Here is a 72,089-nt window from a genome sequence, read left to right on the forward strand (position 1 = left end):
TATTGATGAAGAGGTGTGGCAGATGTTGCCAAGTCAACAAGATCACTGTGCCACTTGGGGAGTTAACATGAAAGGCTTCAGAGACACAGGCTCTCTGTTCTCTATTCTTGCTTTCTTGCACTCTGTAAGACGTCCCTTTCCTGTTCTTGACAAGTGATACTTGTCGTTCCAATCCACACGTCGATGCAAGATGTTGTAGACATGCACCTAGTGAATGAAAAACATGGGTTTTTGCTAGTTGTTGGGGATGCTCCCTTCCACCTCTATGAATTGCTGGAGAAGGATGTGGGCAAGGGTCTTGTGCTGCAAGTCTGACAACTTGGGCTGTGCATATTTATTCCTAGCATTTTTGGATCAAAGAAACAAGGTGTTTCTTATGAACTTTGATGGACATAACCTCTATACTTGCCGAAGAGAGAGTGGGTCACCTAGCATGGCGTCGTCATCCACTAAACCAGCGACAAAAATACCTAGCCCCTCTCTTCCCAAAATCTCTCTTTGCATCTGCAAGATAGCTTAAGCCTTGGAGTGATTTAGCTGTTCTACTCAATCAACCTCTTGAGATACAAAAATGTCTTGTGGACCCTCTTGAAGTGGAGGTTCCTCTAGTTGTGGAGGATCCTATGGGGGAATGTTCACTAAGTTCTCTCCCTCCATGCTCATACTTAACCTAAAAAATGACAACAAGATAGAATTATTTTATAACCATAAACAATATTAAACAATTAAATTCAAATGGATATTTATTGCATCATTCACTTATACAAACATTATTTAAACATTTATTGTCGCATCATTTATCATATGAAGAAATTGTACCATCATTTATTATTGCATCATTTACTTATACAAATAATATTTAAACATTAATTATTGCATCATTTATCTATCATTTTAAATATACAAACTTGAATGATGGAGTGGATCCAAACTTGGATGATATACAAAAATGTCAATGTTACAAGTATTCATGTCCGGTCACTCATATATCAAATTGTCCAAGGAAGAATCGGTCATTTGTTGGTCTAAGTCCTTGGTTTGAACTGAGTTCTATGCCACATCTAGGAGCAATATCAAAAACCCCACAAAAATTTTTTTCGATTGTGCTGACTTTCCCTAAACCGCAAATTGTTGTAGATGCCTGATTAGAGCTTCTAGTGGGTCCAGTACTAGTCAATGGTGCACAAGTGTCTATGATCTTCAAGATGTGATGAGACATAGAGTACACATCTTGTGCAACGTCAAAAGTGGGGGATTGGTGCACAAGCACTCTAGAGCAACATGGCAAAATCTTGCAATGGAACTCCACACAGTGTTGGGGTTGTCACTGGGTAATGCTGGGGATAGTGCTTCCTAGTGCTGCATGGAGTCATCATTACCTAATCACAAATGCCCGAATATACTTCCTCGAATGACTTCGAGAACTGTAGCATAATGTTTTGTGCATGCAAATCATTATGCAAGACATTCTGTTGGTGCATGTAATGAATAGTGTGAACTAGTGCACTTAAAATATCAAATACATGATGATGAGCCCGTGGAGCTCTAGCAGGCATTTCTGCATCATCTCTGTGAAACACCAGAGATGGTCACTTTCTGTCATGTCTGAGGTAGGTTAGCCATATTTCCAAATGATTTCCATGTTGGGATATCTCAAGGTGTATGCCTCAGGCACACCTTATGTTTCTATGTGTGAGTGCTAGAGGCACAGTTAGGTGCCCACAAGCACAGTTAGGTGGTGGAGAGCCACATAGGATGATTGAGTGAATCTAGGAGCAGATTGAGGAGATGATTGTGGAGCTTTGAGGTCATCAGTGATGTCAGTGACCTTGTATGAGGTGCCTACTTAAGGACCTCTTTCTTCTTCATTCTATAAGAAAGTATTCTGATTTTGTGTCCACTCTACTCTTTCCTTTCAGTATTCCAACATGGTATCAGAGCCATTTGATCCCCCTTGAGCCCATTTCTGCCACATCATCATCTTCTTCCTCTTCTTCTTCTTCACCATCTCTCCCTCTTCTTCCAAAAATTTGCTTGAGCTTGTTCTCCTCCAATTCTCACCCATTTCCCACGCCCTTCCAGCTGGAGATCCCTCTTGTTGGGGCGAATTTTGGGCTGCAAGCAATTGAAGAACTACACGCTCTGCTGGTCGCCATTGCACGAAGTTCGTCGAATCTTCTTCCTGCGTTTTCTCTGCGCCTGCTCCGTCTTTGTCTAATTCCTTTCAGAGCAAGCTTCTCCATACCTAGAGCTACCTTGTGCTGAAATCTGAGCAGCAATGGCTGCATATTGAAGGAGAAAACAGAGAAAAACCAGTCGACTTTGTTCAAGAAGGTGAAGGTGACCTGACGCGTTTTTTCGCCTCTTCTTCCCAGAGGATCTACTGTGGTATACCAGCTTTCTTTTGCCTCAGAAAGCCCCCTTTCTTTTGCTTTGAAGAGTGAGCTATGAGCCCTCCAAGTTCAACTCTCTAGTTTTGACAGTTTTGACATGCTTTTGAAAATGATGCTACATAAAATGCTACTCTAGCATTTCTGGTCTTTTGAAGTTTTCAATAACTTCACTACAAGTGTTGCTTCAGTTTTGTTTTGACTTGATAGACCTGGTTTTGATTGGAAAGTGTTTATTTCATCCACTTCTATGAAGCATGTAAAAGAAGCATCATTGTTTGAAATCTAGTCACTACTATTTGCTACATCAAGTGCTCATACTTTGGAAGTCTTTCAGTTATTTTTGCCTTGTAAGAGAGATAGACACTGCCCAATATCTGGGTTAGACCCTCTCATGGCTACCATATATAATCTTGAGAAGTTCAATGGAAAGGGCTTCCATACATGGCAAATGAAGGTGAAATTTGCATTGATGCGGGAGAACTTATGGGGACTTGTCAAACCTACTCCTACCGCTTCTTCTACGGCCTCCAATGCTGGACAATCTTCAACTCCGACACGACCGGCAAGGGATCCAGCAAGAGAAGAAAAAGCATATGGTATAATTGCTTTAGCTTTGGGTGATGATTACATACATCATATCTCTGACTTGGAGTCTCCTTCGGAAGCTTGGCAGAAGCTAGACATGATTTTTGGTGCAAGCTCTCACATCTCTTAACTATCACTTAAAATCTCTTTCTTTGAATTAAAGATGGCAAGTGATATTACTTTAGCTGCTCATGTCAACTATATGCGGAGTCTTATGACCTCAATTAGCTTCTATCAACTCTCCTATCACCCCTGATGATGCTATGGCAGTGTTACTTAAGAGTATGCCTGAAAGTTTTGATCACATTGTTAGCACTTTGAAGAATCTTCCCAATCCTAACCTTGAAGGCATTATCTCAGCTCTCCAAGAAGAAGAAAGGCATATGGAGCTAAGGAAAGGCAATGACACTGCTTATGTTATGAAATTCCAGAAGGGCAAGTATACTCCTTGCAATCACTGTGGAAAGACAAATCACCTTTCAAAGGACTGCTTCAAAGTTAATCCATGCAAACACTGTGGCAAAAACAACCATAGTGAGAAGTTTTGCAGAGCCAAAGCAAAGACAGAAAATGCAAATCTACTTACAGTTAATGAGCCTCCACAAGATGAGGCATCCTTTGAAGATTATGCATTTTAAATCATCTCTATGTATGCTCCAGATCTCTCTTTTTATGTCAAGGTACTCAGCCTGGATAGTCCTCCAAAATGAATGAAAATAAACTATTGTGTTTTGTGTGTTTTACACCTCTGGTCACCTTATGATGTAGGCCATGTGTATGTTTTGTTCCATGGTACCTCCTGCAGACATTGTGTGCATGTAAATGCAGAGGAGATAACCATTGGAAAGTCTTTTTGTATCCCTTTCTGTTTACCTTACACCCAAGGGAACCCTTGCTAGCATGAGAACCTAGCCATAGATTTATCCTTGACCACCATGAGATGGCATGAGAAACTATGAGACTAGATGTATCCTTGACATAGTCTGAGGCATTTCCTTGAGGGGGGGTTTGTTGGGATATCTCAAGGTGTATGCCTCAAGCACACCTTATGTTTCTATGTGTGAGTGCTAGAGGCACAGTTAGGTGCCCACAAGCACAGTTAGGTGGTGGAGAGCCACATAGGATGATTGAGTGAATCTAGGAGCAGATTGAGGAGATGATTGTGGAGCTTTGAGGTCATCAGTGATGTCAGTGACCTTGTATGAGGTGCCTACTTAAGGACCTCTTTCTTCTTCATTCTATAAGCAAGTATTCTGATTTTGTGTCCACTCTACTCTTTCCTTTCAGTATTCCAACATTCCATTCTAAAATAGAAATAGTATCATTGGATTATCATCATGGACTAGACCTATAGCTTGGATGATGCCTGGATGTACGGCATCACCCAAGAACATGGCTTCTTACAAGGCTTTGGCCTTCAATGCATGGGTGGGCATGGGTCGGCACAGAAAGCTTCAGCACCTTACATGCATAAATCTTGTGTGGATCAAATGGAGCGACAAGAAGATTGCACATATTGACTATTCCACATGTGCTTGTGCCCATAGCCACACTAGGCGTGAATCGAATGTCTTGTCACTGAAGCAATATCGGCTGTATTGGTCTTGCCACTAGTGCATGATCATGCAAGCCATGTGATGCGGGTGGTGCTTGTGCAGGCGAGAAGGAAGGAGATGTAAGTATATCTACTTGTGCAAATAGATTGTGCATTCTTGGTGCAGGCGAGTATAAAGGAGATGGAAATTGGTATGCGTGTGCAGCAAGAGGCACAAACGGAGAAGCAAAAGATGTGGTGAAATATGGGCATGCATATGGTGGGAGACGTGGTGGAGGAACTTCTTGTAGGTATGGAAGAACTTGGGGAAAAGGGATACATCTAGAAATCGATCACACAAGGTTCTCCCTCCATGCTCTGCCATGATTGTCCTCACCAAATTGTGTGCCTCACTTTCACCATTTTTGAAAGCTGTCTCAATGATGTCCTGATCGACATTCATTAAGAAGTGTAGATTCTCCTTTTTTGGCACCTTCCTTTGAATCTTAGTGAGATCAGGTTGCTGAAACTTCCTCTTCTCACCCGTGTGAGCCATCTGATATGTAGTAAGCTGCAACACAAAATTCAAAAAATAATCTAGTGCCACGTGCAATATGAAACTCATTAAGCCATAACAATTAACAATGCAAGTAGTCTAAGAAATGACCTAGGTATAACCTCTCAGCACAAGCTCATATCATGTAAAAGACTATGGAAAATAAAAACACAAAAAATAAACTTGTAACCTGCACAAAAAATGACCTAGGTATAACCCTAACCGTGGACTTCACAATCTAACACTAGGCTTCAACTGCAACACACAACTATCAAGGGAAAGTTGAGTGCAAGACTGTGTCTAAGAGCACATCGCATGATATCTAACTTAGACTGCAACACACAACCATCAAGGGATAGTTGAGTGCAAGTCTAAGTGTCTAAGAGCAAATCGTATGATATCTAACTTAGACTACCACATACAACTATCAAAGGACATTTGAGTGCCAAACTAAGTGTCTAACAGCACATTGCATGATATCTAACTTAGACTACAACACACAACTATTAAGGGATAGTTGAGTGCCAGACTAAGTGTGCTTGAAAACTAAACATAGACTACAACACACAACTCTCAAGGGAGAGATAAGTGCCAGAATAATCATCCATGAAAATATCACTAAGCTTGGACTACAACACACAACTCGCTCAAGAGAGATGAGTGCCAGCCCAAGAGTTCCTACAAACAAAAATTTCTATACAAACTGAGACTACAACACACAATTCTCTTAAGAGAGATGAGTGCCAGCCTTAGGTAAAAAATAATTATTTATATTAAAACTACAACACACAACAAAAACAGACTACAACACACAACTCTCACAAGAGAGATGAGTACCAATCTATCTACACACTAAAACACAATACAAAACAAATATTAAATAATTTAAAAAGACTACAACACACAAATCTCCTAAGAGAGATGAGTGCCAGTCCTAAACAAAACAAAACAAAATCAACATTAATTACTGACGAAAGACTGCAACACACATCTCTCACAAGAGAGATGAGTGTCAGTCCACAAACAAGGGTTTTGAAGGTACCTATGAAGAGAGCTGGTAGGTACTGTAAGCAAATAGGAGGTAGCAAGTAAGCAAGTAGGAGGTAGCAGGGCTTGCAAGCAAGTGGCTAAGGTGGCAAGGAAGACAAGTAACTATATTCGTACGAATACCAAAAATGGAAGTGGTGGTTGCATGTCTATACTGTGTTATTTGTACGAATAAACTGTGTTATTCATACGAATAAATTATTCGTACGAATAGCCATTTATTCGTACAAAAAGCCATTTATTTGTACAAATAAGTTACTCATACGAATAGGTTATTCGTACGAATAAAATAGCAAAAAACGTTCGAAACATCTTAAATCATAAAAAATGCATATTTGAGCGTTTTTTTTTAATTTAAAAAAAAATTCCCAAATGAATGCAACTTAGGCAACTATGCCAATTGTTGCTTGTAGTGTTCCAATTCTTGTTGTTGCTATTGCTGCATGTCTAGCTTTTGCTTAAAGGATCATTCTCTCTTTGCAAGTCTTGAATCTTCTTGGTCAGTTGGTGGTTTGCATTGCCCTATTGCTCATGAAAGGATTTCAAAACATCCATAGCATCATGAACTTCAATGATAGATATGTTACGCACGATCCTTGTAGTTGAAGATGGTTGTAGTGGAAATCTTGATAATCTATAAATCCCTTTGTTGGTGTCATCATGACCGTGTCCAGATCCTCGTCATATCTTCTGAATTGCTTGTCAAGTTTACTAACCTACATCTATTTTGGGATTAATTTTGTCTTTTTTGTTTTCTTGGAGTCGAATACACTAGCCACCGGTTCTTGTCCACCTATGGGCCAGAGACTATTTGCTAAAGATTTGCCAAAAACTAACATGCTATCCTCCTCAATGCTATAGTTTACTACCTTCAATGCTTTAACACTGTCCATCAAGTGACATTACCAACTGGTGGTGGCATATTGTTAACCAAATAGATTAACATAGTTACATGCTTAGATGATATCCTTATCTATTATAGTAAAACAAGGAAAAAGCATATGGAACATTTGTGAAACTTGTTCCAATTTCTTGGAGATAACTCTATTTTTGTAAAGAATCCAAATATGAGCTCTTTGCAAACGAAGTGTACTTGGAACTAAAAGGATTCGTATGGATACTAAAAAGACAAGGTTCATATTAGAATGCCAACATCTTACAAACCTATAAGTATTGTTGGCATTCTTAGGTTTTTCTGGATTTTACAGGAGATTCATTCAAGACTATGCTAAGATTGTTGTTCTGATGATGGATTAGCTTAAGAAGAAGGGAAATACCTTCATATGGGATGAACCACAAAAGAAAATCTTGCTTGCAAATGTAAAAGTAGCTATAGCACCTAGACTCCTATCTTAAAGTTAGTGGGTCCCAATGAATCATTCGTGGTTGAAATATATGCTAGTGATTTTTTTATTTTCTTTTTTTTTGGGGAAAAAAACTTAGCAGTATATTATGTCTCAAGAGACTGATAATCACATAAAGTTCCAATTACAACTGGCTCCACTAGCACATCTAAGAAACCAAAATAGAAAAAGGGAGAGCAAACGAAGATCATACATCAGTTATAGACTGAGGGTCTATTGGTTTCGCTTTGAAGTCTTTGATCAATGCATTGTCATCTTAGCAGACAACCCATTTGCCTTCCTTTCTAGCCGCCTTCACCTTTGCAAGCTCTAGGTGTTGCTCTTCAGCTGAGTTTTGTAAGTTCCTCTACAATCCACACTAGGAATCCTTTCAACTTGTTAGATTGTCTAAGGGTCTGTATTCCTTCCTATCTTGTTCCAAAAGTGAAAATTGTGTGAGCTCCTTCCTGTCCAATGTCAAATTCTATATCTCCCCAGTCACCTGAAAGAGATATGCTGAGTTCTTCGAAGGTCTCTCAACAGCAGGTTCTCCTTCTCAAGAACAAGAATAGTGAGCTAAAAGACAGGTTCCAAAAGTTAGAAGAGAGAGTGAAAAATTTTGAGCTCAAACTTAACAATCCTATCCTTAATGTAGTTTTAGATGAGGAGCTAGTCTCTACTCAGATGCAAGAGTTGCACAAGAAGCTTATGAGAGAGATTAGAGAATTTTAAAGGAGAGATAAAGAGCTCTTTAGGTACACAAGTCCAGAAGGGAGTAAAGGAGCAAGCTGAAAGGCAGCTCAACTCAAAGAAAATAAGGATTGGAGATGCTAGTGATTTTGCTATTGGGCTGATACTTTTACAATGGTTCAACTATTGGCTTTTGAAAGCAAAAAATTTCCATTGTGCCCAAAGGAATTACATGGTATATGAGAAGGAACTTTATGCAATATCTATGTTTTGAAGAAATGGAGGCACTATTTGTATGGTTGCAATTTTGAGATCATTTATTATGAACAAAACATTAAATGGATTTGCAATCAGCCAAAGCTTAAAGGGAGAAAAACAAGATGGGTTAAAATAATGCAAGAGTTTGATATCCAATTGAATATTACACGGGGAACTTTAACGTAGTAGTATATTCCCTAAGCTAGATGCCAATTGTTAATGAATGATTTCCTAGAGTCCTTAAATGGAAAATGGTTTCCTAGACTCCTTATATGGAAATTGTTAGTTTTATTGTGAAGTATGGAAAGCAATTATGAGGAGGATTTCAACTAATCGAGGAGATTTCACTAAGCAGTCGTATGGAAATGGTGACACTCCAGAAATTGGTGTTAAAGGACTCAAGTCTACAAAAATATACTATTGAGGATGGCTACCTACTCTACCAGAGTAAAGTATGTGTGCCAGATAATAATGACATAGGTGTTAAATTCTTTTGGAGTGACATGATAGTCCGAGTGCTAGACACCCAAGAAATCCAAAAGGCATATGCGCTTCTGAAGAGGTAATTATTTTGGCCTGAATAGATAAGAACGTCCAACATATATTGAAGTGCCAAAAATGCCAGGTCAATAAGGTTGAATGACTTAAGGTGGGAGTCTCCTACACTCATTGGTGATTCCATGTTGGATAGTAAAGATGGATGAGAAAAGGAAACATAGGAGTGGGCATTAGCCCTTGACAAAGTGCAAGGAAGGTGGATGAAGGCAAGTGGATGTAAGGAAGGTGGATGCAGGGAAGGTGGATGAAGAGCAGATAGATGTAGTAGAAGTGGATGGAAGGCAAGTGCATGTAGGGAAAGTGGATGCAATTAAGATGGATGTAGGGCAAGTGGATGCATATGAGGTGGATGCAAGAAAGGTGGATATAGAGCTTGTGAATGTAGGGTAAGTAGATGTAAAATCAGTGTGCAACACAACGCTTTTCAAACTGGTTTTAAAACTTGGGTGGTGGATGCAAAATGAGTGTGCAACACAATGCTTGGCAAATGATTTTTTTAGTATTCTAGAGTTCAAAAGGTTCTCTATGTATGAATACATACATACCATTTCGTTTCTTGGTCAGTTGCAAATGTACAACGGTGCAAGATATCATCTTCAAAATGTCATCAATGGGTCGAGTGAGTTGATCTTGTTAATAGAATGCAACCAAGAGGTGACATTAATAAATTTTGGGAGTGAGTTGATCTTGTTAATAGAATGCAACGAAGAGGTGACATGGATAAATTTTGGGGTTTTGTGGATCAGTGTCACAAAATTGATGGATGCTCCATGGAAGCATGTTTATGACCGATATATTCACTCGGGCTTGTATTTGTTTTGGGTTGATGCTAAACAATGTCATGGTAATGAAAGGTTTTGGAAACTTGCAATTATAAGAACTGAAATTGCTTGCATTTTTTTTAAAAATTGTGTTGTTGGGAATGATGGACTCTTGCAAGGAGTGGGTGATCAATATGCAATACCTAGGACAAATGGAACCTATCCTTGGTAGTTAATTGGCAACAAAGAGGCAAAAGAGGAAGATTGGGCAATGTGCAGCTTCCATTAGTGATATGATGACATCCTTGAATCATAACTTAGTGTTCATGATGCAATTCTGAAATTGCATTGTAAATTTATAGTTTTTTCAACGAGCCATTATGTAAAACTCTAAGAGAGAGAGAGAGAGAGAGAGAGAGAGAGAGAGAGAGAGATGCTACAAAGGAGCAACAACAAAAAAATCATATTGTAAATTTATAGTTTTTTCAACGGGCCATTATGTAAAGCTCACTAGGAGAGAGAGAGAGAGAGAGAGAGATACCACAAAGGAGCGACAACAGAAAAATCATATGCCATGGTGGAGAAAGCAAGGCTCTAAGCCTTCTATTATTAGCCCGTCCAATGCTCTTTTCATGCCTCACCCATTGAGATACAACCATCAAGCTTAATTATTGAAAGCTTTAGTAAGTTATGTCCCTAAGAGTCTTTGTTGTAGATGATGCCTTCAGTAGGGTACCTTGTCCTCTTTCAATTTCAAGCAGTAGCATGCAACGTGAAAAGAAAAAAAAGTCCAGTTATACAATATTTCGACAAATATGCTAGCTGCTGGAATACAAAGCTCAAGCATATCGACGACTCAAAGGTTAAATGCATTCCAGAAACCGTAATTTATGTTTGTGGAGTTCAATTACCGTGTTCAAACTGCAAGCTCGGTACACATCACAAAAAATCAACGCAAACTCAACTAAAGCGTTCAGATCTATGAAGATAAAATGCAGTACAGCATACATCCTCAATTTATACATGAGCATACCTATAGACTTGCCCTTCCTATGCATATCTTAACAGTGAAATCTGCAGCACACCTGCACTAGCAAAGATCCCTTGACTTCAGGAATGTCCAATTTGGTTGATCAATATACAATCTAAGGATTATGTGATAGTGTTTCAAATGCAGGTGAGCGTTCTAAGGGAGGGAATGTTTGAACACGAGATTCGAGTACTGGTGAAGGTCGCACATTTATAGCCCACAGTGATTGATTGGGGAAATTCAAGCTTTGACAACTTGAGAACGTGAATATTTCTCTGTTTCCTTGCAAATTGCTCGAACTCACCCACACGATGAATGCTAGTATCCCTAACTCGCTTCGATTTTATCTAGACATTGGTACCTTGTAGACAGACTCTCCTCACACAATGCGAGACAATATTGACCGGCTCCTAAAGTTTGTTCAAACTTTCTGTTCTAGAAATATTATAACCCTGCTTTCAGAGGCTTGAAGAACAGATCCGCAAGCTCCCCTACCACCACCTAAGTAAAGACGAAAAGCTTCCTGCAAATGAGCAAATTATGGCCATCGAGACCTTCAATAGGATTAATCACGCAATATTTCTGGAAAAAAATCCTTGAAAATTATGCATGTAACGGAAATAAAAGCGCTTCTATGTTACGAAAAGGAAACTCAAGGATCGTTTCTCCATATACGACAATGCAGAGTTCCCATTAATCTCCTGACGTAGGCAGTAGGGACATAAACAAGTGCAAAACAAACCATGGATCTGATGGTTTAAGCACTCCTTTCTTCGAAGTCTACCATACTCTCTAACAACTAGACTAGAAGTGAGCCTGTAATCCCTTGTGTTTTGGAGAGATCAGAGGATTGACCCTTCTGCAGCATAGACCACATGACGTGAACGTCTTCATAGCCACAGGACTGCACATGATGGTACAGCTTTGCAAAGCCTGGACCTGGAAAAAAGGAGCAGAAAATGAGCTTGAGCTTAACATGAGCAACGAAAATTCAGAAGGAGCAGGCAACGAAAATTCAAATTGAGGAAGGAGTTGAAACCGGGAGCAGTGAAATACGATCGCAGAAAATGCAGTCCTAATTTCCTGATCTGCGGCCTTTTTGAAGAAAATTTGGGACATTGTAAGGATCAGCCCCCCCTGTCTCTCATCAGCCCCCCTTCTTTCTCTCTCTCACACGCTTACGCACTCTCACACACACACTTTTTTATTGTAGAACTCTCTCTCTCTCTCTCTCTCTCACACACACACACACACACACAATCCTGATTTGTGACTTTGTAAGGTTCAGTTAACTCTATAGACATCCCGAAAACGGTAGCTAGATCTCGAGGCGAAGACAGAGAAATATTCTGGAGAGAGACAAGTACCACGGCGCTGGCCACGGAAGCGACCGAAGGAGAGGCTCCAGGCTCTGCGGAGGGGCAGGACGAGGCGACGGAACCAGGCCATGGGAAGGGGTGAGCGAGATCAGGGGACGAAATGGGCTGTTGAATGTAGGGGAGGAGAAGGCAAAAGAGTAGCAGAGGAGGGAGGGGGGAGTCAGAGGCTCACGAGGGGGACGGAGTCCGCCATAGCCAACAAGCTCTGCAAGCTTTTCTGTTCTTATAAACGAGAGAGACGACCTACGTGGCACTCAACCCTTCGAATGGGCCCCACCCCTCGGACACGAGGCCCTCCTTACCACCTTCAGACATCAGCCGCGTGGCGCGTACACAGGCCACCACGTAGCCTACTCGCTGCCGACTGTACTCCACGCCAGCAGACACCCCTTCAGGCCACGCACGCCGCCTACCTGTACTTGCTCATAGGACCATTTTTTCCACGTGCTCACGTCCTGTAAAATATATTCACTCTTTCTCAGCGGCTGCTCGCACACAAGCCGTAGTGCGATGGTGGCGGAGTCCCTTCGTCTAAGCATTCTCCAGTTGTCGTTGTCACTCACTTGGGGTGGCCAATCAGATACTCCATATGCATTCTCCAGTTGTCGTTGCCACTCGGGGTGCGTGCACTGGGGCGCGCGCACTCTGGGGCGCGCGCACTCAGGTGCGCAAGAACAACCTCTTGGAGTCTTGTTGAGGCCCTAAATCTCAACCAAAACTCATTTCAAACACACAAACTTGAACGGATTCTTCTATTGTACCATGGCTCGTCTTCACACTAGTTATTGATTGTAGCCGCTCCTACCCCTCCTTTCTATTCAGAAAAAACCTCCAAGCTCATAAAATCGGAGATATATTTAGAGGTTTTTACGCAATGTGACCTCTGATTTTTTTTCCTTTTGGTCCAAATCAAAATTCTTCTATTTTTCGTGAACACTGATTTCCATATTTAGTTCCAGGGGTTTACGGTTACTTGACATCCAATTCAAAGATATAGGTTTCACCCTTTCAAACATATAGATTTCATCATTTACCTATTCATCATAAAACCTACATGGCTCCTGAGATCAGGCATACTTATGTCTCATGCATTTCTGACCCAAATAGAGGCATATTGAATGATAATGGTGTTCAACGCCTTGTTTGCTATCCGTGAAAATCAAGAGATGACACTCCACTAGCATAGGTTTGGTAAGTACCAATCCTTATATTTCATAATATTTCTTAAATGTGTATGTGCCATGTTTTTTGTGCTCATTACCTACTACTTTTTCACGGTTAGATATCACCTCATTTTGTTTTGTAAAATCTTTCTCTTGGTTGCTTTAACAATGGATTTCAACCCCCCCTTTAAGACTGGCTTTCAACCCAAAAGGTGCACACCCCTTCCCCCCCTTCTCCTCTCTCTCTCTCTCTCTCTCTCTCTCTCTCTCTCTCTCTCTCTCTCTCTCACACACACACACACACACTCACAAACACACACACACACAACCCCCCCCCACTAAATCTCACCTTAATTTCCACTAATAAACAAACCATGAGGCAATATTGGTCCACGAGCATCCATGCTTTTGTCTTTTTACGCATGAAATTATTCAAGGTAACACTTTTCTTTACTTTAGCGTGAGAGTTTGAAATGCAATATCTCTAAGATCACAAGATGTTTACTTTGCACATTCATGCATACATCCCTAAGCATTTGAGCTATGAGACAAACTAGTTCTCTAAAATGGCAACTCACAATTTTGCTCACCGTTGATGGATTTGATGTTCTCCTTCAACTAAACAAAGCTACAATTAATTACAACCCATTCTCATGATCACATAGGTCTCCATGGATACTTGAAGGCATCATCTAAGGATAGTTATAAACAAATAAATCATGGGATGGATATCCATGCAATAAACCAATTAAACTTGCCTCATTCTACAACCCTCATAGCATGGAAACCGCAAGCTTCGACAAGCTTTTGACTACTTTTGGGCTCTTTTCCTTTGCGATCCCTAGGATCAAATCACCTTTGGGACATAAGAAAATTTTAGCTTGTCATTTATAAAATCTATTAGGCTTATCATAGATACACAAAAATTGTGTATTATATTGTAACAAATTGCTTTAGCAACCTAAAGGAACTTAAAGGTTACATTGATGATAAAATTGCCAAGCTATGTTGGCCATCATACCTACTCCCATCTTTCAAGGCCAAAAGAATCATGCTACTTGTTGTTAACTAGCATTGAGAAAAGCTCACTATTATGTTAACTAGCATTGAGAAGCTTACTATTATGATATCTTGATTGATGTCATTGTTATTAATAGGGGAACATAATGGGCTCACTTTTATTACTCATATTTGTTTTGGCCCATAGAGGTGAAGTAGCCTATCATGTTTGTGTATAGCTTAAACTATTGTAAACGTAGGTTAATCTTGTACATCTCTATCTTAGAGGCTTTTGTTTTTTGTTTTGCACATTTTTTGGGGGAGGGCACACATTTCTCCCCCAAAGGTTCAAGAAAATATTCCAACCCTTGATCTTCTATTACACATATAAGTAAGCTAATATAATATACCTATTGGTAACCATACAATTTATACTTGACCACTCCTTGATAACATGCCCCTTCCCTCTTTAAGCCCCCTCTTTATTACTGTCCCCTCCATTACTCCTTCCCCTTAAATGGCACGCTTCCCTCCGGACCCCCCCTTTATTCCACCTCCCCCTTAGTGTAATCATCCACTTTCCTTCTTCCTCTTCACCATTCCTCTTTTCTCAACATTTAATAGTCCCCTGAGTTATTGAATTTTGATATTTGGTTCAATGGGAGGCACGTAATAATTACTCTTATTGACTTTTTAGTGCTAGAAATACCAATCCCAATACCAATGTTATTGCTGTTGCTCCTCCTACTAGAACTACCATTGCTCCTTCCACTACCACTACTACTATTGCTCCTTCTACTAGAACAACCATTGCTCCTTCCACTACCACTACTACTAGATATAGGTTTTGCCCTTTCAAAGATATGGATTTCATCATTTACCTATTCATCATTAAACCTACATGGCTCGTGAGCTTAGGATACTTATGTCTCATGCATTTTTGACCCTAATAGAGGCATATTGAATGAAAATGGTGTTCAACGCCTTGTTTGCTATCTCTAAAAGTCAAGAGGTTACATTCCACTAGCATGTGTTTGGTTAGTACTAATCCTTATATTTCATAATAATTCTTAAAGGTGTATGTGCCATGTCTTTTGTGCTCATTACCTACTACCTTTTCACGGTTAGATATCACCTCATTTTATTTTGTAAAATCTTTCTCTTGGTTGCTTTAACGATGGCTTTCAACCCCCCCTTTAAGAATGGCTTTCAACCCAAAAGGTCCACACCCCTCCCCCCCCCCTCCTCCTCTTTCTCTTTCTATCTCTCTCTCTCACCACTAAATCTCACCTTAATTTCTAGTATTAAACAAACCATGAGGCAATATTGGCCCACGAGCATCCATGCTTTTGTCTTTTTACACATGAAATTATTCAAGGTAAAATTTTACTTTAGCGTGAGAGTTTGAATATGCAATATCTCTAAGATCAAAAGATGTTTACTTTGCTTATTCATGCATATGATCCCTATTTGAGCTATGAGACAAAGTAGTTCTCTAAAATGGCGACTCACAATTTTGCTCACCGCGTTGATGCATTTGATCTTCTCCTTCAACTAAACAAAGCTAGAATTAATTACAACCCATGTTCTTGATCACATAGGTCTCCATGGATACTCGAAGGCATCATCTAAGGATAGTTATAAACAAATAAATCATGGGATGGATATCCATGAAATAAACCAATTTAACTTACCTCATTCTACAACCCTCATAACATGGAAATTGCAAGCTTTGACAAGATTTTGAATACTTTTGGGCTGTTTTTCTTTGCAATCCCTAGGAACAACTCACCTTTGGGACCAAAGAAAATTTTAGCTTATTTCCTTTATAAAATTTATTAGGCTTTTGAAAGATAATCATAGATACAAAAAAATTGTGTGCTACATTGTAACTAACTATTTTAGCAACCTAAAGTAGGAACTTAAAGGTTTCATTCATGATAAAATTGCTAAGCTATGTTGGCCATCATGCCTACTGCCATCATTCAAGGCCAAAAGAATGCTACTTGTTTACTAGCATTGCGAAAAGATCACTATTATGATATCATGATCGATGTCACTGTTATTAAAAGGGGAACATAATGGGATCACTTTTATTCCTCATATTTTTTTTGGCCCATAGAGGTGAAGTAGCCCATCATGTAGGGTGTATCACTTAATCTATTGTAAATGTAGGTTCATCTTGTCCGTCTCTATCTTAGAGGCTTTTATTATTTGTTTTGAAATTCACAGTTTCACAGTTTTTGGGGGGAGGGCACACATTTCTCCCCCAAAAATATTCCAACCCTTGATCTTCTATTATACACAATTGAGCCCTATAAGTAAGCTAATATAATATAGCTATCGGGAACCATACAATTTATACATGTCCCCTCCCCGATAGCATGCCCCTTCCCTCTTTAAGTGCCCTTTTTATTACCGGCCTCTCCATTATTCCTTCCCCTTAAATGGCACGCTTCCCTTCCCCCTTTATTCCACCTCCCCCTTGTAATCATCCACTTTCCTTCTTCCTCTTCACCTTTCCTCTTTTCTCCACAACTAATAGTCCCTTGAGTCGTTGAATTTTGATATTCGGTTCGACGGAAGTTAGTGCATAATAATTACTTATTTTACTTTATAGTATTAGTACTACCAATCCCAATACCAATATTGCTATTGCTCCTCCTAATAGAACTACCATTGCTCCTTCCGCTACCACTACTACCATTGTTCCTTCCACCACCACTACTAATATTGCTCCTTCTACTAGAACTACCATTGCTCCTTCAGCTACCACTCTCAGGGGGGCCACTCATAAATATGTAAGCATAGCACATGGGTTCAACAGAAGGAGTTTTTTAAATCCATTTATTTATACATTTTTCACATACAAAAGGGTATTGTATAAAGGTGGAATTCACAGACTGAATAGAAAAGGGTGTGTTTTATTCTTGATATATTTACAGATAATTGGTTTTACAAATAGGCCTTGACCGCATGTCCTTCTATTGCTCCTTCTATTGTCACTATTGCTATTGGATTTGCTATTATTATTGCTATTTCTATTTCTCCTTCTAATAGAACTACCATTAGTACAAAGGATTTGCACATGTATAAACCATTAGTTAAAATTATTAAACATGTGTTCACCAAGAAATGGAAAAGAAGCAATAGTCATATATTCTATTCATTACATGTGTGACTCTAAGATAAAGAATTCATCATCATTAGTCTCATATTGTTTGAGGTAAATTGTTAGCTACATTTCTTTCAATATTCTTGAAAGTTTTTTACGTCATGTGAGGAAGACAAAAAGGTATTTAAAGTATGAAAACTCATTGTTGACAAGCTTGTGCCTTACACATGTAATTCATATTCTATGTGGGTTCATAAAAGTGAAGAGTTCCCTAAAGTATGATATTGTTGTGGATCATTGTTGGTTATTATAATGACATTAGGAAAATCCCAAATCATGTTATTGTATAAGATCCAAGAGATTTTATATTCTTTGTGCCTTCCAACGTGCTTCTCATCAAAGATCGAGGTTCACCTCCATTCAAAAGCACCTTTGTACATGTTTTCACGTACGTTAATAGAAAAATCATATTGTTCGTAGATTTAAAAAGTCATCTGAGCCTTCTTACACTACATAGAGGCACAATTTAAAGTACTCCATGTCATGACCTACATATTCAACTATTTTACGCTCCAAGAACCTTAAATAGCATACATTTGGAACATATGTTATCTTATTAAAATTACAATTGATTTGAATTTGTTCATAGGCAATTTTGTGCCTTTCCTCATAGTGTGGGATAAAATTATGGGAATCCACATAAGTTTCAAATGGAGGTAGTATCTTCTTCTTCCAAATTTCACATGCAAATAACATGGCTAAAGCCCACTCAATAATCTTCTGCATTTAATATGTTTCATATTGCAATTTAAATTTTGGTAGTTTGTAGTATGCTAAGACAAGTTTACATCGTCTCGGAGTCATCTTTAGACATGTTAAGTTTCAACATATGTATTGTTTGTATATGGAAACTTTGGGGTACCCTAGTGTAAGCCTACATAAAAGTTCATTATTTGCTACAATGGATAAACATTAGGGGAGAAATGGGGTCTCAAAAGGGCCTCCAATTAGTGTTTCCTAATTTCAAGGGATTAGAGAGGGATTTGAGGTGTACCAATGAGAGTGCTCCTTTGTGTGGGGCAATGGTATGTTGAGGTAGAGGGATGGCAGGCATGCAGAGATCCCCTATTGGCTATTCCTCTTACATTGGGGACCACCCAAACCATCCTACCCCCCCTTAACCTATGCTTGACCACCCTCACATGTGCACCCATCCCAGATCATCCCCAAATCTCATTTATGTCTTTGTGGGCCCTTGTGCTCGAATTTCTCTTCTCCTTAGGTGTGTTGCAGGTCTGCCCCCTCTTTCTCTGCTCCTCTGCTCTGGTCCAACTGCCCTCTCCCTCAATTGTGGGACCTTTTGGACGAATTTCTTTTGTCCTCTAGCCTATTACAGGTCTGCCCCCTTTCTCTGCTCCTCTACTCTGGTCCAACTGCCCTCTCCTTCCATTATGGGACCTTTGGGACAAATTTCTTTTGTCCTCTAGCCTACTGTAGGTGTGCCCCCTTTCTCTACTCCTCTACTCTGGTCCAACTTCCCTCTCCCTCCATTGTGGGACCTTTTGGACGAATTTCTTTTGTCCTCTAGCCTACTATAGGCCTACCGCCTCTCTCTCTTCTCCTTTGCTCTGGTCCAGCTGCTCTCTCCCTCCATTTTTTAAAATTTGGGTTGCAGCACCTCCTATAGCTGGTCTTCTCTCTCCTGCTCTTCTCATTGTTTCTGTGCCTCCTCTTGCTCTATCCCCTCATGCTCTACCTCCGTCTTCTCTTTCATCTCTTGATCTGCCCTCTCTTGCTCTATGGCCTCTTGCTTAACTGCCATATCCTACAAGTTCTCTTTCCACTCTACAGGCACTTCTCCTTCAGGTACAGGTGCACTTTTCCCTCCTACAGGCACTTTTCCTTCTGCTACAGCAACTCTTTGCTCTCCTACAGGAGCTTTTCCCCTCTTTTTTCCTTCTCATATAGGATACAACTGCTCTTTCCTCTCCTACAGCTATTGCTTCCCAACAGGCATGGTCTGGAACACAGTGACACAAGGTGGTAATGCTGTGAGCTCTAGTGTGTTCTGGAGGCATGGTCAGGAAGAAAGTGACACAAGTTGGCAATATTGTGAGCTCTAGCGTGTTGTAGAGGCATGGTCAGGAACAAAGTGACCAAAGTGGCCAAAGATGGCAATATTGTGAGCTCTAGTGTGTTCTAGAGGCATGGTCAGGAAGAAAGTGATAGAAGTTGACAATATTGTAAGCTCTAGTGTGTTTTAGAACATGAAAAATGCATTGGATGACTTGAACTTATAGTTTGACTAACTAGATAGTCATGGAAGGTTTTGCCAAGGGTCCACATACGCTTCCCACTCGCTTCCCAAGAGGAAGGATGTATTTCTTAGACTATATACCTTCCTTGCCTATCTTCTTTACAAGATCCTATTTTAACATAGGAGTGGGAAGTAGTGGAATCTTTGATATAACTGACAATGGAATGTCTGTAAGTTATGTGCAGGAATACCTTTTAGTCATGCAAAATGAAATGTGTAGTTCTTCAACTTTACTTGAAATGGTGAAATAGCAACAAGAATCTAGAGAAATGCATGAAAATGTCCATTTTATCCCTCGTGCAACATCAAACAATGCGTTTGACTAGTACAAGCTGTCCATAAATTGTAGGTTGGGCATTTTGGAATTTGCATAGGTTTTCTTCATGACTTGGAGGACATTAAAAGCATTGATGAATTTTATTTTGATGGCTTTATTGTGTGGTTTCATGTCCAAAGTTTTCAGGTAATATGTATAAAGTTTTCATGTCTAAAGCTTACAATTTATACCTATTTGCCTTGCTTCGATCATTAAAGGAGACAATGCCATGATGGTAAGCATCCTATGTATTGATTTATATTTTATGGTCTTCTAATGTAATGTGCTTTGTTAGGTTTGCTAATGTAATGGTTGTTGAATTGATGCAGGAGGCATTTGAGATCTCTCATTGGTCTTAGTCGAGCAGGAGGATACGTTGTGGTCTTCCACATCCAATTTTTAGAATGGCCTACTTAACTACTGAAGTGCATCAAAGTATTGACAGCTTGATCATTGTGATCCACATCACATGGCTTCCCCTATTGTATTGTATCCCATTGGCAATGGTGTAAAATACTTTGTGCCTGGCTACCCTGAGAGGAGAGCCTTAATGGTATTAGTACTAGGATCTTACTTGGGGATTTCAAAAGCATCTTTTCTCTATGTATTAGAGGTAGCAAAGAGGAGGTACAGGCTATGAAGAGTCTTTGTATTTTAGAGAGATTATAATACAAAAATGTACATTTTATCACATTCTCTTCCTTGCAAGATACCATGTCATAAGCAATAATTTTGATTGAGCCATGGTTGGAATTTTGAATGTGTTGTTAGTTCAAAATAAGGTAATGTCGCTTTGAATTGTAGAGTATTGAATACACCACCTCCAAGTTTGTTGTGTAGAGAAGTGAACCTTTTAGATGCAAACTTATCCCTTTTCCTTCATTTGTATCCAAAGTAATTACAAATTTATGACCCCCTCAACTTGTGATTGATTTTTGAAGGTCTTCTACATTGAATTTGAACATTCGGGGAAAAATAGGGTCATAAGCTACTCATGCTCTCGATTTTGAACTAAAAAAATTTGCAATCAGAGTTATAGTGCAAAAGTTATAGTTATTTTACCATTCTCTTCATATTCCATGCAATTAAGTTCTATTACTTGTATATATATTTTTGTAAAATTAATTTAGGAAAATATTATGAATATTCCAAGTCAAAATAATACTCTCGACCAAGTTTGGTAATTTTGGTGACCATTTTTGGCAAATGTAGGAGGAATTTGACCACGGCGCAGAAGGCAAAGTTGGTCAGGACATCATGGGGTGTCCAAAAATGCACAAACGCGCCACGGTGCGAATTTGGCCATCTGGACACACAGATGGGGTCAAATTCCTCCTACATTTGCCAAAAATGGTCACCAAAATGATTAAATTAAAAATTACATTGACATAACCAACCTACAAGGTTCCTCCAAAGCACAAGAAATTATATAGAGAATATATTGCCTAAGGGTCTTACCAGAGCAGTGCTACAAGGCACATAAGTTGTCATATTGACCAACTGTCATTTGCTAAGTTACTTTGTAAATATTTTCTTTTCCATGTTTATCTATGTTGAAGTTGATGCATCTATAAAGACACACATGGATTTCAATTAGGTAGATGAAGGAATTTGACAATTTGGGCCATTCGAATGTCCATTTTTCGTAAATGTTGAAGGAATTTGACCGCGGCACTGAAGACGAAGTTGATCGGGATGTCATTGTAAGAAAACAATACAACGTCTGTGCTCAACAGATAACAGGATCTTGTACGCAAGAGAGAAAAGCAGATAGTATGGAGAATCAAAAATTTGATTACTGTAAAATTGATACAATAATTGGTGCTGCCTCCTAGTCGTGTGCTCCTATGTGAGAAGCTTCGATGGCATGCTGGAAATAGTAGAGGACGGAGGCTGGATGCTAAGGAATCAGGGTTGCTGTAGCCAGTGATGATAATGGGCTTCACAGGCTTGCTCTTATATAGCCATCACTCATAGTCGATTAGACCCAATTGGGTGACTGACCCAGTCCACCCAAAACGGTCGATTGGGGGTTGGTCTCGAAATAGGCCACTGACCACACGATAGAACCATGGCGCAAAATAGAGCAACTAACCTACGATCTATCTGGGATCATCTGGGGCTCCAAACGAGCCCCGCAACCCGAGAGCGAGTTGCCCCAAGAAATGCTCCATCTACCCTCAATGCGGTCAGCAGTCATGGGATGCCTTCCCGCACTTGCATGTAGCCTAGTAAGCGGTGTGCCAACTCTATCCGAAGCCATCTAGCCATCAGGTCACACATGGCCCCCATCTGGTGTCCAAACCAGAACCTACCGGATAATCGAGCTACTCAAATGCCTTCTCCTCATATGGGGGGCTTACAAGTAGAGTTACTGGTTCCCATGTAGTTACACAAGAGTGGAGCATTGATATCTAACACCCCCCCTCAATGTCCACTCGCAAGTGAACTTACTTTTTCGGCCCAATGCCAAGACGATGAAGATGCCTCTTCAGCAAGTCTCTTCCAAGAGCCTTCGTGAAGATGTCTGTAGCATTCTCTGTAGTCAGACAGTACACCAAGTCGACCTCTCCATCCATGATGAGCTCGCGTACAAAGTGATATTGAATCTCAATGTGTTTTGTGCGAGAGTGGAACACAGGGTTCTTTGCAATTGCCATGCAAATCTGATTGTCACATGATAACTGCATAGGCTTGTTCTGCACTGCACCCATGTCCCCTAAAATCCTCCTCAACCACACTGCCTCACAAGAAGCAAAACATGCTGATTTGTACTCAGCCTCGATAGAAGAAAGAGCAACTGTGGGTTGCTTCTTACTGACCCATGACAGAGCTCCAGATCCAAGTGAGAAACAGTAACTTGTCATTGATCTCCTGCTATCCACGTCTCCTGCCCAATTCGAGTCATAGAATCCGGTCAAGATGTTGCCCTTGGTATAGGTGATGCCATAATCAAGTGTGCGTTTGATGTATTTCGGCATCTGCATCCCTGCCCTCTAATGGTTCTCCCGGGGCTTATTGGAAAACCTGCTTAGTACACCAATCACAAAACTGATGTCCGGCTGTGTGTTGCACAAGTAAATCAAACTGCCCACAAGCCTTTTGTACTTCGCTTTGTCCACCAGTGGTGATGAATTTTCATTTGAGAGCTTCATGTCAACCTCCATAGGGGTGCCAACTGTCTTGCACTCAGCCATGCCAAATGCCTTCAGTATCTCTCCAGCATACTTCAATTGTGAGATGAAGATCTGTTTTGGCTCTTGCCAAACTTCAATCCCCAAACAGAAATGCATCAGTCCGAGGTCTGATTTCAAACTCTCTTCCTAGCAAATGCTTTGTCTGTGAGATCTCCTCTTTATGGTTCCCTATTATGACAAGGTCATCCACATAAAGGACCACGATCATACACCTGCCTCCTTCTCTGAAGATATACAAATTTGCATCAGATGGGCTCCTCCTGAACTCGTTTTGCAGAAAGTAGGCATCAATCCACTGGTACCACACTTGTGGGTCCTGTTTCAGCCCATAAAGTGCCTTCTTTAGTTTACAGACTTTACCTTTTGAATCGAGGATCACAAAACCTGGTGGTTGTTCCACATATACCTCCTCCTTGAGATCTCCATTCAAAAAGATGGATTTTACATCCATCTAAAACACGGGCCAACTTCCCTAAGCAGCTAAAGCCAAAACACTGCGAATTGTGGTTAGTCGAGCTGTGGGAGCAAAAGTATCCTGATAATCAAAACCATGTGCCTGTGCAAATCCTTTTGCCATGAGCCGAGCCTTGTACTTATCCAATGTGCCGTCCGACTTGTACTTGGTCTTGTATACCCACTTGGTGCCGATTACCTTGCATTTTGGTGGTCGATCCACAAGGTCCCAAGTGTTGTTCTTCATTATGGAGCCATACTCCGACTGCATAGCCTCCATCCACCTATCATCACCCTGTGCCTCTTCAAGACACTTGGGTTCTTCAGCATGGATCATCTCTGTCATCAAAGCGTAGTTGACCAAGTGTTCCTGCACCCTTCTTTGCTCCTCTAATCTCTTGGACCGGCAGTGTTCGGATGGTTCCTCCTCATTGGCTAGAGGTACTCTGCCATCCAAAAGTTGCTTTACCCACTTCAGGAATGGACGTTGCCATTGTGGTTCTGCAGGCTCTTCTTCCTCTTCTTTATCTTGAATCCTCCCAAGCACCGTTGGGGGAGTTTGGTCTACTGTTGGTGGTTGTACTGGATTGATATTCTGGTCCTGGTTGTCTGGGAAGGAAGCATCCTCCTTCAATTGATGCGGCTATTCTGAGAAGACCACATCGCGACTTACCATTACCTTCTTGGTAACAGGATTATAGAGATGGTAACCCTTTGCCTCTTCACTGTAGCCCAAGAAAATACACTTTCGGCTCTTCGGTTCCCATTTGGTCCTATTAGAATCAGGGACATGCACAAAACAGTCACATCCAAAAACTCTGAAATGTGCAGCTGAAGGTTTCTTACCAGAAAAGGCCTGCAGTGGAGTCATCCCGTTCACAGCCTTCGTGTAGCTACGATTCAAAATGTAAACTACTGTGTTACATGTTTCAGCCCAGAAAGCCTTCGGCAAATCTTTCCCTTTCATCATACTCCTGCCCATTTCGCAGATGACGTGTATCTTGCGCTCTGCTTCTCCATTTTGATCTGGGGTATGTGACGGGGGTTTCTGCCTCTTGATCCCGTGACTTTTATAGTAACCTTTGAATTCACTTGATGTGAACTGACCACCACTGTCTGATCTCAACTTTTTCACCTTCCTCCCCATTTCTTTCTTGACCATTACATGCCATTCTTTGAACTTACTAAAAGCCTCGTCTTTAGTCATCATGAAGTATATCCATATCCTTCTACTGTAGTCGTCGATCAGCGTCATGAAGTAGTAGGAACCACCCAAAGCTTCCGCCTCCATCTTTCTGCAGAGGTCTGTGTGAACGAGCTCTAGAGGAGCCTTTGCCCTGCTAGCCTCTTTAGGAAAGGGTTGCTGATGCTGCTTGCCCATCATGCAAGCTTCACATACATTGGGTAGATCTGTAATTTTTGGTAGGTCTGCAATCATTCCACTTTTATGCACCTCCTTAAAGAACTAAGGTTTAGATGACCAAACCTCTCATGCCATAGCTTAGTATTGCTCACATCGGCTCGAGCACTGAAAGCTGAGAGTTCGTAGATGTTGTTGCACCGTGTACCTTTACCAATGACCTTCCCTTAAAGATCCAAAATCTGTGTGCCATTCTTATTGAAGTGAACTTTGAGGTCTCGATCCATGATCACAAAAACGGGCAACAAGTTATATCTGGCACATAAAGAACATCGGACAACTGTTTTACAACTCCATCTGACTTGAGAGCAATCGTACCTTTTCTTTTTGCTGGACATTTTGCATCATTGCCGACTGCTACCAGGATGTCATTCCCTACCGGATGTAGAGAGGTATACCAATCCTTCCGATTGGTCATGTGGCGTGATGCACCACTGTCAATAATCTAAGGTTCTTCTGCAGGTACATGAACTGCCTCCGTGCAAATCTCCTCAATTGCTATGAACAGCTCTACTGCCTGCGCGCTATTGCTGGACTGTTTCTTTACTCCGTTCTTCTCATCTGCAATCTTCTTTTGGCACTCATTTTGCTTGTGCCCTGCCTTGTTGCAATAGAAGAACTTGATCTTCTTCTTTCTCTTTTTATCATAAGAAGAAGATGGGTTACCAGAGTCCTTACCCCTCGGGGGGGTCACTCATCATATGTAACCCTATCACGTGAGTTCAACAAAAGGATATTTTTTATTTTTGAAATTTATAGAAATAAATTTACATAAGGTACTATTTAAAATAGTTTTGGAAAAAATTTACAGATTCGTATAGAAAAGGGATACATTTTATTAATAAAAAATTTACAGATAAGGGATTTTAAAAAAAGGCCTTGAATGCACGTGATATAAAGGGTTTATACATAGTGACCCCCCTGAGCCTTATCCTTACCTTTCTTTGATCCAGCCGAGAAAGCCGAATCTTCTCCAGTCCTCGTCTTTTGATGCATCTCCTCCTCTAGAAGAATTGCACTGAAATCCTCAAAGTTGAGGGGCGGATTTCTGTTTTGCATATTCAGCGCCATAACAAGACCGTCGTACTTTGGTGGGAGAATCCATATGCACCTTCATGCTAGATTCTCGCTGGTGATGGTGATGCCAATTGTAGTCATCTGATCACGCATATTCTTCACCCTGGTGATGAGCTTCTCTGTCGCTGATAATGGGCTTCATGGGACTTGCTCTTATATAGCCACCACTCATAGTCGGTTAGACCCAATTGGGTGACCGACCCAGTCTGCCCAAAACGGCCGACTGGGGGTCGGTCTCAAAATAGGCCACCGACCACATGATAGAACCGTGGTGAAAAATAGAGCAACTAACCTATGGTATCCATTGGGCCCAAAGCCATCCGGGATCATCTGGGGCTCCAAACGGGCCCCATAACCCGAGAGTGGGCTGCCCTGAGAAATGCTCCATCTACCCTCAGTGCAGTCAGTCATGGGATGCCTTCCTGCACTTGCATGTAGCCTAGTTGGCAGTGTGCCAACTCTATTTGAAGCCGTCCAGCCATCAGGCCACACATGGCCCCCATCTGGTGTCCAAACCAGGACCTACCAGATAATTGAGCTACTCAAATGCCTTCTTCTCATATGGGGGGCTTACAAGTAGAGTTAGCTGGCTCCCACGTAGTTACACGAGAGTAAAGCATTGATATCTAATAGCCATGGGGTGTCCAAAAATGCAAAAACCCACCATGGTGGGAATTTGGCCATTTGGAGGGTGTCCAAATGGCCAAATTCATGCCATGGTGGGTTTTGGCATTTTTGAAGACCCCATGACGTCCTGACCAACTTTTCCTTCTCCGCCGTGGTCAAATTTTTCATACATTTGCCAAAAATTGACATTGAAATGGACAAAGTTGTCCAATTTCTTCATCTACCCCTTTCTTTGTAGATAATCATGAAATGCATCAATCCTTTACAAGGTGATGTAGGAAAATCTCAAATTTTGGTTTTTAAACACTCCATCTAATCAAAATCCCTTCTACATATGTATTGGAATGGCCAAACTTGGCAAACAACATTTTATTGACTTGTAAGTTACATCAAAATGTGATATAACTTTTATGTGCAAGGTTTTTAAACACTCCATCTAATCAATGTGGTGCCATGGTCAAATCCCTTCTACATATATATTGGAATGGCCAAACTTGGCAAACATTTTATTGACTTGTAAGTTACAAAAATGTGATATAACTTTTGTGTGAAAGCTGATATAAAAAAAGATACAATATTAAAAACAATAGATAATTAAAATAGACATAACAAAAGATTCACCATTTGACCATAGATACATGAAATTTTTTTGCTTTAGATAGAATAATATTATTAGAAATAGGTGTTTGTATTTCAAATTGTATTACAAAGAGGCTTCATAGCCTATTTCTCTTCTTCTTCAACTCTAATACACCAATAATAGGGTCTTTGAATCCTTGACTAAGTCCTTAGAAAGACCGCTATGCTATTTGGAATCTCACATTCAACTCGTAAGTTCTTATAATCTCATGTACAACACATTGGGATGGATTGGAATGGATCACGTAGGTTGCCTTGGGTCAATATTGTGAATTCTCCATGCCTTCTTGTTCCAAATGGATAGATTCTCCATTCTTGCTTGCTACTACACACATGAAGAAACATCATTTTAGAAATTTAAATTTAAATAGATGTAATGCATCATGTGAATTCTTCTTCTTCAATAAACTTTTGGACTTGAAGACTTACATTAGCAACATCACAAGCTCCAGGCATCTCGTTTGCATTACCATTCCCTTCAAATCTTGCATCACCTCCAAAACAACTTGCTCATGCATGACTTTGTCTTTCGATATGAAGAGTCCATATCATCCATGCCCACCATTCTCATATCATCCTCCATGAAGGCCCTGAAAGAAGAACTAAAGGAACCTTAGCAAAAGCAATGCACCACTGTGGATAATCCAAAGTAAGAAATTACATTGAAACACTACGAAATTAACATTTTATCTCATATTCTCCTCTTTAGGGCACCTACTGAGGTTCAAGGTGCTTCTTTTCTTGAAAAAAACAATCACGGATCACATATTGATCCTGCAACTATATGGTCACATGGTGACATGGGAGATCTCCTCAAATGGTGCCATCAATAGTCGCAGAGTTTACAGAGACTGTGATAGGCCATGATAGAAGGTAGGTGATGTTTGAGGAGGGATGAGAAGGACCATGAATGATTACGAGGGAGGAGAAGCAAGTGGAGGACTAGGTGTGAGGATGAGGGTAGACGAATACGCATGAGTAGGAGGAGTAGAAGCAACAGGAGTAGCCGTGAGCATGAGGAGGCAAGAGGAGCTTGCATGAGTAGGAGGAAGGAGTAGGCATGAGCATGAGGGAAGATGAGAATGGATGAGCATGAGGGAGGAGGAGGAGCAGGAAAAAGTAGCAGGGGAGGAGGAGGAGGATGCATGTGGGAGGAGGGAGGAGGAGGAAAAAGCAGTAGGGGGAGGAGGAGGATGCATGTGGGAAGAGGGAGGAGGAGGCATGTGGACAAAGGGAGGAGGAGGGGGGAGGGAGGAGGGAGGCAATGGGAGGGAGGAGGAGGAGGAATGGGACATGTGGAAGAGGAGGAGGGAGGAGGGAGACAAAGAGGAGAATGGGGGGAGGAGGAGGGAATTCAACTTCAAAATTCAAAATTCAAAAGTTTGAATTTGGAGGATGGGGGGAGGAGGGAGAGAGAGGGAATTCAAATTTGAAATTCAAAATTTTGACTTTGGGAAGAGTGCTCCCTCCCTAGTGTAAGAGGTGGCCCCCTCCTAGGTGTAAGAGGTGGGATCAATTGGGCTTAACCCACCTAGGTAGGGGGGGTTAGGACTCCCTTGGACCCCACAAGAGGACTTGCATTAGGCCTAATCCATTTCTTAACCCATTCCTTATGAGGCCCTTTTGAGACCCCAATTCTCCCCTAATGGTACTTTTCTTTGAAATTTCCTATCCTTCCCTCCGTCTTATTGCATGCTTCCTAAACATCCATGAGTTATGTTTGAGGGTTGGTCAAAAACAAGTCAAAAACCAAGTTGAGATGAGAGAGTGGGTTAGGTTCCCTTTTAACCACTTACCATCATTAGTTTATTGAATATACCATTGATTCGTTCATTGTTCTTGGCATGCTATCACATTTGTTCTTGGGATGTAGACCAGATTGTCATTTCCAGGGGCCCAATGAAAAGTGGGAACAAGTGCTAAACATGTTGGAAAGAATGATCAAAGCTTCAAACACAAATTAAGTAAACATGTAACTTAGGAATAAATGGAAAAAAGAAGAGTATTGGAATCTTAAAGAGACAAATGATGGAAATATCTATGTACTACAATGGATCCTTGGATAATGGAGGAACAATTGGCTGAGTTAACCAAACTCTATGCACCTACTACTTGAAGTAGCAAGAAGAATGATGCTAACTACCTCTCAATCACTCCATTTGTGTAGTCTCTGTGGCAGTGACTCACCTGTCATGGGGATCCTGAGGAATGTCTCAAGAAACTCCTTGTGGATGCTCCATATGCACAAACAACCTACTTGTGTCACCTAAGCATCTACCGGATTGTGTGTAAGTGATTCCACAGGGAAAGGGGAGAGAGGGGAAAGGGATAGAAAAGGGAGAGGAGAATATGAGGTAGGGGATGGGAGCAAGGGAGAGTACGCAATCACAAGACAGGTCACAAGGAAGAACAAGGAAAGTCAATGCAAGAGAATGAGAGAAAAGTGAGCTTCTATTGGACCATTCCTTGAAAGTGCACAATGAAGACCAAAGTCAAACATTTGTCCCTTTATACAAGTCACCTTTTGAAGGGCCCCTATTCCTTGTGCCACTCTCTCTCTCTCTCTCTCTCTCGTTACAACCACTTGGGCCCATATGGCACCATAGCATATGCTTATTCTCTCAACCTTCCTTTGTCTCCAAATGGCTCTTGTGTTATCCATATATGGGATCCAAATGGCTCTTGTGTTATCCTTGCCAATTTGGGAAATCTCGATGACTACTTCAAAATGGAGTCATTTGTGGCTCAAAACCCATAGGCTTTGGATAGTCAGATATGCTAACATGCTCAATGGCTGCTAAAATTCCCCCCTTCCTATTCACAATCCATTCGTGGATTATGTCCGATGCATAATGTCAGACTTGAGGGCATTGTTCATGATGCAATAGTAGCGATCGAATGTCCTATGGGAGATGCCACAAAATGGATGGAGAAGTTTCCAAAAATGTGTCACTAACATATCTTTAAAGGTTTGTATGTGATGCCCATGAAGGTTTGTATGTGTCTCAAAAATGTGTCTCGAACATATCTTCAAAGGTTTCTATGTGATGCCCATGAAGATTTCAGACATGCATATAGATCTGCATGACCTGAGGGAATGAAGGGCCCTTGTTCAAATTGAAGACGATCTCCATTAGTGTACTAAATTTTGTACTAAATTGTCCTGCATCAGTGTCCATTGTAGGTACTATATTATAATATTGTATGGTGTAACCTCCCCAAAGATGCCACTCGTGTTCTCGCCGCTGCCACTTGCAAAGGCTTTATTAAAGGAGTTATGTGAAAGCTCTCACCTCCATGATATCTTTCCTAGAAAGATGAAAGCTCTACAGCTTCCCTTTCCATCTGTTTACATCTTCCACATCCTTGACCAATTGGAATGATGTGATGGCCTCATACCATGTTTCATGGTCGGGTGTGGAATCTTGCGCAGCTGGTCCTAGTCTTTTGGGGGTTGCTGTGCCACTTCTTCCTCTAGTAGTTCCTCATAGGGCCCTTCAATATTTGAGAAGAGCACGGTTCTGAGAATATTATACCCGTGTTTTTTTCCCATTTCTTCTTGTTGTCCTCTATCAATGATGATAGGCTTCCCTTGCATGTCCCTAGCTCCGTGCTATGAAGTGGATGGCTGTGTGGTGGGGCTCGTGCTTGGGTGAGTGCCTATGACGGTGGAGCTTGAGCCTATGCCAAGTGATGTGCTAGGGTGTGAGGGTGGGGATGTGGGTGGTGGTGGTGGTGGGGAGGACAAAACAAGATCCGAGCCTAAGTCCATGTAGTGGTCACCAACTTTGATGGGGTAACCAACGTGGGAGTCATCAAACTGGCTAATGCTAGTCTAAAGCATATTTTATAGTGCCTACATGATATTATTATATAGAACACTGATGCTGGTCGGTTGGTATCTTTCACTTGCTTCCCATTTAACAAGCAATGGAAAATATATTCGGCTTCAGTGCGACCACACACCTACATCCACTCCAAACTCCGTTGGATTATTTTGGGATTGTAGGGCTGGTCTTTTGGGGCTTCAAGCTTTACAAGCTCTAGTAAGGGTGAACTGCCACAAGATAGTTGGCCGAGTCTTTTAGACTTTGAACGACACCATAAAATTGTAGACGATAGGGTGGTAGTAGAGGGTGAGGATATCCATAGATTCTACATCCAAAACTAAATCTTTATGGAAGTAGGCCATAACTAGTATCGGATGTGCTTGTATAGTGGAGTGACACAAGGCTTCATTGAGTCCATGCAGTGTGCATGTATTATGAAAATCAATGTTGTACGGGAGGAGTGCGGCAGTGAGTGTGTGCAAGAAGTAAGTGCATGTGTGGAGGACTGTGCGTGGTGTGAAGCAAAGGGTAGAAGAACAAGATGACACTTCTTGTAGCCTATCATGTATCTAATCGGGATCTCGAACTAGAGGTGAAGAAGCCCATTCTCTTTTAAAGTCCGCCTACAATGTCTGAAATTTTTGCTGTCTTTGTTGGGAAGATTCATATAGTTGCTCTATTAGGACAGAATATTGTTGGACCTATAGCTCTAGTGCTGCTTTTCATCCATGACATAGGCATGCTATTATTGAGCGAGAGTCACTTGTTGCTGCAATGCCTTGAAGTCATCTTGGAGGCTCCTTGTTTGTCATTGTTCTCTTGCTAGGGCCTCCTGAGTATGTAATAACTCCTCAAACTTCTTGCCAATTTCAGCTACCTATAATCCCAATGCTTCCACTACCAAGCAATTTGCATGCTTGCTTTATAGCGTGTCTGTTGTTTGTTTGAGCTGGCACAAGGTTTGGAGTATCTCCTGGTGCTATAGTCTAAAATCCTCCTGATGTTGATGTAGGCCATTTTGTGCTTCCATTGTACTTAATCTTCCAAGAATTTATGGGTGGGTTACAAGTACTCAATCTTCCAAGATTTGATGGGCAAGAGGTGTGAAAATTCAAAATTCGCAAGAGTAGCAAAAATTTTAGCTGCTGGTTTCCCCCCCTCCGACGATACATGTCAATAGAATTTGATATCCCAAACAAGTGCAATGTGGCCTAAAATAATTCAAAATACAAATAGGCCAAAGGGCACGCTGTCGGGTTTAATGTTGTGTATTATGAAATGCAATGATCTTTGGCATGCTTATGAGTCATATAGCAAGCAAGTGCATGGAAAAAGAAACAATTCCAAATTGTAAATAGTGTTGGCTCGGGGGTTGCACTACCTAGAAACCCTATGTATCACATGCGTTCAAGGGGTATTAAAAAAACCCCTCAACTAAAATTTTTCTCCCAATAAAAACACCCCTCTTTACTTATGAACTAAGTGATTTTTTTCTAAACTTGAATTAAAACACCCCACTTGTTATTATAAATTTGTTAAAATTTTCCAAAAAGTTAAATTAAAATGCCGCTCCTTTTGAATGCACGTGGTACACTAAAATTTTATGAGGTGAACCCCCAAGAGTGTTGGATTTATCAAAAGATCTTTGCACATGTACAAATTGAACATTTTCAACTTCTTATATTTTAGGGTGAATCCAGATCCCAATACCAACAACTATCAATGTTTTAAGACCACCATGAAATAGTCCCACTAGTTTGGATTCCAAATTTTCAATCCATTTTGGTTTTCAACAAATCAAAAAAAAGTTATGGAGCGTGCCCTCAAATGGGTGTGCATCACTTTAGCAAAATATTGGAGGCCCATTAATCCATGCCTAATGTTCTCATTTAGGTGTGTCCTTGGGTTGAGGAGAAGCTCATGTAGTGTACTTTTGAATTGTATGTGTAGAACAAAATTTTAATATTTTTGAATAAATTGCTATATCCTATAGTCTTCAAGATGCATGCTTCACATGTAACATAGCACTTGTAATGCTTTAATAGTCTCATTCCGAATCCTTATTCCATATTTTTTTGGCCTCATGTTCAATTTGGAATGTGTACTACAACTTGAATAGAAAGTTTGCCGAATTCCATTGAGCAATGCATAAGTTATGGGTCATGCAAGATACTTATATACAAAAAATTCCTTGGACCTCATAGAAAATGCTGCACCCAAGCAAACAATGACCCAGTTATGAATTGAGAAAGTTTCTCATATGAAAGATATTCCATGAACTTCATAAAAAATGGCTGCAACCATTCATGGATAGCACCTTCAATGTTCTTCAAGTTTTCCATATTGTATTTTAACTTTTTGGACTACCTTGTAAAAAATTGAAAGGCAATTTGCTCAGTCTTATATCCTTTACTACTCTCAAAAATGTTCTCATTCATAAGAAGTATATTAAGTATTTTCAATGGAGCCCACATGATAATTTCTTGTAGTGGTTTTTTCTTTTTTGCAAGAACCTCTAGTGGTTTTTGTAAACCATCTATGTAGAATGGTCTAGAGAATTTCCTTTTTAGCTAGAAAATATTCTAAAGCACAAGAAATTTGTAAGTTCATTGGCATAGATAGGGACCCTTAGACCCCCTCTAGATATTTTAAATTCTAATTTCCATTCAACTCCATTTCAAGTATGAATGCCTCCATGCTTCTGCAATGGGAGGAGATGCAATTCACCTTTCGTTCCTTGAAGGAACAAGACATGGCAAGGTCATGGCAGTGGGGTCACTTTGTTAAAATGTAAGAGAGCATATGAGAATAAAACTAAAAGGGCATTTTTAATATAAAGGGAAGAACAAGCCTATCCACACAAGAGGAGAGTAAGGAAATACTCATCAAACATAGATACTTCTTATATGCATACAAAAAGACCGTAACAATTGCATGTGAATATGTAGTTCATTTATGTGCTTGCTTACATGTGTTTTTATAACCATGGATGCCCAATGGTTTGGACAAATTATTTTCATTTTAGCAACAAAGGGCGATTTTGTAAAAGGCCTTGGCAAGAATGTAATAAGTCATGTGTAATATATAGTTTGTATTCCTCTTGATGATTTACATAATGTAAATCCCTACTAGCCCTTAGATGTTTCGTAGCCCTACTAGCCCTTTCATTTAGTTATAATATCCTGCATGACAAAGTACTATCCTATTACAAAGGCTCCCAAATATTACTATTCCTTATCCTATAATGTAATTTCTTATTAATCAAGTCTTTCCCTCTTCCTTTTAACTCATCTCTCTCATCTTTACAAAGGGTACTTGAATTTTGAATTTTTGTTGCATAGAGGGACATATCTTCAACTTGTCCTTTATATAACATGAACAAAGAATGTGTTCCCACCCCCTCCCAAGTGGCTATATCTACTTGTGACCTCGGGGGGGTCACTATGTATAAACCCTCTATACCACGTGCGTTCAAGGCCTGTTTCTAAAATCCCTTATCTGTAAATTTTTCATTAATAAAATGTACCCCTTTTCTATACAAATCTGTAAATTTTTCTCAAAACTATTTTAAATAGTCCCTTATGTATATTTATTTCTGTAAATTTTAGAAATAAAAAATATCCTTCTGTTGAACTCACATGATAGGGTTACATATGATGAGTGACCCCCCCGAGCTTGTGACCTTACTATTCTTGGACTATTGCAAACATTTTGCCTCAAAAAGTGGGGTTTTTATTTGTTTAAATAGATATTGAAAACAAGCTCATGCCACCAGGCAATGAACCTAACTAATGTTTTTAAAAAGGCACTCTTTTGGGTTTGGGACAAAAAAACCAAGGAATGGCATTCAATTTTTTCTTTAAAAATCTATGTTGATGGCCAAAAACAACCAAACTTTAACAACCTATATTCTTTCATTTACAAATCCAAATTGGATGATTTAGCACATCTTTTGATTGCAAAGCCAAATTGGCTCATCTAGCATATCAAACAAATGGTAAGACTATTGATCATGTCTTTTGCAGCATTTGATAAAGCTACATGCATCAAAACAGTCACTTTATGAAGTTAAGTCAAATTTTCTTAGTCAAGTTTAGAGCATGGTCACCCATTTTAGCCTTTCATTTATCAAGGGTCGGGATGGTTTTCAAGGGGGGCCTCCGAAAAGAAACCACTACAACTAATGGTTTAAATTGCTTGCTATCAATGAAAAGAGAGGTATTAACAAACCTATGCAAATTGTTGTCATTATGCAAATTATTGTCTTGATGAAAGTGGGCATCAACCCAAATCCTTAGAAATCCTTGCATCACAATGACCATGGTGGAAGTGTTTCTAAATTCATGTTAGGACTTTTAATAAAGCCTTAATGCATAACACTCATGCGTGGTGTTGCCTCAAAGGCCAACACCTCGATCAAGGGAGGTAGCAAGCTAAGGGTGTCCACTTTCAGACCACCCACGGGGGAGTGTGACACCCCCTCGAGTGAAAATACAAAGGCTTTGGCTCGATGTTCAATACCTCGATCGAGGTATTGTGTCCAATGAAATTGGCACACATGGACAACCAAAGTGAGCTAATACGTTGATCAAGGTCTTGCATTTTAATCAACCGAACTGAGCCTATACCTTGATCGTGGTGTCGCACGTGGCACCACAACGATACCTCGATCAAGGTATCGTTGGCAAGTCTACATACCTCGATCGTGGTATGCAGGACTGATGACATGGAGGCATGGCAAATACCACGATCGAGGTATGTGGCATCCAACATGGTATTCAGCATAGTGTGCTGGTAGCTGACATACCACGATCGAGATATGTGGAACCATTGACACAAAGGTATGGCCAATACCATGATCAAGATTTTCGTCATCCTATGTGGCTAGTGGCTTGACTTGGCGTGGAACAATTTCCTTACATGGAGAAACATCCAGGATTATACGTGGCACAAATACCACGATCATTGGTAATGCACATGGATAGCCACATATGCATGTATAGACTTAGTATGCATGGCATGATATGTTTGTGTGAAATACCACGATTGTGGTATTGTGAAACGCTAAAATTTCCTATATAAAGAGAGGGACCTCGATCTAGCCCCTCATTGTTTAGACCTTGATCGAGCTCCTCCTCGATCGAAATTGAAGGAATTGCTGGAGTGAAGGAGAACAACAGACAGAGATCGATGGAATTGTTGGAGTGATGGAGATCAACGAACAGAGATGGACGGAGCGAGAGATTCCAGGTAAGGTTTTTTTGAGTATAGCATTTTTTTTGTGAAAATTTATTTAAATTTTAGTTTATAAGAAAATGTTATTTAATTATAAAATATTTGAAAATTTAAAATGCAATTTAAAGTTTTTTAATATTATTTTTTTAATTAGTGAAGTTTTTATATAAATGTTAAAATGTATATATTTTGTTTTTAAAAATCATCTATTAAAAAAAAGATTAGAGTAGTTTTTATATTATTTTTCAAATTAGTGAAGTTTTTATTTAAATATTAAAATGTTTAAATTTTATTTTTAAAAATCATCTATTAAAAAAAAGAAAACAAGAATTTAAAGTAGTTTTTATATTATTTTTCAAGTTTAGTGAAGTTTTTATTTAAATGTCAAAACGTATATATTTTGTTTTTTAAAATCATCTATAAAAAAAAAGAGATTAAAGTAGTTTTTATGTTATTTTTCAAATTAGTGAAGTTTTTATTTAAATATAAAAATGTTTAAATTTTATTTTTAAAAATCATCTTAAAAAAAAAAAGAAAACAAGAGTTTAAAGTAATTTTTATATTTATTTTCAAGTTAGTGAAGTTTTTATTTAAATGTCAAAACGTATATATTTTGTTTTTTAAAATCATCTATTAAAAAAAAAAGAGATTAAAGTAGTTTTTATGTTATTTTTTAAATTAGTGAAGTTTTTAATTAAATATAAAAACGTTTAAATTTTGTTTTTAAAAATCATCTATAAAAAAAAAAGAAAACAAGAGTTTAAAGTAGTTTTTATATTATTTTTCAAGTTAATGAAGTTTTAAATTAAATGTCAAAATGTATATATTTTGTATTTTAAAATCATTAAAAAAAAAAAAGAGAGATTAAAGTAGTTTTTATGTTATTTTTTAAATTAGTGAAGTTTTTATTTAAATATAAAAAGGTTTAAATTTTGTTTTCAAAAATCATCTTTAAAAAAAAAAACTAGAGTTTAAAGTAGTTTTTGTATTATTTTCAAATTACTGAAGTTTTTATTTAAATCTCAAAACGTATATATTTTGTTTTTTTAAATCATCTATTAAAACAAAAAAGATATTAAAGTAGTTTTTATGTGTTTTTTTTGTGTCAACAAAATCAAAATTGTAGATGGTGTTCAACTTTAGAGAACATAGCTCTACTAAACTTGTCCTTCTAGTGTATTTGGCAAAATGGTTGTTCTCTTAGCATATATTATCACTATGTACGTGACCACTAACTATACAATAAAAAGTGTAACATCTTTAACACAAAGTTTGAAATTTCTTTGAAAATGAAATAAGACCAAGGATGTACATCTAAATCCCTTTGTCAATAACACTGTTTAATAACTATCGTGTGTGCATCTTCCATTGAAGAGTGGAGCAACTTGGAGCATGCAAGAGTGCATGTGTTGCATTTGCAACATAGCACTGTTGTAGGCATAGCCACACATTTGGCCCATCTACCGTTAGGTGCATAAGATGATCCCAACGACATCCTACCTCATCAAGGAGTACTTGACTAAGTGTAATCAATCAAACAAATAGGATGATTTGAACAACACTTTTGCCTACACATCATTTTCAAATCATATGGTGCGAGAGGTTGATGCAAGGAGAGGGTAGATCATGTGGCTAGCAATCCCTTTAGGTGGCACATGAAACTATAGAAATAGGGAACTAGGGAAGGTTGTAGATCTATGTATGGATATAGTTACATAGACAAATACAAAGACTTATGTGACTCCATGAAACCTTGTCATGAGCTTTTGCAAAAATTCAATCAAAATTGGCTAGCTAAAAGTTTTCATTACCCAAATAGAATATTAAGCCCCATTGAATAGAATATTGATTTTGATTACCCAAATAGAATATTAATTTCCATGTGTTTTTTTGTGCATGCACTAGTCAGTGCGCAGGTTCTGGCACCACTGTTCATATGTAGATAGCGATTTTGAGAGCTGAGATGAGGGCACTACAGGATGTTGGGGCACCCCCTCACTTGGTTGCGAGTCTCGATTCAGTCATCAATGCTCTAGGTCGATTAGACACATTTGAGGAAATTTTGGATACCTTTTGGGCCCAGGCTGAGGTAGAGATCGGTGATCATGGGTTGGATTGGAGAGCCATTCAAGAGTTTTTTGAGTGCGAGTCACCTCACAGATAGGCCTTAGAGGATATGTTTTGGGATGGTCACACTGAGGTGATGCGACCACGATCAGAGTAGCCCTTTTATATTTTACGTTGTAGGCACCCCGTCATTGCAGCGCACATTTATATGAGATATCTTGCTGCGAATGGTGGTTGATTGCCTCACAACCATTAGATAGCCAGGTCATTTGCCATGCAGCTATACACTAAGTTTGTGCTTGGTCATCAGGTAGACTACCTTAGTACCCGTCCAGGATCAGGAATGGGACATGGTAGGATGGGGCATCAGGAGCATTAGACTGTAGGTGTTCTGCGTCGACGCGAGGCACCACAGCTGCACACTATCCTTGCACTGGCATTTTGAGCTGTTGGAGGATAGATTAGGGGGGATGTTCATTCAGTGGCCTCATCCTTGCATGACCCTATCGAGATCACTTTCAATTCCACCTCCCACATCTACGGAGCCTCCCACATCTACACCACCTCCCACATGTGCACCACCTCCCACATCTACACCGCCTCAGCATGAGTTGGTACTCAAGATGCATGGATTGCAGAGTTGGAGGCTTTGTTGGCTGAGTCTAGGGTCAAGATTATTTATTCTGATTATTTTGGTTTATTTTTTTGAACTGAAGTTTTTTGGTTCATTCTCACCATGTACGTGACATGTTTGCTTGGCAAGCACATCTATTGCGACAAGATATGGAGTCTCATGTACGACAACTGGAGGAAGATTTGGAGGACCAGAGGATTTGGACACGCATAGCCTACCATCGAGCGGAGCACTATATTTTGCAGTTGAGACATATTAGTCGTGATCCATCTCGCCATAGGATCCACCCCAATGTGGCCCTATACCCTGCCCCTCCTATATGTGCTGACTAGGACACCCATAGATGCACCAGTCATAACTAGGCTTCCTACGGCCACTTACATCCTTTGCCATGAGGATTTTGACATCGTAGGGTGGTTTGGAGTAGGGTGCAGCCACATCACACATGTCCATTGCATGACCCGCCACATGATGGCACGATTAGTGTGCCCTTTATTCTTTGCTGACATTGATGTGGCCACATACAGAGGACTATGCATGGACAATTTGTATCTTGGTCATCGTCAGGCCATTGATCCATTTGCCCACATGGTCTTGACAGAGCACTACAGGGAGGAGGCACAAAGAGCTTTGCTGCAGCAGGAGGGTGATGATACTTCAGTGGTTGCAGCATGTGTTCCGCGATGCTTCTCGTATGGTGATTTCATACCAGGTGACGAGGCACAAGCAGAGGAGGCACGTCATATTAAGCGAGAGGCAGAGCTTCAGATATCATTGTAGCAATGGGTGGAGTAGCAGCTTGGGTGGCAACATCTTCTACATGTAGAGACGATTACTCGAGCTAGATTTGAGGCATGGGTATTTGCAAATGCATGACTTTGGGAGCTAAGGCACGCATACATAGAGGAGGCGAGGGAGGCAGAGATGGCAGAGGTGGCTCGTGTAGCATGCCCTCCTCATCATCAGGATGAGGCTGGCCCATCTAATCGAGGATATGAGGCTTTGCCCAAGGGTACACAATGGGCGGTTGGGCAGCAGGTCATACAGGAGCCACGTCAGAGGATGACTAGAGGATCATATGTGGAGTTATTAGATTTTGATTCATGATGATTGTTCATGCTTCACACATATCTTATGTAGGGATGCACTTCTGCATGATGATGATGAGATGATGATGTACACATTCATTTTGGTACTTTCATGATGTTGTTCTTACTTTTATGATGTATGTGTATTTTGGTACTTTCATGATGTTGTTCTTACTTTATTTATCTCAGTTTATAGTTTGTTCAAATCTAACCTAAACATTTAAAATTAGGAGTATCATTTTGAATTTCAGATATCTTAATTCACACATCTAATATATTGTTGAGAGGAAGAGAAAGAGGAGAGAGACGGACATAAGAGTTGTGTTGAGAGGAAGAGAAAGAGGAAAGAGACCGACACAAGAGTTTCTCCCAAGAAAGTGATTCTATTTATAGATCATAGGCATATATATTTTTGAGGACTAGGCTAAGTTAGGCAAGCTATAAATAGCTCTAACACCCCCACTCAAATTAGGCCCTCTAGCTACGGATGAAAAAAACCTTGGGGAGTACAAGGGAAAAAACTCGAGCCACTATATATATCTATGTGAAAATTTATATACAAAGGATGGCCATATGCCATTTTGAATGATACAGTGTAATGCTAGATGCCACAGTGCAAATTGCATGTGGATAGTACAAGGGCATAAGACAAGCACTTGTCCATAGTATAGTGCAAAGTATAGGCACTATGTTTGGTGCATGATACAGTGCAAAGTATGTGTGAAAAATAAATTTTTTTTTTTGGAAATCTCAACTTGTTTGACATAGTGATGATGCATAATCAGGGCTTGAGATCTTCAAGTTCGATGTTTGAGCTCTTCATCTGAATAGTAGAGCTTGTTATCTCCAAGTTCAATTTGTTCAAACCTCCTCAAACCTTTATAATCATGCCTTCATGTTTTGCACAATTCATCCACATAAAATGACTGATTTCATGCAGTGTATATGAACACAACAAATATTCAAGTGTCCATTTCTATTATACCAAGGATGAATGTATGAGGAAATTGCTTCGGTCACTCCAAAGATGAGTATGGAGGGGCGATTTGAGATGTCCACAAAGCTAGGGCTGAAATGTCTCTTGGGTAGTGTAAGAAAGCCATAGCAACACAATAGGAAGGCTCATAAAGTTCCTGCAAATCAAGAACCAATAATACAAAAACACAATGAGCATTCAGGCATCCTTTAAATGAACATGAGGAGAGAAGGTTTACAACATATCGACTTATGGTGTGATGGGAAGATCTATTTGAAATGTCTAATCCAAAGTTCTACTCTGCCATTCTCAAATCCGACAACATTGCTAAAATTTGTGGGTGAGGGAATAAAAGGTTTGCATGGATACATCACGGCTCAGTCTCAAGTTGCGCACATGTATAAGTCTTTATACAAGCAAGAGGCAAACACACAAAAATAGTAGATAGCCAAAAGCTCCAGATTGAAAGAGCAGTTACATAATGAAATTGAAGAACATACAAAGACGAGGGAGAAGTTACGTAAAGCAAGATCGAAAGCGACCCCTTTGGAAGATAGGCTTACAAGAAGAAAACTTTGCAATCTTGTAGAATTGAGAGTAGGAAGTGGAGGGTGCAAGTTTTTTTTTTCTTGAGAAGTATAATGCTAAAGTGGATTTCCATTTGTTTTATGAGATGTGGAATAAAGAGGTCGATTATGCTACCATTTTGGAGACTCCACAAAGATGTTTTAGTAGATGAGCTAGCAGAATTTCAGAAAATTATAGAGAAACGGAAGGTAACCATATCTGGGAAGTCATATGTCCATGCCAAGGATTTGATTACAGAACAAAAGATTTGGATTCCCATCAATAGGAGGTTTGATAGCTTTATTCCTTGTGTGGACCATATTGTAGGGCATCCATACTTTTATACAAATTCAATTCGGGATCAATCTTATCATGTTAGGAGCTTTTCTCCACCATTTAGGATCCATGACATGGGCTGGATCCTTGCAATAAAGGCATGGAGATTTTGAATTACCTCCTTTGCTTATGTTGAACATGCATTTGACGATCTTGAGGTCCCCTTCCATATGCCAATCAACTTGGAAATTGCCCTTGCCTTCAACATGAAGTTGCCCTCCTTGAACGTAGTTTTTTATGAATTCTGGTATTTTTGTATGGTGAAACATCCAAAATAAGGTTTGGTGGTCCTATGTCTTTACCTGCCCTTGAGAAATGAAACTCTATTGAAGCATCAAGATATAATAAATGAAATTGAACAATAATATATTTGAAAAATGAAAGTTTAAGCTTACCTCAAATGCTCCCAACCGCCGAATGTGTTTCTCTGATTGTATATTGAAATGCTTTGAGTTTTCTTTTGTGATTGATGGATGACATGCCCTATTCATAAGTATGATGGTCACTCCTTCAATCCAACTTTATGACAAATATAAGCCATCCGTGACCTTCTTCAAATGTGATTCTGTAGAATTCAACCATTCTTTTTTGTAGTTGTTCAAGATCAACAAAAATATTATTCCAAGGATTATACACAGTGATCCCCTTACTACCTTCAAATACATCCTCAATATGCAACCACTGTCCCTAATAAAATAATCTATGTGTTCATTTAGTGAAGCTCTTAAATTCCAGACTTCTATAGGAATTGGAAGAAGCACATGTTTGATCCTATGATATTTAAAAGTTGATGACAATGCTTTGAAAATAGAATAATAACCTTTCCTGCTAACTCGAGGGGGTCACTATGTATAAACCCTCTATATCACGTGCGTTCAAGGCCTATATTTAAAGTCCCTTATCTGTAAAAAATTTCATTAATAAAATGTACCCCTTTTCTATACAAATCTGTAAATTTTTTCCAAAACTATTTTAAATAGTCCCTTATGTATATTTATTTCTGTAAATTTTAGAAATAAAAAAAATCCTTCTGTTGAACTCACGTGATAGGGTTTCATATGATGAGTGACCCCCCTGAGCGTGCTAACTCCACCCTCATTGAGAGCCTCCTGAATTAAGTTTACATCAACTTTGTTGCTTTCCACAAACTATTGCACGACATTGTGTTTGATGGTTTTAAACTTATTTTCCTCAATCATCCCTTTCGCTTATAAGAGTTGAGAATAGACCTTTCATTTGTTTTATGGGAAGAGCATTTAGATCAACATTTTTTTTTTGGGGCTCCAAAACTTTCCTATAAACCAGATGCATAAATAAGAGTTAACATAGGAAGATTTATCATAGCCACATTGCAAATAGCAAATGCTTTAAAAAATATTACCTTGCTACTTGTATGAGCAGCTACTGAAGTCTATCACAGAGGCGTGTGGCAAAGAGGAAGAGTTTACAGATTTGATATGTCCATAATTCCAGGGCTGAAATGTCGCTTGCATAAGAAAGCCATAGCAACACAATAGAAAGGCCCATAATGATCCTGCAAATCAAGAACCAATAATCTAGAAACACAACGAGCATCTGGATATCTGAAAGTACCTAACAATTGAGCATCCTAGAAGTACCGAACATCTGGGCAGCCAGAAGTACTGAACAACCAAAAATATGAGCCCATAATGATCCTGCAAATCAAGAACCAAAAATCTAGAAACACAATGAGCATTTGAACATTCGAAAGTACCAAACAATTGAGCATCCTAGAAGTACCGAACAACTGGGCCACCGGAAGTATCGAAAAACTAGAAATATGAACAATTGGGCATCCCAAAAGTACTAAACAACTGGGCTGCTAGAAGAATCGAACAGCCAAAAATACAACGAGAATAACCACGCACGTATGACAAGAGGCAAGCTTGTGTGGATTAGACACAACTTACATAGTCATAGTGGGAATGAAGTAACTTCTTTGCATCCGAAAGTACTAAACAACTGGGAAGACGAGCATCCGAGATTACAAAGAACATCAATAAGTAACCAAGAAAATGGGCATCCGGGAACGGTGATCACATCCAAACAAGTACTCAACAATAATGCATATGTGCCACATCTAAACAAGTACTTAATAAATAATCCATATGTGCCATGTCCAAACGAGTACTCAAGAAGTAATCCATATGTGTTCATCTGAAAGACATTGAACTTTGCCACGTGCAAATGAGTATGCAATATGACCATGTAAAAATGAGTACTCAATAAGTAATCCATATGTGTCCATCGTGAAAGCCAAATAAATATGTGTCACATCCAAACGAGGACTTAGTCATAATCCATGTACCACATCCAGATGAGTAAATATGTGTCAAATCCAAATGAGGAGTCAGTAATAATCCAAGTATTACATCCAGACGAGTACTCAAGTAGTTAGCCATATGCCACATCCAAATAAGTACTGAAGCAATTAGCCATATGTGCTCATAAATATTGTAACATGAAAGAGATTGGACCTTGCCATGTTGAAATGAGTATGCAATAAGTAATCCATAGATGCCACAGCCAAACCAGTACTCATTAAGTTAGCCATAGGTGTTCATCAGACATATAAGTATACCTCACCACATAAAGGGCGAAATAAAAGTATGCCTTGCTTGAACATACATACCATAAGTCATCAATAAGTTAATCAACAAAGAAGGAAGATATCATTGGTCTAGCAATACCTTGCATGCACTCATATATATAGATGACTATGAAAAACAAAGTAGATATACTCATCCTGTAGGTATTGTGACATGAAGTTGGGGATAATAAACTTCACACACCTCTTCACTTCCTGCTGCTTTCGAACTGACTGACAAAGATATTTATAATTGAGAATGAGACATTAGAAAGAAGCTTCTATGCAAGATACCACACCATACTTTCCTCCCTCAAATGAGAATGAAGATGGTAACATCCCAAGTGATGTTGTAATCAAGCATAGGGAGAAGGAAAGGATCGGCAGAGGCCATAATCTCAATGAGCCGGTCTGTGCCAAAGAGAAGAGCGATACGTTGTTGAAAGAAGATCTTGCAGCTCAACATGACATGAACTAATATATATCGAGGAGTTTGAAGGGGCTGATTAGGTCGGATGGGTAGATTCCGAGGAAACATTGCACCTCCTTCATAGACACCTTTACACTTAGCTCAAAACACTCTACAAACTGTCATTAGACACAGAGGCCTATAACTTTTAGTAGAGACATGATATCAAAGATTCAAGCACACAAACAGATACATCTTAATATGGGCTTTGCGCTGATATAAGTTTCATTGAAAATAGACAGACGGTTGAAGAGATATGGACAGCTTACTGGAAGGGGGTAAAAACTATCATGAAAACAGACTGTCAGACACAGAGACTCATAACATTTTGCAGCAGTATCTGATTCAAGATCTAAGCACCTACAGACATGCCTCTTAAAGAGAGCTTGACGCTGATATATGTTTCATAAGAAACAGAGAAGCGGCCAAAAAGTTATGGACAGTTTACTAGACGGGGGTAAAAACTGTAATGAAAACAGACTATCAGACACAGAGAATCATAACTTTTTGCAGCAGTATCAGATTCAATATCTGATCACATACAAACATGCACCTTAAAGAGAGCTTCGTGCTGATACAAACAATCAAACTATCGAGTAGAAAGTTATGAGCAAAATACTAATAGGGGGTCAAATTGTCATGAAAACTGCCCTCCACCCATGCTAATTTCGCCTGAGCAGGATGCTCCCTCAAGACTCCACCTTCATCAACGATCCACCCCTCATAGATTTTTCCTAAAAGAGGGAAAGAAGTTTGCATGGTGGCTCCGATGGACCATGTGTGCACAGTGAGTAGCCGAATAGAAAGAACTTTTAAGGCTTTGAAAGAAAGAAAAGGGAAGAGACACTCAAGAGAGAGAGAACCTGAAGTGACCTTCATTACAAATAGAGTGAGAATCCACTCCAACACTATAAACACAAGGGAGAACAAGAGGTTTCATACATACAAGAGGGAGCGGAAGCTCCAAGACTACTCATAGAGAGAGAATAAACTAGAGAGAGATGGACTCAAGAGTCTACATAAGAGAATATCTACAAGAGGGAGAGAAGGCTCATGGAAGAGGCTTGGGGAGACTAGAGCTACAGCAACATGAGGCCTAATGGTGGAAGAGATTTATGAACAAGGGAGAGGAGGGCTCCTTTTATAGAGATTTTGTCACCCTCCTTTACCCATTTGCAATTGCTGCCTGTAGATTCTTTTCCCCATCAATCACATAAGCACGTATGTCACCATCCATGTCCTTTTTGGCTACTCTTGCCATGTGTCCCATCAAAAGATGCTCAAGACTCTTAAAATATTGAGAAAGTCAAGAGTCTCCCCACATGGAGCCCATAGGGACCCTCTCTTTTCCACATGTCCACATCCTCCTTATTCCACATAGGAATTCTAGAAGGATTCCTCTTAACTTCACACTCCTCCACATGCCTTCCACACGCTTGGCATGTGGCCTCTCTTGTATTATTAGAACACATGGACATGAGCCCACCTCTTTATATGACTCACTCTTCCTATTTTCTAAAAACTCCATAATATCCCATACACAAATAACTCTCACCCCATACCAAGGTATTTATAATTCATACCTATGGTATTTACAATGAGCCATTCCACTCATCCTCTCAATCCCATACAATATCATAGAAAATAGAAATAAGTAAGAGCCGCTAGGCTATCACTTGATACTCAAACTCTTATCAAACATAGAGGAAAAACAATACCAATGCCAAATTAAAAATATCAATTTTTGGCGTCACATCTTTTCCCCCCTAGCAGATCCTCTGTAGTACAGAGAGGGTCTGCTGGCCCTCAAGATGGTCGAGCATAGAAGAATTTAAGGCGATACTCATTGGTGCGTCCGGGAATCACCATGCTGTCAACATCCTCCAACTGATAGGTTCCATTGGTGACATTCATATACATCCTTATGGAGGCGTGGCCAAAAGTAACCAATCTTTGCTTCTGTTGTGGAGTTAACCCTCGAGGAAAGATGCCTTCTTCCACATATTGCTGAACATCTTGTAGTTTTGGCCATCCAGTGTCTACCCAAGAAACCACCCCCTGGTCTGGTACTACAATGGCTTTAGCTAACTCATTTGCCCTTTGATTTTCTTTTCTGTTTATATGAACAAACTTGTAGAAATCAAACCGACTACATTGTGCCATAGCCTTTTGATTAAGCTCCTTCAAATGAGGACTTCTTGTCTTGTAATGCCCTTGCATTTGTTTTATAATAAGCTGAGAATCTCCTCTTACTTCCAATTCTTTAACTTGACTTTGAAGACAACCCTCCAGACCAAGAATCAAAGCATTATACTCAGCTGCATTGTTAGTTGAAATACCTGGAAGCTCTTGTCCTCTTGCCCATACTTCTTGACCTTTAGAATTCATCAAGGCCATCCCCCGGCTCCTTGTTGGCATGAAGGGCTAAAAGCCCCATCAAAATACAAAACAAAAGCTGTTGGTGGTATATCTCTTTCATCTTTAATGTTCTCCTTACATTTCTTTTCTTTTCCTAGATCCTCCTGTCCTGTGAGCAAATCTGCCATAGTGGACCTAGTGGTATTTTCAGTGACAGAAGAGAAACAGAACTCTTGAAGCTCTGACAACCATTTTGCAAATCTCCCCCCAGGATTAGGCTTGCGAACTAGATATGCTAATACAGACTGAGAGGTAAGGAAGAAAAATGGTCGAGGTAATAAATAGGAGCGAAACTTTTTGACTGAAAACACCAAAGAGAGAGCTTACTGCTCCATTTCTTCATACCTTGTTTCCACATCTGTAAGCTATCGGCTGGCATAATAGATGGGTTGCATTCTACCTGCCTCTCCTTTTTGTAGCAATACAGCACCAACTGAATGCAAAGATACACTTGGATTTACATAAAAGTCTTGAGACCAATCAGGGGGCTTTAATATTGGGCCCTTACTCATGGCCTCCTTAAGTTGCTGGAAAGACTCTTGTTGCTCCACACCCCATTGGAAAGAAACTCCTTTTCTTGTCAACAAGTTCATGGGATGCACTATCTCTGTGAAATCATCACAAAAGCGTTGATAGTACTTGCTCTTTCCTAGAATTCTGCAAACACCAGTGACATTCGCAGGACTTGCCAATGCCATGATTGCTTGAACCTTGTCAGGATCCATTTGCAGGCCTTCTTCAGACACAATATGCCCCAACAAGACTACTTTTGTTTGAGCCAAATGACACTTGCTAGGATTTAGACACCCTTTTGCTTCATCAATCCTAGCTAAGGCCATCTTTAACTTCTCCATGTGATCTATGCACCGAGAATAAATGCAAAAATCATCCAAAAACACCCTTATGAACTTTCCCAAGTAAGGCTCCAAGACTTGACTCATGAACCTTTGAAATGTAGCTGGTGCATTGGTCAACCCAAAAGGCATCACTCTGTAAGCAGAAACTCCCCAAGGTGTGACAAATGATGTTTTCTTTTGATCTTCCTCCCGAATACGAATTTGAAAGTACCCAGAATACCCATCACATACAGAATACATCTCATGCCCTGCTACTTGGTCTAGTATTTCATCTTGGAATGGCAAAGGAAAATGATCCCTTTTAGTACATGCATTCAAAGGACGAAGGTCCACACAAACCCGCCACTTATTTCCTTTCTTTGGTGTGACAACTACAAGAGATATCCATTCTAAATCATCAACAGGAAAGATGAATCCCGCCTCAAGTAGTTGTGTTACCTCTTTCTTTAGTGCCTCAGCTTGGATCACCCCCAATCGCCTTAAGCGTTGCACAACTAGCTTGCTTTCTGGCTTCAACTCAATCTTGTGCTCCACAAGAGAGACTGGTCGAACCTGTGAATAGCTTGTTGCAAAGAGACATGGAAAATCATCTAGCATATCCAAGTACTGGAGCTTCTCACTAGCTGAGAGAGAATCACCAAGAAGCTCTTCATTGCATTGGCGTCGTTTAGTGTGCTCCACATCTTCCACATGAAGTGTCTCTACAGGACCTTCTTGCACCACCACCTTGTTCCTTCCTGACTCATCCCAATCAGCACTAAGACAAAGACCAAAGGCCACTCCTTTCACCTCACCCTCTGAGTTGGACTCCTCGGAGCTACACCCAGTCTAGTCTTCTTCTTCATCGGCTAAGTCAGAGCTTGAACTCTCTGATGTTGAAGACTCCTCCTTGACAACTTCCTTTTTGTGGCTTCTGATGTTGTAGCACACCTTCTTATCATTTCCTTGCAAAATCAATTCTCCAGTATCCCACTTTTGAACAGCCTTCACCTTGCGTAGCCAAGGCCTTCCCAATATCAATGGATAGGCACGTGCATCTGGCTTGGTAGGGATCACCTCAAAAGTAGTCGGCACAGAAATTCCACATACATCCACTTCTAGATTCTTCACAACTCCCAAGGTCTTAACCCTAGTGTTGTCAACCAATTTGATGCGATAAGGAGAGGTAGTACTAGAGTATTTTAAATCAGCATTTATCATGGTCTTCTCACTCATGACATTAATCGATGCACCTCCATCAATGTACACATTAGAAATCACTTGACCATTAATGATCACATCAACCACACGTACATCATCACCAACATCTATATCTACCTTTTGAACAACAGGAATGGCACTTTTCTTCTTTTTCTTCTTTGACACTCTTGTGCTTGTTAGTTTTCCCCATTCCTTCCGTAGTTTTGGAGACAAAGCAAGTAATTGACCAAAGGTGATATGAGCTTCCTTTTCTAGAGAACAGGGTGAAGAAGGAAGCCACAAGAGAAGAAGGAGAGGAAGCTTTGAAGAAAGAGAAGAAGCTTTTCATACCTCAATCCAAGGCTAGTCTCTTATCAGTTGCTCTTCTCTCTCAATCTATGATGCTTTTTGTACTTTTGAAAGTTGTTCTCTTTAGATTCATCCTTTGTCGCATGCAAGAAAGAATGTTTTTGGGTACTTTTGTTCTTTGGGGTTGGGCGGTCTATCGTTGTGTCAGATTTTTGTCTAGATTTGTCTGTCAGAGCGCGTCTTAAAGCATGTCTAATTTTTTTCAAAACTATGTAGTCATACCTATAAACATTCTATTAGCCACTTCTATAGATGCGCTATGACATTTTTCTTATCCTTCTCCTTCTCCCTCTCCTTTCCCTTGCCCTTCCCATCTTCCTTCTCCTTCCATTCTCATCTCCCTTCTCCTTCCATTCTCCCATCTCCCTTCTCCTTCCATTCTTCCTTCTCTTTCTCTTCTCTTTCTTAATCCTTCCCTTCTCCTTTCCCTTGCATGCAATGTTAAGTAGAATTTTCAATGCTGAAGCATTCATGAGGAAATAAGGGATTTCATGAATGATGGAAATAAGAGATTGCATGAGGGAAATCGGACTGTAGCATGAGGGAGGGATAAAGAAAGAGGGCATGCATGATGGAAATCACGGGATTGCATGAGGAAAATTAGAAATTGGAATAACTCTTTTATATATGCATATGGAAAGAGGGCTTGGAAATAAGTGATTGCATGAGGGAAATTGGACTGTAGCATGAGGGCAGGATAAAGAAAGAGGGCATGCATAATGGAAATCATAGGATTGCATGAGGAAAATTGGGAAATTGGCATAACTCTTTTATATATGCATATGGAAACATGGCATGCATGATGGAAATATTCCTCTCTTCTTTTCTGCAGTTCATCATGTGGCCAGGAAGCTCTTGAGGAGCTGCCTTGCCTCACCCTCGAGATGCTTTATTATAGAAGTTATATAATATTTTGGGCCACCCTCCCACTCCACAGGAGTTATACACCATACATGATGAGTGCTCAAAACACCCCTCATGAGTCGAGATTATAGACTCCAAACCACCCCACATCCACACCAGCTGAGATTTCTCCTATGGAATCGAGATAGCCCAGCAGGCGCCAGAGCCACCAGCCTTCTCCTCTACGATTTGGAGTCCCTTCTCCCTTGCAATCTAGAGTCCCTTCTCCCCTACGGTCACGAGGCCCTTCTCCCCTACAGTCAAGAGGCCCTTCTAGATTGCAGAGCTGCCAACTTACTCCCGTGCAGTCGGGAGTCCCTTCTCTAGAGGTGAGTGCCCATTGTAGTAGCTCCTCACAACATGGCAACAGGCATAGTAGTAGGGAGAGCTCTAGCACAAGATGCATGGCACAATGCTTTGAGGGTAATGGTGGGGGCGGTGAGGATTTAGATGATGCACACGTGCTAGAGGGTGACGATATGATCTTCTATGATATCATTGAGATGGGCGGCATCTTGATGGTACGGGAGAAGAACATCATGGCCTTCATGCGCTCTGTAGTTTATAACAACTATAGAGATTACTTTATTCCATTCAAAGAGCAAAAAAAAAGTTTGGTTGATGATACCATCAATGCTACACGCTCTACGTATCCCAATCCATCCAGTGTTGAGTTCATAGACAAATGGGCAAAGTCAAATATTACCATTATCCTTGCCAATAAGAGATCTTTTCTTAAGAGGCAGGCACTAGCCAATATTTCCAAGAGAGAGGAGGTCAACCAATAAGGGGCCAGTCCCACACTGCTCAGAAGCATGAGTGGAAGAAAGCGACAAAGGTAGCAAAGGAGGACCCTAGTTTGGAGCATGTGGAGGCACGACGGATCCAAATAAAGCAATATGGAACCGTGCATTTTGGAGAGGAGGGGTAATGCATCATGGGAGGCCCAATTTGTAAGTATCGATCTCAAATTATATTGTCTTTATGTGGTTTATTAGGAGGTTATTCCTTTGTACTAACCCCTCTACACATTCATGTTGCAGCTTGATATCGTGGTGGGCAGACACCCTACTCCTGCCGAGATAGCCTACCATCATGGACATCACAAGCGACATACATGGAGGCACTTCTATGATGAGGGGTTGGTTACTAAGGAGCAGTATATCCGGGCTACTGGAGTGCCCTTGCAGGTACTTAAAGTACTTTAAAAATGTCAATGTTGTAAATAAAGATTTGATTTTTCATACATTGATACATGTTGTTCCTCATTTATAGGCCCCTAGGGATATTGAGGAGGCAGAAGGAGAGGATACTGAGGAGGAAGAAGGTGATGAAGAAGGTAATGAAGATGGGAGTGAGGATGTAGATGACTTTGATTAGTCATAGAGGTAGTGCTCGAGTTAGTGCTAGCTCCTCTTTTTTGTACTTGAAGCCATTGGCTTGGCTTCGTGCCTCTCTTATATATACACTCCTCTTATTTTTTGCACTCGAAGCCACAGGTGTCTTGGCTTCATGCTATATGTATATACAAGAACTTTTTGGGCTATGAATTAATATACACTCTTATTTTTTTGGCATTCAATTTCCTTGTGCAATGTTCTATCAATAAATGCTGTGATCTAAACGTTTTGGAGTTGTAATGTTTTATTTGGAATTGTAATCATAGGCTATAGACATGCGTGGAATCATGCAAATTGAAATGCAGTTAGCTGTAAGAATTGAATTGCACACTATAGAAATGGGATTCCCACAGCCACACATCATACATAGCATTTTGTTCAACCATACATAATTCTTTTTTTTTTAAAATTCTACAGAGCATCTATAAGCATGTCTTTCTATTATTTTTAAATTTCTATAGATCATCTATTAGCACATCTAATAGTGCATCCATAGGTGCGTGTCTCTGTTATATAGATGCATCTATAGACACAATTCTATAGATGGCTAATGGACGTGCAAATAGACACACCCATCACTTTCAGGAAACTTGTCTGTATACACGTCTATGGATGCATTGTGGTGTTGTGAAAGAACACCATATTCAAATATATATATATATATATATATACCTTCGATAAAAACATCCATGGTCAAGTGGCAATGACAAGCATTTGATGTAAAAATTAGGTGGCAATGACAATCATTTATCGTGCACTTCAATGTTTAGATTGACTAGCATTATTGTAAAAGGATAACTTTACATGTCATGTTGATTACTCAGTGCAAAGGAAAAAATTACACTTCTAGATGAAAACATAATTGTCTTCGATAGTTCATCCTTCCAATTACAGTGAAAGGGTGCTTACAAGAAGATGTTCGAAACAGTATATTCAAGATCAGTGGTATTGTTAGGTATGCTTACTATCAACTCACATTGATTACATTTTCTTCAATTTAAGTTGAATAATCTGTAGACAGATTATGAATTCATGGGCACGTGAAATAGTTGGATATCTCAACAAAAAGAGATCTCCATATTGAGCATTGAGAAGGCCAGGGGGGACTCCATCAAAGCTGAATGATTGCTTGAGAAGCACTTTACCTCGAGCATTATGAAAACTCAAGTGCACTTACTTGTGCACATAGTTGATGAGGTGGCCATTGCAGGAACCCATTCATAGTCGGTCCAAGATGTTTTTTCTTGAGCAGTTTATGAAAACTTTGAAGGGATTTTTAAGGGAGATGGAAAGACTGGAAGAAATCATGGTGGTAGAGGGATGGCTTGTGCAAGAGTCGTTAGTATATAATATATATCAGGGAGTTTCTTGCATCCATGTATCCCAATATGTTGTAGGCTTGGCATAACAAGGATAATTATCGCATCATTGGCGAGGTTCCCCAAGGAAAAGGGATTGAAAGAAAGATGAGCGAAGAGCAAATGGAGAAATTCAATAAGTTTTGTATCTGCAATAGCAAGGAGATGTAGAAGTGGATTGAGAGATATGAAGCGGCCAAAGCATAAATAATAAATGCAAGGATGAGATTCATAGTCATGCACAGGCGACCACAACCATATCCACGGGATCTCACCCTTCTCCCCACTCACATGTCACTTGATTGGCTGCAAATGGCTCTATGTAAAGCTGAACATGATGGAGAGACAATAAACGATCATGAGCGAGAGTTGTATGATGCATGTAAGTTTCTTACCTCTTGACATAATTACGTTATTTATGGCAATATACACTATAAAAATGATGCATCCTCATTGTTTTAATGATGCTCTTTTGCAGTACAAAAAGTACAATGCATTATGGTCATATGGATGACATTTTGGCATGGAATGCATCGATTCAAAGAGAGTCACATATGATTGTGGAGTCATGGCTAACTTCACACAAGATAGCCGAGCAAGTGCTTTGATACCAATCTTCTCTCCGCACAATTGGATTATTGTGGGTCCCTACGCAAAATCTATGAAATTGATTTCAGACGATTCAATATTTTCATTCTTGATGTAAAATGGTTTAGAACTATTTACAACGGTCCCCATGCTATAGTAATGAAAGACAATGAAAGACAGTAGTGGTTTCTTTGCGATAGACTCCTCTAAACTCTAGACCGATGAAAGTGATACTCAAACAGAATGTGCAAGATGTCATGCTAAGACAAATCAATGCTGTCAAGACATCGAAAGAAGCATGGGATATGTTCGCACCTCTCTACAAGTCCAAGAACACTTCCAAGATTCTCACACTAAAAAAACCAAATCAACTAGCGTTTCTGCAGCAGCAACGAAACCGGTTATGCTTATGTACTCTAGATCAAAGAGTACCAACAATCAACTTGTCATAGCAGGAGAGACCATGAATCCAACAAAAATGGTTGAAGTCATCCTGAATGGACTAGAAGAGGGATATAAGAATCTAGTCTAGAGTATTGCCATCCAGCGGGGCAAATTCCAACACTGGAACAACTTCAGTCAGTCTTACTGGGTGAAGAACTCAGGACTCAAGCCTTTCATGCATGCAAAGTTCATTCTAATGATCAAGCATTCATAGCTTTAGATAGAAGCAGAGGCAGAGGTAGAGGTAGATCATTCCAGCGAAGTGGTCATCATCAACATCAAAGTCATTAGCAAAGTCAAAATCAACATCAGCTTCATCTTTGCAGCTGCATATCGCAGCTGCATCATAATCAACAAAGAGGAAATAATTCCAATCAAGGAAGATTCCAAGAACAAGGGAATGCATCCACCAATGTGTCAAACATCTAGTACAACTATTGTCATAAGTTTGGACACTGTCAAATAGATTGCCACAAGAAGTAGTACGACCAAGGCGATTAATCCAGTAGCAACAATCGAGGGAATTTCTACGAAAGAGGAAATAATCGTGGTGGACATTCTAGTCACAATCATTTTGCAAATAAACATGGGAATATGTTTCTTGCAAATGAGGAAATGCAGAAGACTAATATAGTGTACCTAGACATTGATTGCAATCCAAAAGAGGATTTCAACTATCAAGTCGACCAATTAGATCAAGATCCTTGGTACATCGACAATGGTGCATCATCTTACATGACAAATCATTAGGAATGGTTCACAGAGTTGAATCCATTAGAAGCTCAAAAGAATGTTATCTACATAAACACACTATTCAATATTTTTGGACTTTCTCTCCTGGTTTGGACTTTTTTTTGGAGCATATCCTCTCCACTTAACTTCACTTAGTGAGCTCAAAACTTGGGTTTTTAAGAGCAGTAAATGGGTCACTTACATACAAATATGGCCTTATGAAGCTAAAAAGTCAAGTGGTGACCTATAATTAAGAAAAAAAGGCTCAATGAAGCTATAATTCGCAAACTTGTGCATGGTGCCCCCATCCAATAACTATAATAATAATAATAGTAGTCTCCTAACTCTAGTTCAATTTTAGCACTATGAAGTGAAAATATGACACCATATGAAAAGAGTTTGTTGAATTCAACATATAAGTGGTGAATAGATACACCATTTTTTTGAAAAAAAAGAGTTTGTTGAATTCAATATATAAGTGGTGTATAGATACACCCTTTTTTAAAAAACAAACCATACAATACATTATCTTATTGGTGGTGCATAGATACACCATTTGTATGGAAAAAAGCATACAAAACATTATCTTATGCATCTGAATCTCGTTGAGAGTCATCAGATTCATGTAATGTATTTGCGCTTGATGGGTCAAGTCTTGCCAAATGATGTTTAATATGGACACAACTTGGATCGGGGATTGTGATACATTTTTCAACATTGTATCCATGCTTCTTTTTAAAACTTCGTGTCCTCGATTTCCAGCAATGAATAATGCTACTGACTTCCACCTCTGTTAATCCCTCATTATTTGGAACCCGTTCATGTTTCTTTTGCAAGCATCCCTCATAGAGTTGTTTTATTGTATATCTTCTCATGAGATTTTTCAATGGCTTTGGTTCATACCATAAAGTTGTGAATGTAATAGGAGTTCTCTTGTCATCCCTTTCTATCTTAGCAACCTTTGCAACCCAAATTGGGCCACCTTGGTCATCCAACTCTAAACCTAGATAGATGCCCAAACTGCAACAAATAGACCCTCTTCAATCTCATTAGATGGTATAAACTCTGCTAAGGGTTTGTCTCCCTTCCTGCCACAATATTTTCGAGGTAAAAGGCATTCCTCTACTTCCTCCATATCTACTAACATATTTATATCCAAAGGAAAACTTGGTAACCTAGCTTGTTCTGGCCAAAAGGATTCATAGTATTCAATGCTCATTAAGTTTTATTGTCTTTCTAAAGATTGGATAAGTGCTTCAGTTGATTTAATTGTCTCCAAATTCTTAGTTGATTGCTCATGATATTTCTACATCATACTTTGAAGATGTTTAATGAAGGCTTTCAAGCCTTTCATTTCATCTATGTCAAGTGATTTGTTTTTTGCAAGAACAAATCTAGTTTCCTCCAATGGAATTATTCATTATAATAAAGCATATGACTCACTCCATAAATGATCTCCATCTACTGAGTAGTGCTTCCATTGCATCACTGGAATATTGTTATGCATGTGAAACCGAAAGTAGTGTGGATTTGTGTGTCCTATTAGGGCATCATCTCCTGTTTGTAAATGTGGCTCTATGAATGCTCTCCAATCTACCATCCTCTCTAAGATAGCCACTTCTGATTCTTCCTTGCGAGACCCTCCAATTTTTTTCCCAATTCGAAATAGCATATCCTCCATTATCAAAACATCCATTGACTTCAACTTACTAGAGATAACACTAAAGATTTAATCTATGTCTTCATGTGTATGGATGACAAGAAGAAAGCCAACTTCCACTTCTTCAAATATTTTCAAACCAACCAGCATAGAGCATAAAGCAAATATATATTTATTCTTGTTCTCTCTCCGACAATTATCAGCTTGTATTTGCAATGTGTTAGGTAAACGTCCACAAGCATCTCTAATCTTTCTTATTGCTTTCATGATTGATGTAACAACCTGGTTACTATCATGGTCATGCAAACTATCAATCCATACATCACAAAAGATTCGGTATCCATGTACTAATACTCCACACAAGTGTGTGTTTAGTCCACATTTGCCCTCCAATGCCGGTGGGATATGTCTATATCGTGGCAAAGTTGTATTCTAGTCCATGCCATCAATGGTGATGCACATGGACTTATCGACATGTGAAATAGCTTCCTCTCTCCAAGAAGCATACAACTTTCAAGCATCCTATACATGACATAAATGGATTGATCGCCATTTAATATATCTTCCTCGCTGCTGCTCACATTTACTATGTTCAATGGCATTTTTTAATTCATCACATGTCTTACATTTTGACATCCTTTGCTTTGATGGTGTCTCCACATGGAAAAAATCTCTACGCCAAATTTTGTACAAGGTTGACTGTGAAATCATGCTCTCATCTCTGTCTTGTAAAGTTTTATTGATAGTTTCTACGATGACCTTCTTTGTCATTCCCAAAGGAAGATGATGTTGACATTCAACATGTCCATCTAGCATTGTTTGTTGAAGATGAGGCTATGGTAATGCATGGTCTTCGAGAACTTTCTTTAATGTTGCGGTTGCATTTATAGTGCTTCCATGGCATTTAAGCTTGTAGGTATTTCCATGAATTGTATGAACCACTTTTTCTTTCACCTCTGCCTAGATGGTCCAGTATGTGCCATGTGATAGTCTAGTTAACCATTGATATCCTTGATTGCAAATGGGTCTCCCATCAACCATGGGTTTCAATCTAGGTTTACAGTGTCTTGTGCTCAAATCTTGATCAGTGCCTTGATGAAGAAAGCATGAAAATTCTTGAGGAAGATAATTATGTCTACTAGGCACTGTCTTACTCCAAATACCAAGGCGTATGGCTGCACAATCATCTTTCCCAACTTTTCTAATGCAAAGTCTCTTGCAACAAACTCACATAAGCATCCTTTCCATATTCTCCTTGGATAACATTACATGTCTCTTTGGTTCTGGAATTGATGCCATGATTCTTTGCCTTTTCACATTCACATACTTTCTTTTTGTAAATAGTGTCTTGCGTTTTTCAATTGTAAGACCATCAAACCTCAAATCCATTTCCCTTGAATCTTCATCTCTATAATCAAATGCTGTGTGGGCTTGAGAATTATTTGATGCCTTGTAATATCTTGGAAATGGCAATCTGCTAGCATGTTCATTGATGTCAATTTGTTGCCAATGCCTCTTGAATTTTGTGGTTGAACTTTTTCTCCTTCATAACTCAAGATTCTCCCATCTATATTCTCTGGCATGCTAGCAACAATATTATGAACAACATGACAAGTCTTAGATTCTCTGCCCCCTTTGCCTTGCATTCGAGTGGTAACATCATGATCATTGTCACTAATATCATCAATTCCTATTATTGCATCACTTATCCCATCGATCTTTGCGTGTATTTTTCTTTGTGGTCCCATCTTATTATCCTCAACACAAGACAAGTCTTCTATATTAGTAAGCATGTTTGAGTCACTTGCAACACAGATACCAGTGAGCCTGTTCGAGTCACTTGCAACACACGACAAGTCTTCTATACCAATGAGCTTGTTTGAGTCACTTGCAACACATGACAAGTCTTCTATACCAATGAGTATATTTGAGATACTTCTGGGTGGTAGCAAGCTAAGGGTGTCCACTTCCGGACCACTTTCGGGTGAGTGTGACACCCGCTCGAGTGAAAATACAAAGGTTTTGCTTCGGTCTACAATACCTCGAACGAGGTATTATCTCCAATGAAAATCACACACGAGGACAACTGAGCCAAGCCGATCCTCGATCGAGGTCCTGGACTTTTTTCACCGAACCGAGCCTATACCTCGGTCGAGGTCTCCTGGCATGCCACCTATACCTCGTTCGAGGTATCGTGGCAATCTAGCTATACCTTGATCGAGGTATTGTGGCATGTCCACAGATCGTGTCATATACCTCGATCGAGGTATGTGCCATCCGACAGGGCAGTTGACATACCTCGATCGAGGTATGCTGGACCGATGACTTGGCCGCATGTCGAATACATCAATCGAGGTATGTGGCATCCGGCTGGCTGCTAACATACCTCGATCGAGGTATGGTGGCAGGTCCATACCTCGATCGAGGTAGATGGACCGATGTGTATGGGGCATGTCAAATACCTTGATCAAGGTATAGAGGTATGACAGAGCGATGTATATGTGGCATGTAAAATACCTCGATCGAGGTATCGTGGCATGTTTATACCTCAATCCAGGTATGATGGATCGATATGTATGTTGCATGTGAAATACCTCGATCGAGGTGGGGAAACCCTAAATTTTCGTATATAAAGAGAGGGACCCCCCCTCATTCTTCATACCTCGATCGAGCTCCTCCTCATCGACCGATTTCGGATTTGTGGGAGCTCGACGGAATTGCGGCAGCGACAGAGAGCGACCGACACACAACGACGGAGATGGACGGAGCGGGAGAGTCTAGGTAAGGTTTTTTTAATGTAGCTTTTTTTTTTTGCGAAAATTTATTTAAATTTTAGTTTATAGGAATAATTATAAAATATTTCTAAATTTCAAATGCATTTTAAAGTTTTTTTTTTGGAAGTACGTAATTTTTTATTTAAAATGTGGAAATGTAAATATTTTGTTTTTTAAAATCATCTTTTAAAAAAAAGAGATTAAAGTTATTTTTTAAATTAGTGCTATTTTTATTTAAATAAAAAAATATTTAAATTTTATTTTTAAAAATGATATTTGAAAAAAAAAGAAAATAAGAGTTTAAAGTAACTTTTATGTTATGTAAGTTATTTAAGTTAGTGAAGTTTTTATTTAAATGTGAAAAAGTATATAATTTGTTTATTAAAATCATCTATAAAGAAAAAAATATAACTGAAGTTTATAAATTACTAAAGTTTTGAATTAAATATAACGTTTAAATTTTGTTTTTAGAAATCATCTATTAAAAAAAAGAAAATAAGAGTTTAAAGTAGCTTTTATATTATTTTAGTTTATAGGAAAATGTAATGTAATTATAAGATATTTCAAATTTTCAAATGCATTTTAAAATTTTTTTACATAATTTTTTTAATTACGTAATTTTTTATTTAAAAAGTGAAAATGTATATATTTTGTTTTTTAAATTCATCTATTTAAAAAAAGAGAAATTAAAGTTTTGAAGTTTTGAATTAAATATAACGTTTAAATTTTAGTTTATAGGAATAATTATAAAATATTTCTAAATTTGAAATGCATTATAAAGTTTTTTTAAATTATTTTTGGAATTACGTAATTTTTTATTTAAAATGTGAAAATGTATATATTTTGTTTTTTAAAATCATCTTAAAAAAAAAAGAGATTAAAGATATTTTTTAAATTAGTGTTATTCTTATTTTAAATTAGTTCAATGAAAAATGATCTTAAAAAAAGAAAATAAGAGTTTAAGGTAGCTTTTATGTTATGTAAGTTATTTAAGTTAGTGAAGTTTTTATTTAAATGTCAAAAAGCATATAATTTGTTTTTTAAAATCATTTATTAAAAAAAAATTAAAACTGAAGTTTATAAATGACCGAAGTTATGAATTAAATTTAACGTTTAAATTTTGTTTTTAAAAATCATCTATTAAAAAAAAGAAAATAAGAGTTTAAAGTAGCTTTTATATTATTTTAGTTTATAGGAATATGTAATCTCATTATAAAATATTTCAAAATTTCAAATGCATTTTAAAGTTTTTTTAAAGATTTTTTTTTAAATTACGTAATTTTTTATTTAAAATGTGAAAATGTATATATTTTGTTTTTTAAATTCATCTATTTAAAAAAAGAGAGATTAAAGTAGGTTTTATGTTATTTTTCAAATTGGTGCTATTTTTATTTAAATAAAAAAACGTTTAAATTTTAGTCTTAAAAATCATCTTTTAACAAAAAAGAAAATAAGAGTTTAAGGTAGCTTTTATGTTATTTAAGTTAGCGAAGTTTTTATTTAAATGTCAGAAAGTATATATTTTGTTTTTTGAAATCATCTATTAAAAAAAAAAGAGATTAAAGTAGTTTGCATATTATTTTTTAAGTTAGTGAAGTTTTGAATTAAATATAACGTTTAAATTTTGTTTTTAGAAATCATCTATTAAAAAAAAGAAATTATTGCGGTGTGTGTTTATCTATCTTTATGTGGAATATTATAATTGTCGTTTCATTATTTAGGTAGAGTAAGTAGGTTATATAAAACACCACATGGGCATTATCCCTAAAACACCACACCACATGGGCATTATCCTAAAAATGTATCCCAACATAGCTAATCATGTCCTCATCATCCTTGGGATAAAAGAGCAAGCAATATTCAATGTCATGTGGTATGTGAGTTTCTCCCTTATATTAGCAAAATGATTTTTTCTTTCATGTCTTCAGCAAAGTAACTCGTTCCTTCCCACCTGGTGCCCACCTACATCCTCTCACTTGAGGCTCACATAATGACGAAAAAGTATCTTCTATTTCTAACCTTAGTATAGCATGGCCCAAAGTGTAGTAACTTGGCTTTGTTCACACCATTCACTTGGGGGTCAAATGAAATTGGAAAAGCGTTTTCTATTTTCTAGCCTCAATTGAGCATGGGATGAATGAAGTCTATCCAATGATGCATCTGATTGCCCACATGCAACACCACCCTACTAAGACATTGTGCTACCCATGTAGAACATCTATTGTTTTGCTTGGCCATATGGCAAAGACCCCAACACTAGAGTGGTTAGATGCATAAGCGTATGGATAATTGGATCTTCTAAATGCATCAACGCATGGAAAACACATACGTAAATGATTGTCCAAAGGTCTTCTCTCTCCCCAGGCATGGGAACCAAGTGATGATCTATAGGAATGGCCACTAGTTGAGGTGGATTGCCCAACCAAAATAGATAATATTGAAAAGACCTAATTATTTTCTCAAAGTTCTCGCTTTTGAAGGTCTGTAGTGTCAACCCGCTCTCTTTTTTAATGTGTAGTCCGAGAAATACTAGATGCGCCTTGCTTGTGTATCGTTCAAAGTAATGTATTAGATATCCTTCTATCTCCTCCATATCTAGTGCAAACCCAAGGCAGTAAAGCATTCAAAGAAGGTCTTATTAACCAAACCTCTCCACTATCTGTCCTTAGTATAGGGGCCATAAGTGGACAATGTGGTCCTTACACCACATGTGGAAAAGTTTCCAAAGAGCGAGAAAGGCATTAAAAAAAATACAATTCTCCTTATTTTGGAAAATAAGTTAATCAAGTATAATAATACTTGCCCCAACCATGTGTATTATCTTGGGGAATAAAATATAGAGATTCTCCTCAATACCATCTCTTAATGAGTATAGTTAACAAACACAGATCATAATGAGTCTTCTTACTAAGGTCCTCAAAGTACTGATAAATGCAAAGAAATACAAGGGTTACCAAGAGTGTGTTGCATGTGTGTGTGTATGTGTGTGTGTGTGTGTGTGTGTGTGTGTGTGTGTGTGTTGTGTGTGTGTGTGTGTGTGTGTGAGAGAGAGAGAGAGAGAGAGAGAGAGAGAGAGAGATTCCACACACACAAAAAGTGTGTGTGTGCTTAGATTAAAAGGTCCCATCAATAATTGAGCCATACAGTTAATTCCATAAATTGGATAGAAAGTAAAAAAAGGGAAACATATAAGGAAAAAATATTTGAGACATCTAAGTTTAAAAATGCAACAACTAGAGTTTGAAAAAATTTTGATCAAAATTAAGAATTTTTAATAATATTGAGTTTGATAAACATAATATTGAGAAAAGATGTTGAATCCTCAAGCAGTCCAAGTTCCAAGGGTGGGTAGTATAGACAAGGAGAATGAGCTTGAAGAAACCAACTTTCTAAATAATTGTAAATACGAATTGAATTTGCAACATAGCACTGTTGTAGGCATAGCCACACATTTGGCCCATCTACCGGTAGGTGCATAGGATGATCCCAACGACATCCTACCTCATCAAGGAGTACATACAAATAGTTTTCATTACGTAAATAGATTACAAGTCATATTGAATAGAATATTGTTTTCATTACCCAAATAGAATATTAATTTCCATGTGTTTTTTTGTGCATGCGCTAGCCAGTGCACAGGTTCTGGCACCACTATTCGTATGCAGATAGAGATTCTGAGAGCTGAGATGAGGGCACTGCAGGATGCTAGGGCACCCCCTCACGTGGTTGCGAGTCTAGATTCAGTCATTGAGGCTCTGGGTCGATTGGACACAGTTGAGGACATTGTGGATAGCTTTCAGGCATAGGCCAAGGTAGAGATCACTAGTCATGGCTTGGATTGGACAGTTGTTTGAGCGTGAGTCACCTCACAGGTAGGCCTTAGAGGATATGTTTTGGGATGGTCACACTGAGGCGATGCGACCATGATCAGGGCTACCCTTGCATATTTTACGTTGTAGGCACCCCGTCATAGTAGCACACATTTATCTGAGATATCTCGCTGTGAATGGTGGTCGATTGCCTCACAACCGTCAGATAGCTAGGTCATTTGCCATGCAGCTATACGCTGAGTTTGTGCTTGGTCATCGGGTAGACTATGTTAGTACCCGCAGGAGTGGGACATGGTAAGATGGGGCATCAGGAGCGTCAGACTGCAGGTGTTCGGCATCAACGCGAGGCACCAGAGTTGTACACTATCCCTGCACCAGCATTGCAAGCTGTTGGAGGACGGATTAGGGGGGATGTTCATTCAGTGGCATCATCCTTGCATTACATGGTCTCTGCCCTATCGAGATCACTTTCGATTCCACCTCCCCCACCTCCCACATCGATGGAGCCTCCCACATCTACACCACCTCCCACATCTACAATGCCTCAACATGAGTTGGAGACTCGAGACACACAGATTGCAGAGCTGGAGGCATTGTTGGTCGAGTCTAGGGATGAGGTTAGTTATTCTGATTATTTTAGTTTATTTTTTTGTGGCGTGTTTTGAACTGAAGTTTTTTTGTTAATTCTCACCATGTACGCGACAGGTTTGCATTGGCAGGAACATCTATTGCGACAGGATATGGAGTCTTGTGTACAACTGTTGGAGGCAGATTTGGAGGAGCAGAGGATTCGGACATGCATAGCGTACCATCGTGCGGAGCACTATATTTTGCAGTTGAGACATATTACTCATGATCCATCTTTCCATAGGATCGACCCCAGCGTGGCCCTATACCCCGCTCCTCCTGTAGATGTGCCGACTAGGACACCCATAGATGCAGTAGTCGTAGCCAGGCTTCCTACCACCACTTGCATCCTTTGCCACGAGGAGTTTGACACCGCAGGGTGGTTTAGACTAGGGTGCGGCCACATCGCACATCTCCATTGCATGACCTGCCACATGGTGGCATGATCAATGTGCCCTGTATGCTTTGCTGACATTGATGTGGCCACATATAGAGGACTAGGCATGGATGATTTGTATCCTAGTCATCGTTAGGCCATTGATCCATTCGCCTGCGTGGTCTTGACAGAGCACTACAGGGAGGAGGCACAGAGAGCTTTGCTGCAGTAGGAGGGTGCTGATACATCAGTGGTTGCAGCGTGTGTTCCGCGACACTTCTCATATGGTGATTTCATGCCAGGTGACGAGGCACGAGCAGAGGAGGCATGCCGTATTGAGCGAGAGGCAGAGCTTCAGACATCATTGCAGTAGTGGGTGGAGCAGCAACTTGAGCGGGGCCGAGACTAGCATCTTCTACATGTAGAGACAATTACTCACGTTGGATTTGAGGCACGAGTATTCATAGATGCATGACTTTGGGAGCTAAGACGCGCATACATAGAGGAGGAGAGGGAGGCAGAGATTCCAGTGGTGGCTCGTGCAGCATGCCCTCCTCTTCATCAGGATGAGGCTGGCCCATCTCATGCAAGAGATGAGGCTGGCCCATCTGATCCAGCTTTGTCTGAGGGCACACAGCGGACGGTTGGGCAACGGGTCATACAGGAGCCACATCAGGATGATTGTTTAGGCTTCACACATTTCTTGTTTAGGGATGCACTTCTACACGATGATGATGATGATGTACACATTCATTTTGGTACTTTCATGATATTGTTCTTACTTTTATGATGTATGAGCATTTTCATACTTTCATGATGTTCTTCTTACTTTGTTTATCTCAGTTTATAGTTTGTTCAAATCTAACATAAACATTTAAAATCAAGAGTATGATTTTGAATTTCAAATATCTCAATTCACACATCTAATACATAAGGTATTTTAAAAAGAATGCCATGTGAAGTAATTGTAAACATTAAGCATTGAAAAAGTGTTCAAGTATAAGGTCTCTCTCTCTCTCTCTCTCTCTCTCTCTTTCTCGTGCTATGAACTTTATCATTTTGAATATCATATTGAATTTCGTATATATCAATGCCTGCAATTATTACACTAAACCTAAGAGCCATGCGAAGTTTCATCCCCATGTGCGTATTTAAAATTAAGAGTATGATTTTGAATTTCAGATATCTCAATTCACACATCTAATACATAAGGTATTTTAAAAATAATGCCGTGTGTCATAATTGTAAACATTAAGCATTGAAAAGGTGTTCAAGTATAAGGTCTCTCTCTCTCTCTCTCTCTATATATATATATATATATATATATCTCTTTCTAGAGCTCTCTCATGCTATGAACTTCATCATTTTGAATATCATATTCAATTTTGTATATATCAATGCTTGCCATTTTTCATACGTAGTCACTAGTAGGGATTATACCTTCCACATGGCACATACGAAATCAATTGGAGACCAAATCTTGCATGGATGAGACCAAATACCTTCCAAATCTTGCATGGATGTACGTCTAGGGTAGCCTAAGAGCCGTGCAAAGTTTAATCCCCAAGATAAGTCCACATGCGTATTTGGTTAGTACGTGCACCATTTTTCATACGTAATCACTAGTAGGGAGTGCTTGCAAAAATGTACGCATTATACCTTCCATGTGGCGCATACCAAATCAGTTGGAGACCAAATCTTGCGTGGATGTACGTCTAAGGTAGCCTAAGAGTCGTGTGAAGTTTCATCCCCAACAAGGTTTAGGGTTTAGTCGTGCTAGTAGGGATTGTAAAAATGTACGCATTATACCTTCCACATGGCGCATACCAAATTAGTTGGAGACCAAATCTTGCGTGGATGTACATCTAGGGTAGCCTAAGAGCTGTGTGAAGTTTCATCCCCAACAGGGTTTAGGGTTTAGTCATGCTAGTAGGGATTATAAAAATGTGCGTATTATACCTTCCACGTGGCGCATACCAAATCAGTTGGATACCAAATCTTGCGTGGATGTACATCTAGAGTAGCCTAAGAGCCGTGTGAAGTTTCATCCCCAACAGGGTTTAGGGTTTAGTCGTGCTAGTAGGGATTGTAAAAATGTACGCATTATACCCTCCACGTGGCGCATACCAAATCAGTTGGAGACCAAATCTTGCATGGATGTATGTCTAGGGTAGCCTAAGAGCCATGTGAAGTTTCATCCCCAACAGGGTTTAGGGTTTAGGGTTTAGTCGTGCTAGTAGGGATTATAAAAATGTATGCATTATACCTTCCATGTGGCGCATACTAAATCAGTTAGAGACCAAATCTTGCGTGGATGTACGTCTAGGGTAGACTAAGAGCCATGTGAAGTTTCATCCCCAACAGGGTTTAGGGTTTAGCGTTTAGTCGTGCTAGTAGGGATAAAAATGTAAATCAAGTTAAGCTCTTCATAATGTAAAGAGACCACTTATAAAGTTTCAATAACATTTAATCTAAAATGAGTGAGAAATTTAGAACTTAATATGACACTCTCTGTTCGTGACAAAGGTGTGACCACCCTGGAACCATGCCGTGTGACACAAAGAAAATTTTTGTGTGTGCATCGAATTTTTGATCAGACTATACGATTGTGTGCACAATAGCAAGTGTGATGTTGTGTTAGAAGACTTCAAAGACTAGATCCATAGGGAAGTAGTGTTGGAATACTGAAAGGAAAGAGTAGAGTTGACACAAATTCAGAATACTTGCTTATAGAATGAAGAAGAAAGAGGTCCTTAAGTAGGCACCTCATACAAGGTCACTGACATCACTTATGACCTCAAAGCTCCACAATCATCTCCTCAATCTGCTCCTAGATTCTCTCAATCATCCTATGTGGCTCTCCACCACCTAACTGTGCTTGTGGGCACCTAACTGTGCCTCTAGCACTCACACATAGAAACATAAGGTGTGCCTGAGGCATACACCTTGAGATATCCCAACAAACCCCCCCTCAAGGAAATGCCTCAGGCTATGTCAAGGATACATCTAGTCTCATAGTTTCTCATGCCATCTCATGGTGGTCAAGGATAAATCTATGGCTAGGTTCTCATGCTAGCAAGGGTTCCCTTGGGTGTAAGGTAAACAGAAAGGGATACAAACAGACCTTCCAATGGTTATCTCCCCTACATGTACATGCACACAATGTCTGTAGGAGGTACCATGGAACAAAACATACACATGGCCTACATCATAAGGTGACCAGAGGTGTTTACAAAACACACAACACACAATAGTTTATTTTCATTCATTTTGGAGGACTATCCAGGCTGAGTACCTTGACATAAAAAGAGAGATCTGGAGCATACATAGAGATGATTTAAAATGCATAATCTTCAAAGGATGCCTCATCTTGTGGAGGCAAAATATCCATGTCAAGGCAAGGTCTTACCACATGGGCAGTGTCTAGTGCCTTATAAGATGGTACTATGATAGAACAAGTGGATTTGAAAGTCATATCCTTCAAGAGAACAATTATCTTGTCATCTCCATAGTTGTGTAGAGAAGCATATCTTAGGTGTCTGACCTTCATCTTTTTCTTGTACTTGGAGTCAAATAAAAGTGCCATGAGAGGGTAGATCTCTGTAGTTGCTTCCTTTTTGGCAACCATTGTTTTGGCAATCTTCAACAAGGAAGTCAGATTGGCATTTTCATCCTTTGTAGCATAACAAGACATTGCTTTATGTTTTGGCTTTTCACATATTTTGCATAAGCAAGACATGAGAGGGTCTAACCCAGATATTGGGCAGTGTCTTCTCTCTTACAGGGCTTAGAATAACAACTGAAATGCTTCAAAATATAAGCATTTAATGTAGCAAAGTCTTGTGACCAAATTTCAAACAATGATGCTTCTTCTTACATGCTTCATAGAAGTGGGTGAAATAAACACTTTCCAATCAAAACCAGGTCTAGCAAGTCAAAACAAAACTGAAGCAACACTTGTAGTGAAGTTATTGAAAACTTCAAAAGACCAGAAATGCTAGAGTAGCATTTTATGTAGCATCATCTTCAAAACTTGTCCAAAACTGTCAAAAATGAAAAGCTGAACTTGGAGGGCTTGTAGCTCACTGTTCAAAGCAAAGAAAAGAGGGATTTCTGAAGCAAAAGAAAGCTCATATACCAGAGAAGGTCCAGCACAGAGGTTGGACGAAATGGTGCGCACTTTTGCCCGGGAGAGTTGCTACAGTCTGAAACTGAGTTTTGACGATTTCTCCCTCGTTACTGAACCAAATGACTTGAAAAATGGCTCAAAATCTTCGTCTTGAGGTCGCCCATCTACTCCTAAGAGGGCTCAGGCAATGGCGGAGCAGGCAGGGAGTATTGAGCAACAGAAGAAATTCGCTGTTTGGAGAATGGCAGCCACCACAGACGTTTTTTCTTCAATTGCTTGCAGGTGGAAGTTCGCCCATACTAGAGGAGTTTCCAGCTCAGAGGGTTTGGGCAATGGTCGTTTGTAGATGGAGAACCAAGCTCTCAAAGATTTTGGGAAGAAAGAGGAAAATGGAGAAGAAGAAGATAAAGAAGAAGATGATGATGTGGCAGAAATGGGCTCAAGGGGGATCAAATGGCTCTGATACCATGTTGGAATACTGAAAGGAAAGAGTAGAGTTGACACAAATTCAGAATACTTGCTTATAGAATGAAGAAGAAAGAGGTCCTTAAGTAGGCACCTCATACAAGGTCACTGACATCACTGATGACCTCAAAGCTCCACAATCATCTCCTCAATCTGCTCCTAGATTCTCTCAATCATCCTATGTGGCTCTCCACCACCTAACTGTGCTTGTGGGCACCTAACTGTGCCTCTAGCACTCACACATAGAAACATAAGGTGTGCCTGAGGCATACACCTTGAGATATCCCAACAAGTAGGTAAGATTTGCATTTTTGTGTGCTAAAAAGCTTGTTTTTCCACCTCTTAAGGATTGGGGAGCGAACAAAAAGTGGACACCCTTAGCTTGCTACTTCCCTTTCAACACAAGAAACATTTTCTGCATTAACATCTGTCACTATAATATCTTCAATACATGTGAGCATGCCACTATGATACTCTTGATCACCACTATAGCTTCTTATCAATTTGGATCCCATTTGTGTTATAGTCCTTTTCTTCTGATAATATTATGTGTTGTCTTCCATGACATTGAAGGAAACTATCTTGGGCAAACTTGATTTCAAGAAAGCTAATCCCCATTTACAAGTACTATGAACTTGTAGATGAGGCGTAGTATTATGGACGTCTAAATGTGAAGTACTATCCATTGCATTTTGAATGACACCTGCACTAATCAACTTAATTATCTCCACTATACAGAGAAAACTCTGAGCATAGCCCTTAAAGTTGCCAATTGCTAAAACTTCTCCGGAGCAAGATAACATCTCTACTTTTTCCCCCTCAAAATAAGTTTTCTTGATATCTTGAAAGTACGTCTTTGGAACAATTTCATCTTAGTCCCAGAGTGTCCTGTGTGCTTGCATATCAAATATGTCACATTGTAAGATATCTCCCAATGTTTCAAATTCTCTATGTGGATATTTTAAATGTACTTTAGGATTTACAACGTTGGTGATTATCACTACACATCTTCTCTCACCACAACGTTGGAAATGACACACATTCATACGATCGAAACTATGAATTTGTCCAAAAGCCACCACTTCATTCTTCTTATATAACACCACATTCATACCCTCTGTTAGGGTGAATACCTGTTTTATGTACAAAAATAGATTAGCAACTCAAAAAAAGACACAATAAATAATCATTGAGCTTATTATTACTTTAAACTTTAAACAATTAATACCAAAACATATTAACCACCGTAAATCCTAAACTTTAAACATTTAATCCCTAAACCCTAAACCCTTAATCCTAAACTCCTAAAAACACTAAATCGTAAACCCTAAACCCTAAATCCAAAACTCTAAATCCTAAACCCTAAATCCTAAATCCTAAATCCTTAACCCTAAACCCTAAACCCTAACCCTAAAATACTACAAAAATTTAATGAATTTTTTTGATTTGTGCAATAGGTTGGATATATCCCCCAACCTGTTGCTTGCACAAATGAAGAAACCTGTTGCTTGAGCAACAGGTTGGGGGGTATATCCAACCTGTTGCACAAATCAAGAATTTTCTTGATTTGTGCAACAAGTTGGATATACCGCCCAACCTGTTGCTCAACCTGTTCAACAAATCAAGAATTTTCTTGATTTGTGCAACAAGTTGGATATACCCCCCAACCCGTTGCTTGAGCAATGGGTTGGGGTCACCCAACCCATTGCTCAAGCAACAGGTTGGGGGGTACAGGTTGGGGTCAACCTAATAGGTTGGATATATCTCCCAACCTGTTGCTCAAGCAACAGGTTGGGGTCCCCAAGTTGGATATATGCAATAGGTTGGAGGATATATCCAACGTGTTGCACAAATCAAGAATTTTCTTGATTTGTGCAACAGGTTGGGGGATATATCCAACCTGTTTCACAAGTTAAGAAATTTCTTGATTTGTGCAATAGGTTGGATATACCCCCCAACCTGTTGCTCAAGCAACAGGTTGGGGGATATATCTAACCTGTTGCATAAATCAAGAAAATTCCTTGATTTTTGCAATAAGTTGGGTGCACCATTAACCTGTTCCACTTGCAACGGGTTGGGGATTATATCAAACCTATTGCACAAATTGAAAAAAATCATTAAATTTTAGTAGTATTTTAGGTTAGGGTTTAGGATTTAGAGTTTAGAATCTGGGGTTAAGGATTTAGGGCTTAAGATTTAAGATTTAGTGTTTAGGGTTTAGGGTTTATGATTATGATTCTAGGGTTTAGGGCTAAGGGTTTAGAATTTAGGGTTTAGGGTTTAAGATCTAGGATTTAGGGTTTAGGGTTAAGGATTTAAGATTTAGCATTTAGGGTTTAGGGTTTATGATTATTGTTTTAAGGTTTAAGATTTAGGGTTTAGGGTTTAGTATATAAGGTGATGAGCTTAGAGTCTAGAATCTAGGGTTTAGGATCTGGAAATTAGGTTTTAGAATTTAAGCTATAGGGGTTAGGGTTTAAGGTTTAGGGTTCAGGGATTAGAACTATTATATAAGAGCTTAGATTGTATAACCTAAGATTTAGGAAACTTTATGATTTAATATTTAGGGTGTAAGATTTAAGGTATATATACTATAAAATATGCATTCCAAAGTATTTAGTCTAGATATATATAGACTATATATTACATGCTTTCCAAAGTGTTTTATTTATATGCAATACTAGCAAAGGCTTTACTTTAAGTAATTATAAGT

The 72,089-nt window shown here is 39.3% G+C and overlaps 1 protein-coding gene across 1 annotated transcript; it reads right to left on the reverse strand.

Moving 5' to 3' along the window:
• Positions 1 to 11,359: 11,359 nt before the first annotated feature.
• LOC147883492 (uncharacterized) lies at positions 11,360 to 12,320 on the reverse strand. The gene is made up of 2 exons (XM_087400029.1): positions 12,123 to 12,320; positions 11,360 to 11,694 (listed from the first exon to the last, which is right to left on the reverse strand). The coding sequence occupies exons 1-2, from the start codon at positions 12,202 to 12,204 to the stop codon at positions 11,555 to 11,557; spliced, it is 222 nt and encodes a 73-aa protein (XP_087256155.1). The 5' UTR covers positions 12,205 to 12,320; the 3' UTR covers positions 11,360 to 11,554.
• Positions 12,321 to 72,089: the final 59,769 nt, after the last annotated feature.

The sequence above is a fragment of the Dipteris shenzhenensis genome, chromosome 28 (assembly GCF_047967505.1).
Source record: "Dipteris shenzhenensis isolate YYH24624 ecotype China chromosome 28, Dip_SZ_1.0, whole genome shotgun sequence".
Taxonomy (NCBI): Eukaryota; Viridiplantae; Streptophyta; class Polypodiopsida; order Gleicheniales; family Dipteridaceae; genus Dipteris; species Dipteris shenzhenensis.

Bases quoted from the DNA above. Each gene is read 5' to 3' on its own strand.
- LOC147883492 (XM_087400029.1), bottom strand. From the start codon at position 12,204: ATGGCCTGGTTCCGTCGCCTCGTCCTGCCCCTCCGCAGAGCCTGGAGC. The intron at 11,695-12,122 runs GTACTTGTCTCT...CCTTTTTTCCAG, and splicing joins CTTCCGTGGCCAGCGCCGTG to GTCCAGGCTTTGCAAAGCTG.